Source organism: Neoarius graeffei, chromosome 8, assembly GCF_027579695.1.
Source record: "Neoarius graeffei isolate fNeoGra1 chromosome 8, fNeoGra1.pri, whole genome shotgun sequence".
NCBI classification, from domain to species: Eukaryota; Metazoa; Chordata; class Actinopteri; order Siluriformes; family Ariidae; genus Neoarius; species Neoarius graeffei.
Window position 1 is genome coordinate 25,556,632 of NC_083576.1, and position 72,089 is coordinate 25,628,720.

A 72,089-nucleotide genomic window follows, 5' to 3' on the forward strand; every position below is an offset into this window, starting at 1 on the left:
GGACTCCCAAATTCAGGTGGCAATACTTGTATCCTCACTGTTGTCAACTGTTTTTCTAAAGCTGTTCATTTTATCCATCTGTCCAAGCTTCCCACTGCCAAGGAGAATGCCGAATTGCTGATACTCCATGTTTTCCGTCTACAAAGACTCCTCTCAGACATCGTATCAGACTGTGGTCCCCAATTCTGGAAGGCTTTCTGTAAACTCATTGGTGCTTCTCGCAGTCTATCTTCAGGTTTTCACCCTCAGACCAATGGACAGATGGAACAGGCCAACCAGGAGCTGGAAGTGGCTCTCAGGTGCATGGTGTCCAAGGATGCTGCCTCCTGGAGCAAGACCCTTCCTTGGATAGAGTATGCTTACAACTCCTTACCCACCTCTGCTACAGGTCTTTCCCCCTTCCAGTGCTCTCTGGGTTACTAGCCACCACTCTTCCCCATCCAGGAAGAAGAAGTCACCATGCCCTCTGCCCAGATGTTTGTGCACCGCTGCAGGAGAACATGGGCATTGACCAGGAAAATGTTCCTACATTCTGTCAAGATGTTTAAAGAGCAAGCTGACAAACACTGCTCAGCAGCTCCCATCTATCAGGTGGGGCAGTGGGTAATGCTCTCCACTCGCCACTTGCCCCTCAAGATGGATTCCTGCAAATTGGCTCCCAGGTTCATAGGACCTTTCCCCATCTCCACGGTAATTAATCCCTGCTCTGTGAGACTGTCTCTGCCTGTAACCATGCGCCGTATTCACCCAACTTTCCATGTCTCCCAAGTCAAACCCCTTGTCTCCAGTTCCCAGGTTCATAGTTGGTGGTGAGGTCTTCACTGTCAGAAGGTTGCTGAAGGTACGACGCCGAGGCAGAGGACTCCAGTACCTGGTTGATTGGGAGGGGTATGGTACTGAGGAGAGGAGCTGGGTTCCTGCCAGGTTCATAATGGATCCCACTCTCATCATAGACTTCCAACAACAACACCCTGAGGCACTTTCTAAGGCACCTGGAGGCACCCACTGGGGGGGGGGGTACTGTCACAGTCCGGTCCAGTCCATCCATACCTTAGATTGTGGGGCTTCCAGGCCAGATCCAGGACAGGAATTCAGTCCTGCCTTGCTGAAGGCCATTTCCTGAAGTGGCACTCCCACACCTGCTACCACTTCTCTCCCATCAGCCAGGGCTTTTTAAGAACTGTTTGGAGCTACTCCATTTGCTAGACTGTCTCTTGTAGACTTTCCTTGCCTTGCTACATCTCATTGGTATTGTCTTCTTGATTCCTCCTGCCTGAATTTCTCCTTATTTTTTGTCAAGCTTTTCTGTCCATTTTTTGGTCCCTGTTTTTTGCCTGCCTGTTCTTTTGAATTGTGTCTTTTGCTACCTCTGCCTGGATTTCCCTTGTCCCCGTGTTCATCAGTTTTTGTGAATTTTTCTGTGCTTTTTTTGTCCCAGATCATGTCTACCTGCTCCTCTGTGTTTTTGATCTCCTGGCCTGTTTTTTGACTACCGAATTTTGCCTGAGATCAACTGTACCTTTTGCCTTTCTGCCATCTACTTCATTAAAAAAGTTGTCTCTTTACACTGCCTGTTTTCTGAGTCTGTTCTTGGGTCCTCACTTCACCTCAGCTCGCCACTCCTGACAACTTTAGCTGATCTGAGTTGTTCAAGGGCCAGGGGAACTAAAGGCAGGTTATTTTACTGTGATTTGGTTGAGTCCTCTATAGTCAGTGCAAAGCCTAAGGCCCCCTCCTTTCTTCTCTATGAAAAAGAAACCAGCAGAAACATGCAATGTGGATGGACAGATGTACCCCTGTTGTAGGGCCTCCTGCACATAATCTTCCATAGCCTTCTGCTCAGAGATAGAAAGTGAATAGATGCAACAGCAAGTAGGTAGGGCGCCAGGAAGGAGCTCAATGGCACAGTCTTAGGGTCAATGCAGGGGGAGCTCACTGGTTTTACCCTTACTGAATACTTCTATGAGTTCCTGGTAACACTCTGGGATGTTGGTTGTCATGGTGACTTCAGGGTTTTCCACTGAGGTAGAAGCAACTGTGAGTTTGAGAAGACAGAGACAGCTGTTGATGAAAAATGTGGACCACTGTAGTATTTCTCTGTCCTGTCATGAAATCTGTGGGTCATGCTGCTGCAGCCAGGGGAACCCCAAAATGATGGGTTGTCCTTGGTTACTGTGACAAGGAATGAGATGGTTTCATAATGCAAGGCACTGATTTGGAGCAAGAGAGGCTTAGTGTGTGATGTGATAATGCCACTCCCAACAGGCCTACCATCGCTGATTGTTAGGGGCTGTTGGAGTGGTTGTGTGGGTATTTGGAGACAGTGACTTTGCATGGTGTCACTGTTGAAGTTTCCAGCTGCTCTGAAATCTATCAGGGCTGAAAGAGTATAAACAGACTATTTGAACATTATCTGCACATCTAGCTTGAAAGATCAGTAAGAGAAAAACTTAAGCTGACTCACTGGGAGAGGGCATGGTGTGGTTGGGGCTCTGTCAATCACTGTAGATGCTTTGGAGACCCCCTGACAAGATGGGCAACTTGACTTATGATGTATGGAGTCCCCACAATAGAAACAAAGTTTTGCTCTGCATTTTCACTCATGTTCAGAAAGGTAAAGCTTAGTGCAAGAGATCTCCATGGGCTCTGGTTCTCTGTGACATGTGGGTGGTGCATGGGGGTTTGCAGTGATAGCCAATTCCAGAGTAGACTGTCAAGCTGGATGAACACATTGATAAGAGGGTTAAGAGTGGCTTGTTCATTCCAACAGGCTAGTTCAATGAGAAATTCAGGACTGAGACCTTGGCAAAATGCAGCCTTGAGGACAAACTCATTCCAGCTGCTTCCCACTGTGAATGTGCAAAATTGGAGCACATGCTCAGCAACTCATCACTTCCCTTGTTTACCAGTGAGTATGGTAGTTGTTCACTGACCTCCACCCCTTTAAGACTGTGAGCAAAAACTCAGTGAAACACCTCAATTAACTGCTTGTAGGAAGACGTGGGTTCTCCTCCCTTCTACTATGCAGCAGTCGCCTAATGAGTGCTTTACCAATGAGAAGTTTGATGAACTGGGATATTTTCTGTTAATCTGTGGTCCAGCATTGTAGCTGAAATCCCTTGCACTCAGATACTTCTCTTGAGAACTTGTCAGGATGGGGGATAAGCATGTTGCAGTTCATAACCATTACAGGGTGGGCTAGGAGTGCCTGTGACACAGTGTTGATGAGTTGGGTAGGGTGGGCATCAAATTCATCCAGTCGTTGCGATGTTCTCTGAGGAGACAGCCTGCTTGCTCTCTTCTGCAAGGCAAGGCAGCCTGTTTGCACTTTTCTGCTACATCCATGATGATAGCAAATTATTCTCTCAGGAATGCAGGTGACAGATGGATGTAAAAGCTGAAAGAGCATTTATTCAGGCAAACTGGCAGACAAATCATGAGGCAGAACACAAAATTTAAAAAAAAATAGTGGCTATGTGACTGTGAAGTGAATGAGATCAGGTGTGTTTGTGATTGGACCTCCAGAGACTGTGAGCAGTAAGGTGCAGGATGGTTGTTGTAGTCCATGGTGATCATATTTGAAGGCCACTGTGAATTCTGGGAAGTGGAGTTTTGAGTGCAAGCAGGTACAGACATGACAATGAGTGATTGTTGTCACATACAGAGTGTAATCAGTACATGTCAGATGTTCTTGATGTCCTTTAATGTTGACATAGGTTTCTTGCTCACCTCCCTGGTAAGTTTTTTTTCTTGTACTTTTTTAAATTTTGGAGGGATATCCTGTTCTTGGTGATGTCACTGTGGTGCTCGACTTTCTCCATTTGTTGATGATGGCCTTTACAGTGTTTCATGGCACATCCAGTGTTTTGGAAATTCTGTTATACCCCTCTCCTGATTGTTACTTTTCAAAAATGAGATACTGTATGTTCTTTGTAAGATCTTTAAGGACCATGGTTTCAGGAGTTGGTTGAAACCAAGAAGATGTAAAGAAAATACAACAGAAACAACTAATCTTTATTTGGGGTTAATCAGAATAATTTCATTGATGACAGCTGTATGATGATTACTTCTGAATATGATTCCTTCATTCTGAACAAACATGCACCCAGGGCTGCCAACTTTTCGAAATTCCTTGGAGTGAGATTTTTTTTTTTGGGGGGGGGTCGATGGCAAAATTTTTCCGCACACCATGCAGTAAGTGGGAATTTTGTATTCAGTTTGATATTCACTTGTCCCCCTGCATTCTGGTGTTTTGTTTGTGGGTCATCCAGCTGGAGATGGGGGGGGGGGGGGGGGGGGTTGAGATTTTGGATTTAGTAGATGTTCCTGCATTCTGGTGGATTTTTGGAGTGGCCTGCTGTGCCATACCTACATTCTTACACACCCTGACTTGCCAGGCCTTCAGCTTGTGGCCAACAAAAGCACCAAGTTTTGGCTTAAAAGCCCCCACACTAGAAAACTACAGATGACTGCCAATGTTCCTGTAGCCCTATAGACCTGTGTTTCAGATTTAAAGGCAAGTTCATGTTTGAAAATATTTCATCAGCTAAGCCTAAACACCTTCTGAATTGAAACTAAATGTTAAGTTTTTAATAACTGTTGCAAAAAATAAGATTGTCCCTCACTGACTATTCATTATGGATTTAAGGGCTTTCCCCATCACTGGGTTCAGCAGAAGATTGGCATGGGGAAAAATATCAACAGCAAAAGAACAAATAAAATGCTTAAACAGTAAGCAAAATGTGCGTGTGCTACAAGAAACATTAAAATTATTAAGTTTGAACAGTATTGAAACACAAAAAGCTGAACCTTGGCCATAGGTGGGAATGTGCACACAAAGTTGGGCTTAAAAATTTTGGTCATACTTAAATAAGCTATATTAATATATTTCTTATTAATTTATTTCTTATCTATGTTTCTTATTAGTAATAGAGCATTCGTCAGGGCCTGTTATTTGACAAATATTCTCTACCTGTCTTGCCCTCTTTGAAACCCTGTCTCCTCAGTATATTGTTCTCTGTCTTTTTTTTTAATTATTCACAAGTTCAAGTTCTTTGATATTACAGGTGACCATGCTTTATTTACTTTAACTGAGCAATTACATACATCATAAATAATTAAAAATAAATACCCTGTAAATAAACAATAGGTATGGTGGCTAATGACTCTTCTTGCATTTGTAATATTATCTCTTACTTGCTTTATTTTACAACATTTCCAGTATGGCTTCAAATAAAGTCATAAAGTACGATAACATACAGTAAACAAACTAAAAATGTGCCTTAATAAATGTGTGCTAAGGAGGTGCTCTCCCGTGCTGCTTGTTGTGGAAGATAGAGGCTGTGGCATGGCAGTAGGCCTATAATGATTTAGCATGCCTAGTACACAGCTCTCGATATGGCATTAAATATTCTCACAACACTTATAGGCTAAAACGATTAAGAAACTTTATATAAGTTCATAATTACGCCAGTAACATTGGCGTGCATATGTACAAACCTGTCTGAGACACCTGTCTTCAACTCGGATACCTTCTTCTCTCTCCTCTTCCTCTAAATTGACGGTAGGCAATTATCCAACTTCTGGCGAGTTAAGCATCATTAGATGCGCCACCTACCATAGGGGAGTGTATACAGAAGGGAACACCTCTCTGTCTGTTTAGCCATGCATAAGGCGTAATTGATCAATCGCAAGTGGTTGGCGCGACGCAATGGGTAGCCTAGATCAGATAGATAAACTAGATTTTTTTCTAGCATGAGAAATTGGAGGTATGGCGTGTGAGCATGTGAAGACAATCAAATGCGTGTGTCTCACGCTCATTGCGTGAGAGTTGGCAGCCCAGCGTGCACCCCCAATTATAAAAGCATGTGCACACTTACGTATGTAACCAGGTTCTTGATCCCCCCCCCCATTTTTCCATAAAATGTTTCTAATTGTTTTTTGTTTCATTTTGTATACTTTTTAGTTTCGCCCTGAGGGTGGAAAAAGTTCTGACGTGACTTATTTTTGTTTTCTTTTTTTTATCACAAAAAAACCTGCCATTTTAGCAGGGGTCTGAAGACTTTTTATATCTAATATAAATATAATTTTTTATCACCTTCACCACTTATATTTACTTACAGCATGTCTACTAATGTCAAAACTTTTTTCCCTGGTGTGTATATTGTAAATAATGTTATAGGCGAGCTCAAGCTAATTGCCTTGTTTATCCCTGTAGGTGATTGATGGCAAGGACCTGTGTGTATGGATGGGCCTGAGCTTTCCCTAAATCCTCCTGTGGCTTATTAGTCACGGCAGGTTGAAATGCTCCAGCCATTAATGGCTGATGGCATAACGGAGAGCAGTGCAGCGGAACTGAGAGAGTCAGAGTCTTGCCTCATCTCCGGCTCATGTGCGTCTTCTTCAATTAATATGGAAATCAGCTGATCCTTTGACATCCAGCATTAGAATATCCCTTTAAGGCCATCCCTTTTTCCCCTCTTCCAAATCACTCAGCTTAATTTGAAAATTATTCTTTTCCTTCTATTCCTAAAAGGCAAATGCTGAGTTAATTTGGTTAATTCTTTGAAGATGAGTGTCTTCTACAGACAGAACCTATAGGAGAAATAATGTACTAAAACACTGTGCATTTAGGAATATGTGTAGTAATATATATATAAAATGGCCAAGTCTCCTGACCTTAACCCAATCAAAATGTTGTGGAAAGACCTGAAGCGAGCAGTTCATGTGAGGAAACCCACCAACATCCCAGAGTTGAAGCTGTTCTGTACGGAGGAATTGGCTAAAATTCCTCCAAGCCAGTGTGCAGGACTGATCAACAGTTACCGGAAATGTTTAGTTGCAGTTATTGCTGCACAAGGGGGTCACACCAGACACTGAAAGCACAGGTTCACATACTTTTGCCACTGACAGATATGTAATATTGATCATTTACCTCAATAAATAAATGACCAAGTATAATATTTTTGCCTCATTTGTTGAACTGGGTTCTCTTTATCTACTTTTAGGACTTGTGTGAAACTCTGATGTTTTAGGTCATATTTATGCAGAAATACAGAAAATTCTAAAGGGTTCACAAACTTTCAAGCACCACTGTACATATTTCATTATGTATGAAAGACAGTAAGTCACTTCACATATACGGTATGGCAATTCTCCTGATAGAGTGTGTGTGTGTGTGTGTGTGTGCGCGCGTGTGTGCAGTTGTGACTGCAAGTAAGAGATGTAAGAGATCTTACAGAAAATATCTACTTCATGTTTTAAAAACACTGGTCATTTTCGACAGACTAATGTGTATTATCGTTCTAGTAAAGTCAAACAATATGAAATATCATACTAACATAATGGTAATGTTGCTCTCTCAACCAAAAAGTAATGGGAGGACTCAATGCTAATGTTTCACCAGGTAATAGACTGCACATAATCTGGAATGTGTGATTCAGTTACAAAAATCAACTATTTGTAATAAGAGTACATTCTTAGACAAAGAAGGACAAATCTGCAACCATAAATGATGATTCTCTATACAAACATAGAACAGACTGATTCACAAACAGAGAGGGTTCCAAATTAGGATCCTAGGAAGATGCTAAGAACTCTTAATTTATTATTTTTTTAAAAGGAAGAAGAACCCATTTATTAAGAACGTATGAAACAATTCAAAGTAGGAATAATCAAATTGTTGTTAATTTTTCATGGCTTACCTGATTACATGTTCATTCACATTTCATCTACATGAATTCAATTCATTTGTATTTTAGTAAACAGTAAACAGCTGAAGAATTGATGAATCCTGTTAATTAATTGCTCAAAAAAAGTAAATGTAGTCAAGTTTTTGGTTTAAAAATAGTCTTTGACTGTCACACATGCTTCTGTTTTTGCAGGTCATATATGACAGCTAGTGTTTTTTGTTTTGTTTTTCTTCCTTCCTTCCTTCCTCTGATGGCCTAATGGTTAGAGAAGCAGCTTTGGGACTAAAAAGTCACTGGTTTAATTCCCTGGAACAGCAGGAATGGCTGTTAAACCCCAACTGCTCCCAGGCTGCTCTGGGTATGTTGTACATTGCTCTGGATAAGAGTGTCTGCTAAATCCCTGTAATGTGATGAAAACTGTCCCATTATGTAGTATGTTACTTTCTTTACTGGCATACAAACATTTTTCTGTAACATTTATTTTTTGTTGGAAAAAGTAATGCTTGGAAAGCTAAAATCTTGGTTTACTGACTCAGTAATGCAAAGGTCAAAATAAACATCTCAAATGACAATTATGTATAAAAAGTGTATAGTGCCTAAGAACTGCTCTATTTGAACTCATTTTTTTTTTTTGAGCTACAATTTTTCCTTTTTCTCTGATTCCTTTCAAAAGTCACATTCATCAGACAAAACAGATTCTGAAATAGACATTTACTTTTATGTTGACATATCCACGTGAAATCAATGTGGGGTTTTTTTTGGTTTGTTTTTTTACTTTTTGTTTTAATGCAGTGATTATTATTTACTTTATAATGGCAGCCACTAAATTAAGGCAGAACTTGATAAATGAGCCATTGCAGAAAGTCATGATAAGGGAGTCATTTGATAGATTTTTATAAAAAGATATGCATAGTCTCTCTGTTGCCAAGTTTTCAATTACCCCTGTGGTCTCTAAAAACTCTGATGACTTTTAGATAAGGAGAACATTGATTTTGGTTAAGAGCAAAGGGTCCTCTTGATTGTCCATTCCCTGCCTTTTCCTTGAAAGTTTAAATATAGCAGTTATGATCATACAGCAGTTTTTTCCCTACATGTTATTGAGCTTTTAGACAGAAGACAAATGATGTTACAGTTATATCACTTATTAAAGAACATAAAGTGTTGAATCTTGTTCAAAATAAGGCAACTTGCAGTTCTTTATGTAAGAAAACTGTTAGTGGTTATGATAAATACACACTGCCACATACAGGTAAAACAAAAGATATTCAACACACAAATGGAAATCTATTATTAGTATATTATTTTTTTATTGGTATCCTATAATGCTTTTCTGTTGAGACATGAGGCCTGTATTAGCCTAATCTACCGGTATCTGAAGTGACACTGAAGTGCTCTATCTGAAGCAATACTGTGACCTTGGTGCATATTGTACTATCAGCACATCAGCTTACATTGACAATGTGACTATTAGTACAAAATACTAAGTTATGGTAATTGCTTTTAAAAAAAAGGAGAAAGACTTACTTTTAAAAAGCTCAGTCATGGACAACAGGGTTGAATTTCTGCACATGTTGTTGTGTTAAAACCTGGAACTGAAATTAACCTACTTGCAATTATACAGCATGTCATGAATCGATACAAAATAGCCCTGTAGTAAGTCCCTGATGTGGGTGGAATACTGAAACGTGGCAGGCGGGAGATGATGTTAAAATACAACTTTATTTTTACTTTCTTTGTAGCTTTTCAGCTCTACTTTGCTCATTTACACACACACACACACACACACACACACACAGGCATGTGCTCTGGTCAGGAGAGATCCTCTCTCATCACTCTCTCCCTCCTTTTCAACCTTCCATACTCACTGCAAAACAAACAAAGATACAACATTATTTGACAACAGGTGTACTGACATTGCTACTCACCTTCCCTGGCCCCACCCTCCATTCACAAACCGACACTTGGACACATCCCCACTGCCAGTGGCGGAACTAGACTTTTTTCCTTGGGGGGGGCAAGGGGGTGGCCAGGACTATTTCAGGGGGGTCAATGGTTCCTACTACTACACACACAAATATGCACGAGCACTCACAATTAATGTTAGCGATTGTGTGCTGTATATCTGTTTATCTTATGTGTTTAAATTATGCATTATTATTATTATTATTATTATTATTATTATTTATTCTTACATGGTGTTGCACCTGTTCTTGTCTTGTGTTCTTGGCCATGTCATGACTTCTAATTATTTTTGTCTTTTTGTTATATATACATACACACCTTTCTTTCAACATTAAAATTCCAGGGACTACAGATGAAAGAAAACTAGTCAGTGATTATTTCTAGTGCATTTATGTTAATTAATACACATTGATCCTTCTTAAATAAATAAACTTATAAATAATACTTTCAATTTACAGTCATGTTTAAGTAGCTACGTATTAAGCACACAGAAGATGTCATTTTGAGTGTAATTTGTAGTTTATTAATGTACAAAATGAATACAGTGCATTTACCAACACCCTGACACCACTGACTGGAACTAAAATGCACATAGTAACTCAAGTCACACAGTTACTCAGTTACTGACACACTGAGTCAGTTACACAGTCACACAGTTAGTCACACACACAGGTACATATAGTCAGTTGTTCACACAGCCAGTAGTCCATCAAACCATCAACTTTCCACAAAAATAAATAAATAAATAAATAAATTACCAATTAAGAACGTGCAGAAGGCATTTAGCTTCATCTAACTTATTTTGGGATAAACTGCGGTCATGTACTCACCGATATAGGTCAGTCTTAAAATCCATCTGGCTGGGGGCATCATGGCTCAGGTGGATAAGGTGCCATACCATGAATCCGGGGACCCGGGTTTGATTCCGACCCGAGGTCATTTCCCGATCCCTCCCTGTCTCTCTCTCCCACTCATTTCCTGTCTCTACACTGTCCTATCCAATAAAGGTGAAAAAAGCCCAAAAAATATCTTTTAAAAAAAAATCCATCTGGCTGAGGAGCAGCTGCCTTTTCTGTTCAGTGGTTCCTTCTTCTTCTTTTTCTTCTTTCCCATGTCTTCTATTGTAAATTGGATTGCAACGCCTTGTGGTAGCTTGCATTGTGCCATCTACTGTACAGGAGGAACCTAGCAGTCACAGATTTCAATGCAACTGGCTTTTCTCGTGCGGTGCTGTAATATGTCAATCATCTGGGGGGGGCACCTGGGGTAGCCAATCAGATTCCAGGGGAGGCTAGTGCCCCCCCAGCCACCCCTGTAGCTCCGCCAATGCCCACTGCCACATACCCCCACTGCCCAACTCAGGCCAGTGAGCCACTGGACTCAGGCCGGTAAGCCGTCCATCCTGCAGCAGACTCCCCCCCCCCCCCCCCCCCAATGGGACAGGAAGTCCTCCAACCACTATCAACAACATTGATTTCACTGGCCTGTGGACCACCTTGAATTTCAATGGCTGGAGTTAGAGATACCAATGAGTGATCAGAGCATTGGCATCCTTCATGCAGTGGAGCCAATGGAGGGGCACATGGTCCAAACAGAGGGTGAAAGGGCACCCCAGCAGGTAGTATCGGAGGGTGAGGACAGCTCAATTGATGGCCAGGCACTCCTTTTCGATGGTGCTGTATTTACTTTCACGCATTGAGAGCTTGCGACTGATATACATCACTGAACATTCCTTGCCCTCCACCTTCTGGGACAGCACGGCCCCCAACCCTCTGTCTGATGCATCTGTCTGCAAAATAAAAAGGGAGAGAGAAGTCAGGGGAGTGTAGAAGTGGCCGCCCCCACACAGTGCAGCTTTTACCTTGGTGAAGGCCTCTTGACATTGCTCCATCCAGTGGACCAGATATGGTGATCCTTTTTTAGTGAGATCAGTCAGCTGGCTGGTGACATCCGAATAATTAGGCATGAACCTGCGATAGTAGCCATCTTATTTATTTGGGGATGCACCTGCTTATGACCCAAGAGGAAACCCAGATACCATACTTCCACCCACCCAATCGCACAGTTTTTTGGGTTAGCTGTGAGACCCACATGCCTCAGCGACTCTAGGATGGCCCTAAGGTGTTCTAAGTGCCACAGCCAAGGTGCTGGGAAGGGGAAAGAACATGTCAGAAAATTCCTTTTGCAACCTGACAACCTCTGTGAGTTGGGCTAGTGAGAGGTGGTCTCCACAGGGGACTGGAGCAGTTTGAGTAGTTACTTTTGTTTTCACCTCTGGCTCCAGCTCCGCCTTCTTTGGAACTACCGATGCCAATACCACAGGGACCCCCTCTTTCCAATGTTTTAGCAGGTTGAGGTGATATATTTGTAGTGCCCTGCCCCATCCATTTGCCTCACCTCAAAGTCAATGCCCCTGATTTGCCGTGTGACCTTGAAGGGTCCTTGCCACTTTGCGACCAATTTGGTGCTCAAAGTGGACAATAATATGAGTACTTTATCTCCTGGGGTGAACTCACTAAGGTGTGTGCCCCTGTTGTACAGCCAGGCTTGATGTTCTTGTGCCTGCCGTAAATTCTCCTGGGTTAAGTGCATGAGGGTGTGGAGCTTTGCGTGCAGGTCGAAAACATACTGAATTTCATTTTTACTAGTTGAAGGTCCCTCCTCCCAATTTTCCCACAGCACATCCAAAATGCCATGCAGCTTACACCCATAACAATTTGAATGATGAAACTCCCATGGAGACTTACAGGACCTCTCTTACTGCAAATAACAGGGGCACACACTCAGGCAAAATCGTTCCACTAAGCCATCTGTTTGTGAAGTGTTCATGACATAAACGTAGTGCCTTGGTGAGTCAGGATTTCTTTGGGAATCCCGACTCGGGAGATGACACAGAAGAGTGCCTCTGCAATACTGCATGCTGAAATATTGCAGAGAGGCACCGCTTCCAGATATCATTTTGCATAGTCCACCAGGACTAAAATAAAGCAATATCCCCATGCTGACTGATCTAATGGCCCAATGAGATCCATGCTAATTCTCTTGAAGGGAGTCTTGATTAGGGGGAGAGGGCACAAAGGTACTTTTGGGGTGGCTGCTGGATTTACTAGTTGGCATTCGTGGCATGCCGTACACCACTGATGGACATCCCCGCGAATTCCTAGCCAGTAGAACCGGGCCATTATTCAGGCAAGTGTTTTATCCTGACCTAAATGTCTGGCCATTGGATTAAAGTGAGCTGCGTGGAATATGAGTTCCCTATGGCTCTTTGGGATTAGCAACTGGGTTATCTGTTTGACGGTTTGAGTGTCCTGCGTCATCCAGTACAGCCTATTTTTAATAATTGCGAAGTACGGGAAGGAGGGTGTCACATTTGGCTGGAGGGGTTAACCATCGATTACTTTCACTTGATCGAATGCGTGACGCAGAGTCTCGTCTCACGTCTGCTCTAATGGGAAACCCTCAAGGGAATCCCTGAGAGAGGGAGGGGGTGGACTGCTCCCCAACCCTCCTATTGCCCTGACACAGTGCTAATGTAGATGGCTCTGTGACAGCTTCCCCAGTCAATGCCACACCAGGATCCCCCCATGATGTGTTGCTGCAGGACCCACCCACTACTACATGCTCCATTAAACTTCTAAACCCTGGCCAATCAATTCCCAGAATCAGCCGGTGGATGAGACGCGGTTAACTGCCGCCTTTACACTATGCTTTCCCCCCGAAATAGAATGTGGACGGACACTAGTGGATATTTGTGAACATCCCCATGCACACACAAAACCTTCACCACTTGTGCCTTCCCCAGTGCCTCACCTTAGACCAGGCTTTGGTGGATTGAGGAGGAGGAGGAAGTTCAATTTATATAGCGCCTTTCACAAAACCCAAGGTCGCTTTACAGTTATAAATAAATAAAGTACGTCAGTCCACCAAATAGAGGTCAGGATGTCATTCCAGTGGTGTAGCAGCCACAGTCCCACCAAAAGGCGCATGAAAACAAGTCCCACACCGCCAGCACAGCCGCCAGCAACATCACTTGGAACACCATGCCATGGATCCACAAAGTGAGCACAGAAGCACCACCACACAGAGTGCTGGCATGTCCCAAACCGCTTGCACAGCCGCCGCGACGCCACCAAGCAACATCGCTCGGAACATCACGCCAAGCATTAAAGCACAGAGTGCTGGACAACCCCGATGTTAAAATGAGCAACAAGCTCACTGCAGTCCATAGCTAAGACAGGGATGTGATTTGGGGCTGGTGAAATTATCTGAAAATTTTAGCCGGGGGTCTGGGGGCCGCAGGCCCCCAGCTGGTCCAGGGCAGTGCCCTGGTGGGGGGACAAGGGAGGGAGAAGCCCCCCGAAGCTCCTGGGTTCTGGGGTTTTCTGACTTAAAAATTGTAGTAAAATGGCAAGCAAACACACAAGAAAAAACTTGTCATGATTAACAAATTCAAGCCAATTTCATGGTCAACACGCAACTCTGAGCCCCTATAGTAAATTCAATGATTCTTAACTGACAAAAAGCCAAAACATGAAACCTAAAAATGTCATTCTAAATTAAATCATCTGCATTAGAATAAAAAGAAAATTGTATAAGGAAAAACAAAATTTATACTTTCAATTACTGTAGAAGTTGAACATACCTAAATGTGCCTTTTCAAACAAACATGATGCAACATAAGAATTCATCCACCATTATTTATTAAACTCTATTGCTCCTGGTAGTCTCCCGGTTTGCTTCTTATGTATGGCAACTTCTAATATTTGATTAAGTTACTGCACACCCCGCTTAGACAGGGTAACAGGATTGACACAAAAAAATTACTCATGCATAGACTACTTACCAAAACTGAAATTTTTAAGTAAATATTCTCAGATTCAGTTCATTCTGCCATCCATATAAAAGGTGAGAATATGTAGATCCTTGGCAACAAATAATTTCAATAATAGCTTTTGGGAGCATTTATTTTTGTTATGTGATTAATCACGGTAACAGAACTGACAAACCTCTGGGACAGGTACAAAAATTAACAAAAAATCGAAAAATATCTTTTCTTAATGGCATTTTCAATTTGTGACATCATATGTCCATTGTGGTTTCCACAGTCTTGTCGTTGAACATGAAAAAAAGTTTCAATTCCACCTTTGTCTAACATTAAGAATCATGTCTGAAAAAAAAGTCTCTTTTAAGTGGGACAGCCATTTTTGCTCATTTTTGACCCTAAAATTTGCTATAAAATGCACATTTATGAACCAAAGTAATCAAATTTTGAAATGCAAGGTAGAACTGATAATGTTTTATCATATGAGACCATAAAAAATTTTTAGAAATCTCAAAATGTAAACAAAACACGTCCGGACAAAAAAAAATACGTTTTCTGTGAAATTGACTCATATACAGAACTGTACAGTGTTCACTCACTTGAGGATTTTCATATGCAAGAATAAAAATCACTTTTTCACTAAACAACATTCACAAAAAAATGTGTTTGCAATTAATTGGGATCCACTGTTTTTATCATTTCAACCGCGCATCAGACCCTCGGCCAATTGAAAATGTCTTTCATGCACTTTTCTCCCTCATGAGAATTTTGAAAAGTTGGCAAGTATGTATTATTTGCACTAACATTTTAATATTGAATAAACAAATCAAAATTGTGTATAATTACCTTACATCCACGCTGTGGGAAAAGTTTTGAGCGAAAATTAAAACTAACTTCGAATGAAAAAGGTGAAATAATCTGTGATGAAGTTGGCAGAGACTCTGAGGTAAAGTGAGAGGAGGGGGGAGGGGTCAAGCATCACTGCCGCCTCACAGACTCACTTTCCCGGGTTAAACTCCCACCACTCCCCCTCTCTCTAGCTTTTGTTTTGTTTTCACTGAGTAACCATTTTGATTTGTAAACTAGAGCCGTGATTTAAACTGCTGTTTCTTCGGACGTAACTAAAACAAACTGAAATAAAAACCGCCCCTTCTTTTCTCCTCAGAAGGTTTAGCCTCCGATGCTAACCTTTTCGCCACAGCTTTCATAGCGTGCGCATGCTCATCCAGGAAGCAACAGATGGCGCGAGGCCCCGTTGCCAACGCAACCTTCGTCACTCCGTCGCATGTGCAGTGACACCATCACCACTCACAGGCTTATTATGGGGAAATAAATGAGCTGGGTTGTTTTTTCTTCTTCCCCATGTTTATTTACTTTAAAAACACACACCAAACTGATGATCAGGTGCAGCTTTATGCTCGATCACGGAGGCTGCCATCTTTCAACTCTTTGTTTGAAACGAGCTTACGTACAGCTATCTAACAAGCACGTTCATTGGTTGTTACAGAGCGATGGGCCAATCACGTACCTCGTTTCATCTCAATGACGGAATTACTGAAAGTCGGAACGAATAGGATATGAATGCGGATTTTTGAGCGAAAAATCAGAAAAAATTTTTGTTTTAATTTTGAGGTGAAAAAAGCGGAATTCCGCGAATTCGCAGAAAAATCACATCCCTGCTAAGAGCACAGGCATCACCCACGGTGAACCAAGGCCTGGAGGGAACTGACACCCAAAACTGGGTCCGGAGCTACCCCACAACTGGTGGACAAAAACACTCAAACAAAAACATCAAACTTCACAAACACACACAAAATAAAATAAAAAGAGAGAGAAAATAAAAAAGCTCCAATTGAGGTCTGATTACAGCCGGAATCCACTAACGTGTGATATGTATCTCCTTGAACACTCACCGGTTTACAATATGCTCCAGCCCAATCCAGGGCAGTCTCTGGTGCATTGGGGATCCAGACCACAGCTCCCACCTCCACCACAGAGCACTGGCCCTGGAGATGCCTGGGCTCCCCACAGCACCAGCATACTGACCCAGGCTTCACCTCTGCACTGGCGATATGGGAGTCACTCACCAGGGGAAGAGAAGACACTGAAGGGGAAGATGGGAGGGAGACACTACAGGTGTGGCAGGCCAGCTGGGGGGGGGGGGGAACTGGTCCTCGCCTCTGCGGTGGGGGAATAGGGTGGAGACAAGAAGAGGAGAGAGAAAAAGAGAAGAGGCGCAATGTCCACCTGCCGCCGGGACTGCCACCAAATGGTCCTCTGCCAACTCGATGGCTTGATCCAGTGATGCTGAGCAGTGGCACTGGACCTACTCCGCTGTTCCTTCTGGAAGTTGCACAATGACCTGCTCCAGTGTCATCAGGTGGATGACCCCCTTGGCATCGTGGTCGTCTACCTTCAGCCACTGCAGGCAGGAGGCCTGGAGCTGTTGGCTGAATGCAAATGGCCAGCTGACTGCCTCCAATGTCAATATCCAGAAGCATTGGTGGTGATGTTCTGGGGAGCAGCCAACACGATGCACAATCGCTCACCTCAGGTCAGCACAGACAAGCCGACTGTGGGCAGGGAGCTGTTGCATGGCGAGCTACACCTCTCCAGAGAGTAGCGGTAATAGGTACGCCGCGCATTGCTCGACCGGCTACCCTCACTCTTTGGCCACTTGCTCAAAGAGTGCTAGAAGGTCTGCGGATCATCATTGCCACCCCATCTTGGTGAGGGTGTTGTAGGGAGGGGTCCACTACAGTGGCGATTGAGGACCCTGCTGATGCAAGCAGGTGCCGGAATGCTGGCGAACTTCCTGCTGGGCCAGCAGCAAGGCTTCAGAGCATTGTACCTGTTCCTTTTGGAGGGTGATCAGCACTTGGTGCTGGCTCTATTGTGTGGCAGCAAGGGCATGGATAAGGTCCTTAAGTGGGGAGGACTCCATGTTTGGTTCCCTTCAATATCCCAGCTTTCAGCACCATTGTAGTAAGTCCCTGATGTGGGTTGAATACTGAAGCGTGGCAGGCAGGAGATGATGTTAACACACAACTTTATTTTTACTTTGTTTATAGCTTTTCAGCTCTACTTTGCTCATTTACACACACACACACACACACACACACACACACACACACACACACACACACACACAGAGACGTCCTCTGGTTGGGAGAGATCCTCTCTTGTCACTCTCTCCCTCCTTTTCTACCTTCCATCCTCACTGCAAAATGCACACAGACACAACATTAATCGACAACAGGTGTACTGACTTTGCCACTCTGCCCTCCATTCGCAAACCGATGCTTGGCCATGCCCCCGCTGCCACAGGCCCATAATACTGACATGAACTAATCACATAAATAGTTTAATGGAGTCAGCTTCTGGAATTCAAGTGTCATATGATCTCGATATACAGTGGTGCTTGAGAGCCATTCCACCGAATCGGTGCCATTTCCGTCCCTAGAAAATTATATGTATAAATGCACATAAAAATGTACTTTAAAATACATTTCCTTATTACGCAGAATGTCCTGCACATTGATCTGATTTCAAATTTAAGATATATAATTGTAAGGATTAATAAAAACTACCTAAAACACTGAAAAATAGCTTGTGTTACCTGTCCCCGCACTCCAACTTTATACTTAACTATGAAATATTATGATTAAAATCCTTCAGAAACAGTATTTCTTTTGCACTGTTGTGTGACTCCATATCCTATCCATGGTTTAAATATATTTTTTCATAAGAAATCCACAATATCTTAGTTAAAATACACATTTTAATCATGTCCCTGGGTTTTCACTCAGTCCTGTTACCCAAACATATTACCCCATCTGAGAAATTTGGAACATTCCATAAATCACATGCTAAACAGGACGTTACATCAGTTGTGTCTTCTGAAGGCCATGGGAAGACCAAAAGTTAGTTCTCGCATTTACTTTTCTATATATTTGATGATTTTTTAACTTTGACTGATAAGGTCAATGTCAACATACTGTCCTGTTACTTAAATTATTTCTTAGATGATATTTGTTTATTTTAAAAATACAGATTTTTTGGTAAATCACTAGAATGTGCTAAGTGTGGTCATGCTATTAGCGATGATGCCATGTGGCTTAATTCCATGTATTAGCTAATCCTAGGCGAAAAACTCAGTCCTGTTACTTTCAGAGTTTTGGTACCAGGACTGAAAAAAATGCAGCCATCTTTGACTTCCAAACCTTGTAACATAGCCTGAGGTTGACCAATACACATTTTGAATAATTAAATATGTGTGTTATTATAATCAGTGTTGAAAAGATATAACAAATTAAGTTTACTGATGAAATTTACTGCCGCCTCTTGCGTTACGCACTTCCTGTTTCCTGAGTTGTTCGCGCCGAGTCCTTTTTCCCGCGAGTGCCGGCGTTAATTACTAATCCTTTTTTAACTTTTTTTTTTCTATAAATAAATTTCCAGTATCGTCTTCATTTTTATTATACTGTCGCTTTCATTTTTGTACAATTCACTTTCGCTTTCCTTTTTCCGTTTTTTTTTCCGGTTTTTTCTCTTTCTTTTTTCGGAAGAACGCCGAGACCGGAAGCTTTCTTTTTTCTCCTCCTGTGTAAAGTCCACAAGCGGAGGCCATCTGATCTGCTTTAATATCAACAGATCTTCATTTAAGGTACGTGAATCTTTTCATCATGGCACACCTTCAGCCTGTTCAGTGTGCTTAGTGCAGGATGTTTAGTCATTCTTCCTCTGTCACTAGCGATAGCTCTATTAGCTTTACTTGTGATAAGTGCAGATTAGTTAGCTCTCTGACGGAGAAGATTTCAGTGCTAGAAGCGCGTGTCCGGGCTTTAGAGCAGGTTAGTGAGCGTCAGAACAGTGTAGTTTCTGTTAGGGAAAGTCTGGACGCCCTAGGTGGAGTTAGCAATCCCCCAACTCCAGCATTAGAGCCCTTACAGCGGGGCGAATGGGTGACGGCTCGGCGGCATAAGCGTAGAGCCAAAGCTACCGCTGAGGCTCGCCCATGGGAGCACCACTCCTCTCCGCGTCACGTGTCGAACAGGTTTGCTCTCCTTAGTGATGCACCCACTGAGAAACCTGAAAGAGCTCTGGTTATAGGGGACTCTATCATACGGCACGTGAAATTAGCTCAGCCTTTAGGGGCACCAGCAGCTTTAGTCAGGTGTATACCGGGAGCCAGGGCGCCGGACATAGCAGGTAATCTTAGGGTCCTAGGCAAGCACAGGTTCTCAAAGATAGTTATCCATGCAGGAGCTAATGATATATGCCTTCGTCAGTCTGAGGTTACTAAGAGTAACTTTGTAGAGGTGTTTAAATTAGCGAAGGCGATGTCCGATGCTGTAGTATGCTCTGGCCCCATCCCAATGCGGCGTGGTGATGTAGCTTACAGAAGGTTATGGTCGCTGAACTGCTGGCTGTCCAGGTGGTGCTCTGAAAACAGTGTGGGCTTTATAGATAATTGGGCTAATTTTGAGGGCACTGCTGGCCTGTTAGGGCGGGACGGTATCCATCCCACTCGGGAAGGTGCTGCTCTCATTTCCTGCAGCATAGGTCATAGTCTCAGAACAGGCCTAGTTAATTTCTGACAATCCAGAGCCAAGGCCAGGGAGCAGACGAACAGGCTAAACCGACTGTCTGCTAGCTGCACAGAGTCGTCACTCAGGGCCCACTACATCGAGACTGTGTCTGTTCCCCGAGCTCAACAAAAAGGTAGAAATTTTCAGAGAGTTTGTTCCAGTAACCTAATCAATATAAAATTAGATCAGACTGACTGTACAGCTGCTGCCAGCACCTTTGATCTAAAGGTGGGGCTATTAAATATTAGATCTCTTACATCTAAAGCGCTAATGGTTAATGAACTCATTACTGATCAGGAGTTTAATGTACTGTGTTTAACAGAAACATGGATTAAGCCAAATGAATATATAGCATTAAATGAAGCGAGTCCTCCTGGATACAGTTATATACACCAGCCTCGTCTAACTGGCAGAGGAGGAGGCGTCGCAGTTATTTATAACGATTATCTAGGTGTAACACACAAACCTGGTTATAAATTTAATACATTTGAAGTTCTTCATACTCATATAATGTATGTAGCCTCGAAAAATAAGTCTACCCAGTTAATTCCATTGCTTATTATTTACAGGTCCCCGGGGCCATATTCTGAGTTTCTTTCTGAATTTGCAGATTTTATCTCAGATTTGGTTATTTCCTTAGACAAAGCTTTAGTTGTCGGAGATTTTAATATTCACTTCGATAACCCAGAAGACCCTTTAAAAACAGTGTTTGTGTCCATCTTAGATTCAGTCGGGATTAAGCAGAATGTCATAGGACCGACCCATAATGGTGGTCACACCCTTGATCTAATACTAACATTCAGATTAAACATAGACAATATAGTCATACTTCCACAGTCTGAAGTTATCTCAGATCATTGTCTCATCTCATTCAAAATATGTCTGAGTAATAATATATGCACCTCACCACGCTACTGTATTAAACGTACTTTCACGTCAACTACTGCACAGAGCTTTATAAATGATCTCCCAGAGCTGTCAACTTTGATTGGGTCACTGTCAGCCCCTGCAGAACTCGATCAGGCAACTGAATGCTTAGAGTCAACATTCCGCCATACTTTAGATAATGTAGCTCCTCTAAAAAGGAAAATGGTCAGAGACAAAAAATTAGCACCCTGGTATAATGATGACACTCGCACATTAAAACAGACCACTCAAAAATTGGAACGTAAATGGCGTCAAACAAAATTGGTAGTGTTCAAATTGGCGTGGAAGGAGAGCTTCCTGAAGTATAAAAAAGCTCTTAGTGCTGCGAGATCAACATATCTCTCCTCCCTAATAGAAGATAACAAAAATAATCCTAGATTCCTATTTAATACTGTAGCAAAATTAACCAGGAATAAGTCCACTATCAACACATGCACACCTGCAGTATGTAGTAGCAACGACTTCATGAATTTTTTTAATGACAAAATTGAGAATATCCGACAAAAAATTCAAACTACTAATTTAAGGTTAGACAATGAAAGTGACCTTGTAGTTAACAATATAACTGTATCAGATCATCAGTTAGAATGTTTTACTCCCCTAAAAGAAACTGAATTACTCTCATTAATCTCTACATCAAAAGCCTCAACTTGCGTACTAGATCCCTTACCGACACATCTATTCAAACAGATAATGCCTGGAGTAATTGAACCGCTTCTAAAAATAATAAATTATTCTCTTATGATTGGCTATGTACCCAAATCCTTTAAACTAGCAGTTATCAAACCCCTGATTAAAAAACCTGACCTTGATCCCTGTCAGCTGTCCAATTATCGGCCAATATCAAACCTCCCCTTTATCTCCAAGATCCTTGAAAAAGCTGTGGCACAGCAGTTATGCTCATATTTACATAGGAATAACATCCATGAAATGTATCAGTCAGGATTTAGACCTCATCATAGCACAGAGACAGCACTGGTTAAAGTAGTAAACGACCTACTGTTGGCGTCTGATCAGGGCTTTGTCTCGCTACTTGTGTTGCTTGACCTTAGTGCAGCATTTGATACCATTGATCATTCCATTCTTCTGGATAGACTAGAAAATGTTGTGGGAGTTAAGGGAATGGCCCTCTCCTGGCTCAGGTCTTATCTAACTGATCGTTATCAGTATGTCGATATAAATGGTGATATTTCTAGACGTACCGAGGTAAAGTTTGGTGTTCCACAAGGTTCTGTCTTGGGTCCACTGCTTTTTTCTCTATATATGTTACCTCTGGGCGATATTATTCGTAAACATTGTATTAGTTTCCACTGTTATGCTGATGACACACAGTTGTATGTCTCTGCAAAACCTGATGAGAGACACCAGCTTAATAAAATTGAGGAATGTGTTAAGGACATTAGACACTGGATGCTTATAAATTTCCTTCTGCTTAACTCTGACAAGACTGAAGTACTTGTGCTAGGACCACATACAGCTAGAAGTAAGTTTTCTGATTACACAGTAACTCTGGATGGCCTTTCTGTTTCTTCACGTGCAGCAGTAAAAGACCTCGGAGTGATTATTGACCCCAGTCTTTCATTCGAAACTCACATTGATAACATCACCCGGATAGCTTTCTTTCATCTCAGAAATATTGCAAAGATAAGAAATTTAATGTCATTGCATGATGCAGAAAAACTAGTCCATGCTTTCGTTACCTCCAGGTTGGATTATTGTAATGCCTTATTGTCTGGATGTTCCAATAAGTGCATAAACAAGCTCCAGTTAGTTCAAAATGCTGCAGCAAGAGTTCTTACTAGAACTAGAAAATATGACCACATCACGCCTGTCTTATCCACACTGCATTGGCTCCCAATCAAATTTCGTATTGATTATAAAATACTACTATTGACCTTTAAAGCACTAAATGGTCTCGCACCACAGTACCTGAGTGAACTTCTACTCCTCTATGACCCGCCACGCCTACTTAGATCAAAAGGTGCAGGCTATCTGCTGGTACCTCGTATAGTGAAGGCTACATCAGGGGGCAGAGCCTTTTCTTACAAAGCCCCACTGTTATGGAACAGCCTTCCAAGTAATGTTCAGGAATTAGACACAGTCTCAGCATTTAAGTCTAGGCTGAAAACATATCTGTTTAGTCAAGCCTTTTGTTAATGGTGTTTATGAGGTAAAGGAGTAGATCTGGAGGGTCCTCAGACATAGAGTGTTTTGGTAAACTGGGATGTATGGATGCTGTCAGTCCCCACTCGCTTGCTCACTCGAGTTTGTTGACGGTGCAGTGGCTGGCTGCTTTATGTCCCGGGGCTCCCTCATGCCTGTGTTACCTTCTGGCTCTCTCCTTTTAGTTATGCTGTCATAGTTAGTTGCCGGAGTCCCTGCTTGTACTCGGTGCAATATGTATACTGTTCCTACTTATTCAGGTGACATTGGGCATACCTAACCACCTGTGTTTTCTTTCTCTCCCCCCCCCACCCCAAATCTGTCCCTCTGAGTTACATGGAGTCAACAGGAAATCTTTTGGTGGAGACGGTGGGGACCTCGACTGGCTATCGTAGCCTGCAGGGAATCGGCCGTCAGACATTCTGTCACATGTCCCAGACCCGGTGAAATGTAACTGAATTGTCTTGGCCAGGCCTAAGGGTCCCATCTGCATCTCATCATTGCTGAGGAGTGTGCTCCCATCACCCAATCAAGCATCCAGCCAGAGCAGGTCATGATATATTTTTTACCATATTAACATGCCATTGTGCGTCATGCCTGATGTAAAGACTCTCGTCTCTGCGAGCCTACCACACAGATTTAATACTTGTCATTTTTAGGGCATACCTAACAACATGTTTTCTTTCTCTCTCTCTCTCTCTCCCCCCCCCCCCCCATCTGTCCCTCTGAGTTACATGTTGATCCTGGGATTGGGATGCTGGCCTCTTCTGCCCCTCGGACCTGCTTGGTCCATCCTGGTGCCCTGTGTCTGGTCGGAGTTTTATCGCCCCACTCCTGTGAAGGACGGCCCCATGAGGACAGTTGAGGGTTATACCTGTTAAAACTGTTAATATTATAGTCAGGCTGTCTGTTGTTGCCCAAATGAGGATGGGTTCCCTTTTGAGTCTGGTTCCTCTCGAGGTTTCTTCCTCATGTCGTCTGAGGGAGTTTTTCCTTGCCACCGTCGCCACAGGCTTGCTCATTGGGGATAGATTAGGGATAAAATTAGCTCATGTTTTAAGTCGCTCAAATTCTGTAAAGCTGCTTTGCGACAATGTTTATTGTTAAAAGCGCTGTACAAATAAACTTGATTTGATTTGATTTGATTTGAGTTTAATTTGGGAGTGGTACAACAAGCAAATGGCACCCATTCGGTGGAATGTCCCTTGAAAGATTGTGAATCCTTTAGAATTTTCTTTATTTCTTCATAAATATGACCTATCACATCATCAGATTTTCATACAAGTCCTAAAAGTACAGTAGATAAAGAGAACCCAGTTAAACAAACGAGACAAAAATATTATACTTGGTCATTTATTTATTGAGGAAAATGATCCAATATTACATATCTGTGAGTGGCAAAGTATGTGAACCTTTGTTTTCAGTATCTGGTGTGACCCTCTTGTGCAGCAATAACTGCAACTAAATGTTTCCGGTAACTGTTGATCAGTCCTGCACACCAGCTTGGAGGAATTTTAGCCCATTCCTCCATACAGAACAACTTCAACTCTGGGATGTTGGTGGGTTTCCTCACATGAACTGCTTGCTTCAGGTCCTTCCACAACTTTTCGATTGGATTAAGGTCAGAACTTTGACTTGGTCATTCCAAAACATTAACTTTATTCTTCTTTAACCATTCTTTGGTAGAATGACTTGTGTGCTTAGGGTCATTGTCTTGCTGCATGACCCACCTTCCCTTGAGATTCAGTTCATGGACAGATGTCCTGACATTTTCCTTGAGAATTTGCTGGTATAATTCAGAATTCATTGTTCCATCAATGATGGCAAGCCATCCTGGCCCAGATGCAGCAAAACAGGCCCAAACCATGATACTACCACCACCATGTTTCACAGATGGGATAAGGTTCTTATGCTGGAATGTAGTGTTTTCCTTTCTCCAAACATAATGCTTCTCATTTAAACTAAAAAGTTCTATTTTGGTCTCATCCGTCCACAAAACATTTTTCCAATAGCCTTCTGGCTTGTCCACGTGACCTTTAGCAAACTGCAGATGAGCAACAATGTTCTTTTTGGAGAGCATTGGCTTTCTCCTTGCAACCCTCCCATGCACACCATTGTTGTTCCATGTTCTCCTGATGGTGGACTCATGAACATCAACATTAGCCAATGTGAGAGAGGCCTTCAGTTGCTTAGAAGTTACCCTGGGGTCCTTTGTGACCTTGCCGACTATTACACGCCTTGCTCTTGGAGTGATCTTTGTTGGTCGACCGCTCCTGGGGAGGGTAATAATGGTCTTGAATTTCCTCCATTTGTACACAATCTGTCTGACTGTGGATTGGTGGAGTCCAAACTCAGAAATCTCCTTTGTTCATGCTATGATACACTTCCACAAACGTGTTATGAAGATCAGACTTTGATAGATCCATGTTCTTTAAATAAAACAGGGTGCTCACTCACACCTGATTGTCATCCCATTGATTGAAAATACCTGACTCTAATTTCACCTTCAAATTAATTGCTAATCCTAGAGGTTCACACACTTTTGCCACTCACAGATATGTAATATTGGATCATTTTCCTCAATAAATAAATGACCAAGTATAATATTTTTGTCTCATTTGTTTAACTGGGTTCTCTTTATGTACTTTTAGGACTTGTGTGAAAATCTGATTATGTTTTAGGTCATATTTATGCAGAAATATAGAAAATTCCAAGGGGTTCACAAACTTTCAAGCACCACTGTAAATACACCTGCTCGTGGAAGACCCCAGAGTTTTTCAGAGAACATACATAAATAGCACCATAAAGACCAAGGATCATTATTTCATTATTATTTAATCCAAAATGAAAAGACACAACCATGTAGTCTGGTTAACACCAGACCATATTACAAGTGAAATATGGTCTGGAATCCGCCTATTGAATTTCTCGTAGGGGAGGTGTGGTTTACGATTGTCAACGGCCGTTTATTGGACGTTGCGAATGTCTATCATTTGGCATATACATAGCCTATGGCCAATCATGGCAGTTGTACCCGGTGATGTAGTTAGAGCGATGAAGAAGACGAAGAGGCGAAGAAAGACTGTAATGCCAAACACTGTTCTTTTTTTAAAACAAACTTTCGCTCTAAACTATTCAGAACAGTGTCTAAAGCTTGATCGAAAGTTTGGTTCGTATCGCTCGCCGCCATGTTAAATGTGATCCGTAAACAGTCCCAAATAAACTACAAGTTTCCGTTTGTCGAGTAGTACGCGTCACCGTCTTTCCACCCCCCCCCCCCCACTCTCTGATTGGCTCCCTAACTCAGGCGAGCCTTTGGACCATAGTTTCCATGCTGTCTTTTCAGATCGGAAGGATTGTGCAAAGCAGCATGGGATTTCCCAGGCTAACAACAATGACTCTATCCACCAAAATGCACTGGCCATGTAAGGAGATCATTCGTCAGATAAGCAACCAAGTCCCTTACTTTTTTTTTTTTTAGATTCATTACAGACATTTAGCAGATGCTCTTATGCAGAGCAATGTACAACTTACCCAGAGCAGCCCAGGGAGCAGCTGGGGGTTTGGTGTCTTTCTCCAGGGCACTTTAGCCATTCCTGCTGATCCAGGGAATCAAACCAGCCACCTTTTTGGGCCCAAAGCTACTTCTCTAACCTTTGGCCATGGCTTCCCATTCAAAACTTATAATCCCAACCAGTGGAATGTGGAAAATATTAAAAAGTTCAACATGGGGTGAATACTTATGCAAGGCACTGTACTGTAATTACTGCAACACAGTTAAAGAGTGGCGATGCCTACTTCAATAGAATGCATATTTAATTTTACTGTCTTCTGCAAGTGATCCTATTCTATATGACTTGCAATTATGTATAGAACAGCCTCATATAATTGGTCTTTCTAATAAGGTGATGCTCAATGTTGTGAGACTGATAGATTTTAGTGTTAGGGTTCTGTTTAGCCCTAGTCCGAGCACATCATCAGCACAAAATGCATTTTTGTGTAAAACATGTTGCTATATGACTAATATAATCATTTTGAAAAACTGTCTGTGGGCCTCCCACCTGGTGAAACAGCAAACCATTTGTCCTATTGCCATGAATCCTGCATCAGGAATACTGATCATGGCACAACCAACAATGCCAAAATTGGCTGTGTTCACTGAGTAGGAGGAATGGCATACTCTCTCTCCCTTGTCAGTTACAAGAGGTGTGTGTGTGTCTGTGAGCTTGTGTATGCAGAAGAGGGTAGAGGGAAGAGGGTGTATTAGAGCTACCCTGTGATGCAGTATGAGCAGCAGTTCAAAAAGATGCTTGGCTGGCTTCATGTGTCTTTGAGGAACCATGTGTTGGCCTTCATCCTTCCTGGTTAGTAGCTGTTATATAAAGTGGAGACCTGGCTGGTTGGTAGGAACTGGCAGGTAAAATTGGGGAGAAAACTGGGGAAAATGAAAATAGTTTCTGGCAAGTGATTTTTTTTCCCTTCTTGATCTTGTGATTCTCTCCTAAGATACCTTCTTCTTCTTCTTTTGGGTGCTCCAGATTAGGGGTAACCACAGCAGATCTTTCATCTCCATTGCTCCCTGTCTTCCGCATCCTTCTCTACCACACCTGTCACATTCATGTCCTCTCTCACCACATCCATGTATCTCCTCTTTGGCCTTCCTCATTTTCGTGTGCCCGGCAGCTCCATCTTCAACATTCTCCTTCCAACATGCTCTGCATCTCTTCTCAGGATGTGCCCATACCATCTCAGTCTCATCTCTCTTAGCTTAATTCCCAGGCTCTTCACATGTGCTGTCCCTCTGATGTGTTCGTTCCTTATCCTGTCCAACCTTGTCACTCCCATTGCAAACCTTAACATCCTCAACTTCGCCACCTCCAACTTTGCCTCCTGTCTCTTCGTTAAGGGTACTGTCTCCAATCCATACACCACAGCTGGTCTCACTACTGTCTTATACATCTTACCTTTCACTTTTACTGGGACTTTCCTATCACAAATGACTCCCGAAATCCGTCTCCAACTGCTCCACCCTGCCTGCACTCTCTTTCTCACCTGACTATCGTAGCCCCTATTTTCCTGCACAGTTGACCCCAGGTGGGCACCACGGTGGTGTACTGGTTAGCGCTGTTGTCTCACAGCAAGAAGGTCTGGGTTTGAGCCCCATGGCCGATGAGGGCCTTTCTGTGCAGAGTTTGCATGTTCTCCCCATGTCCGCGTGGGTTTCCTCCAGGTGCTCCGGTTTCCCCCACAGTCCAAAGACATGCAGGTTAGGTTAACTGGTGACTCTAAGTTGACCGTGGTGTGAGTGTGAATGGTTGTCTGTGTCTATGTGTCAGCCCTGTGATGACCTGGTGACTTGCCCAGGGTGTACCCCGCCTTTCACCCGTAGTCAGCTGGGATAGGCTCCAGCTTGCCTGCAACCCTGTAGAACAGGATAAAGTGGCTAGAGATGATGAGATGAGTTAACCCCAGGTACTTGAATTCACCAACTTTCTTTACGTTTACTCTTGCATCTTCACTAAACTCTCATCCCTATTCTCATTGATGCACATGTATTCTGTTTTTCTACTGCTCACCTTCATTCCTCTTTGTTCCAATGCATACCTCCATCTCTCCAAACCCAACTCAACCTCCTTTCTACTTTCACCACATATCACAATATCATCTGAAAACATCATGTTCCATGGTGACTCTTGCCTCACTTCGTCTGTCAAGCTATCCATCACTATGGCAAACAAGAAAAGACTCAAAGCAGATCCTTGATGAAGTCCCACCTTCACCTTGAACCATTCAGTCGTTCCAACTGAACACCTCACTGCTGTTTCACTGTTCTCAAACATATCTTGCACCATTCTAATATACTTCTCATTCACTCCACAATTTCTCATACAATACCATAACTCATCTCTCGGCACTCTATCGTATGCCTTCTCCAGGTCTAAAAACACACAATGTAGCTATCTCTGGTCTTCCCTGTACTTCTCCATTCACATTCTTAAAGAAAAAATTGCACCCGATGTGCTCTTCCTTGGCAAAAACCCATACTGCTGTTCACAGATTGCTACCTCTCTTCTCAATCTCGCCTCCAATACCCTTTCCCATAACTTCATGGTGTGGCTCATCAATTTTATCCCTCTGTAATTACTGCAGATATGTACATCTGCCTTATTTTTGTATATTGGGACTAGCACACATTTTCCCCATTCATTTCTCATTCTCTAGGATCTTATTAAACAATCTCGTTAGGAACTCCACAGCCGTCTCACCCAAACATCTCCAAGCCTCAATCAGGATACCATCTGGTCCAACTGCTTTCCCAGTCTTCATTCTTTTCATGGCTGCCCTTACCTCATCCTTATTAACCAACTCTGCTTCCTGATTTGCTGTCTCCAATGAATCTGACCTTTTCTCTCTTGGATTCTCCTCATTTAATAAATCCTTAAAGTACTCTTTCCACCTTCTTAATACACTCTGTTTGTCAGCACATTTCCATTTACATCTTTCATCACTCTTACCTGCTGTATATCCCTCACTTCCCTGTTTCTCTGCCTAGCTAGTCTGTCCAGGTCTTTCTCTCCTTCTTTGGTCTCCAGTCTTTTGTACAACTCCTGGTATGCATCTGCTTTCACCTTCACTACCGCTCTTTTTGCCTTCTGTCTCATCTCTCTGTATAACCGCCTGCTTTCCTCATCTCTCTGATCATCCCAATTCTTCTTTGCTAGCCTCTTCTCTTTTATAAATTCCTGCACTTCTTTGTTCCACCACCATGTCTCCTTGTCTTCCTTCCTCCTTCCCGATGACCACCCTAGCACCTTCCTTGTTGCCTCTCTTACTAGTATAGCAGTAGTATCCCAATCTTCTGGCAGACTTCCATTACCACTCAATGCTCATCTCATTTCTTCCCTAAACTCCTTCTGATGTTCAACCTCATTTAGTTTCCACCACTTAATCTGTGGTCCCACTATTTCACGCTTCCTCTTTTTCACTTTCAAGTTCATCCTGCACACGACTGTTCGATGTTGTCTAGCTACACTCTCCCCTGCCATCACTTTACAGTCTCCAATCTCCTTCAGGTTACCCATTCTGCAGAGTATGTAGTCCACCTGTGTAGATCTTCCTTCACTCTTAAATGTCACCCTGTGCTGCTCTTTCTTCTTGAAGTATGTATTGACTATTGCCAAATTCTTCCTCTTTAAAAAATCAACCACCATTTGCCCTTCCACATTTCTCTCTCTTACACCATATCTGCCCATCACATCCTCATCTCCTCTGTTTCCCTCGCCGACATGTCCATTGAAATCTGCTCCTATCAGCACGCGTTCCTCCCTTAGTATACTTTCTACCACTTCATCTATCTTTTCCCAGAAAGACTCTTTCTCTTAATTCTCACATCCAACCTGTACGGCATACTGTAGCCCAGGCTTCATAAGCTGTTAAGGAAAGGAAGATAAATAAATGAATGAGATAGAGACAAAGCCTGTTATTTAGGTTTATTTGTGTATGAATGTGATAGCCGGCATTTGTAGGGTTAATTATGCTCCCAAGAGCAGGTAGCGTCTTGCGTCATGATGTCACAGCCAACCGCGTTGCAGTATGTGCACAGCATTCTGGGGAGGAGACACAGACGGAGGAGAAAACGCGCTGTCCGGCTGGGTTTGAGCACCGCTCTAGCTGAAAGTTGCCCATAAGTTGTTAAAAACCCGAGCGAAATCGTCGGAATTCATACCGGCTGAGTCCACAGAGTTTACGATCCATGTTTCCTGCTCGGCGGTGAGTTTATTTTCTATTTTGAAGGAATGGGCGTCGAGTAAAAGTGGGTTAGCCGCGGAGCTAATTTAGCAGCTAACTGCTAATGTACTGCCTCGTGTGTGTTAGCTGTTAGGGTAAGTGCCAAGGTGAAGGTCAAATGTGATTTTAGCTAACAGTGGGCTACTAATTCAGTTAGCGGGTAATATTGTGAGTTAGCCCAGACAAAATGCCAGGCTAGTGGGTGTGTGTGCCATGTGTGTATGTCAAGTACTGTGTATGTATCATGGGCGTGAATGTGTGTGTGGGTGTACATGTGCCAGGTGTTGTGTGAACATGGTGTGTGGAAAAAAAGGAGAAACTTACATTATTTGATCATTTATTCAAATGATTGATGAAAAAAAAAGATAGATTTGAGTTGTTTTTGATAATTTTCTGTTTTATACTGATAAAATAGACCTGAACAGAAAAGAAGAAATATATTTTATTTCTTTTTGATAAATTATTTGAACTTATATAGGTCATATTTATGTTTTATTTATTTTTTTCACTGAGGATTCATGACCTGTAGAGTTTATTTCACTGAACAAATTGAATATGACCTGTCTCACAGGTCAGGTTTTTTTGGGATTTGATTCGGTGACGACAGATGTGGGAGAACATCGTCTATGCCAGTAGAGAGAAGAGACTAGCAGTAGTGAACCACGAGGTTTCCTGGACACCTGCTAGAGAGATGGATCCATGGAATTGGATGTCAAGCCAGAGCTGAGGACAACGGAATGCACCTTCGGTGACGGCGGTGTGGTAGGACAGTGAAAGAACATTCGAACTAAAGGGCCCCAACGAAATATTGACTGAGCTCAAAGAAACAAAAAGGGGGGCGTGAAAGACAAATAACAAAATAACAGAAAGACATAATAGACTGATTAGACATAAGACACTTTATTATTTTTTTATTTTATTATTTTCATGCGCACTTTATTATTTTTCATATATATATATATAAAAAGGGGTGTTATTTCATTCTCATGTTGTTCTTCATTGAGAATACATTTTCCCTGAGAACTATATTTTGTGTGAGTGTGGTTAATGTTGATGTACCATCCTGGGCTCCACGAGCGATTCTCTGATCTTCTGTAATTGGTCCTATTGTAGAACTGAGACTGAACTTGAAACCTATAACCACGTATCCTCATCAGACAGGGGTTACAATACGCACACACAACACTGATTACCACTCCTTGAATCTCCAACTTCATGCCTATCACTCTATCTGACACCTTCTTCACATCAATCACACTGTTGACCAACTCTTCCCTCAAAACAATACCAACACCATTTCTCTTTCCATTGACTCCATAATAAAGCAACTTGCATCCACCTCCAATGTTCTTGGTCTTCCTTCCTTTCCACCTTGTCTCCTGCACACACAAAATGTCCAACTTCCTTCTTTTCATCATACCAGCTAACTCTCTCACTCTGTCAGTCAATGTTCCCACATTCAGTGTTCCTACCCTCAATTCTAAGCTCCTTCCCTTCCATCTTTCATGCTTTCTCCTAACACACCTCCCCCCTCTCTTTTTCCTTCTCCATTTTGGTGCAGCAGTAGCATACTTTCCACCGGCACCCTGTTGGCCAACAGTACCGGAGGCGGCCGTTGTTAACCCGGGCCCCGACCGATCTGGTATGGTATTTCTCTTTTCAATCTGCATGTTAGAGTTGGCACAGTTTTACGCCGGATGCCCTTCCTTATGCAACCCTCTCCAATTTATCCGGGCTTGGGACCGGCACCAAGAGTACGCACCCCCAGTGGCAGGATTATCTCTCCTAAGATATCTAATGATAAAAAAAGCAATTATAAATTTTCTTTCAAAAAAGCGCCTATAAATGGAGATCGCTTGATTCACATGGTGTAGCATCATCAGACACCCCTGTGATTACAGCCTTTGATTCACTGAATAGTCTTTTTCTACAGGTATGAGATTCACTCACAATGGCTGCTAATTACAGAGGAAAATGCCCTATGCATTTGTGTAAACACTATCTATAATGGGGAAATGTGTCCTCATGAGCAGTTGTTTACCAAAGATTTTATTTTCAGTGCTGTGAAGTGCTCTGTGAAAATGCTCTCTGAAAGTACTTTGCTTTATATTTCTGACTTTAGATCACCCATTATACTCAAGGATGGCTGAAAGTAGCAGATGACCATAAAAAAAACTGTGATGACTTCTTCCCAGCCCTGTGATGACCTGGCGACTTGTCCAGGGTGTACCCCGCCTTTCGCCCGTAGTCAGCTGGGATAGGCTCCAGCTTGCCTGCGACCCTGTAGAAGGATAAAGCGGCTAGAGATAATGAGATGAGATGAGACTTCTTCCCAATTAGCAAACAAGGTCATTGCCCTATTCTTGCGATGTATCATGCTGATGTACCATATGTGTGCTATCTGGGAGAACTGTGAACAAACAAGATGGAGTATAGATTGATTGACCTCAGTGTGACTGTAATATGGTCTAAAAAGAATTAAGTGATGTAATTGAATAAATGACAGTATATAATTGGTTGTGATTCCATGTGGAGTATAATACAAGTAGTGCTTTTGAGACATCAGGAAATGTCTGTGTGGCAGTGGGGGCGTGGCCAAGCATCACTTTGTGAATGGAGGGCGGGGCTGGGGAAGATGAGTGGCAAAGTCAGTACACCTGTTGTCAATTAACGTTTTGTCTCTGTGTTTTGTAGTGATGACAGAGAGTAGAAAAGAAGGGAGAGAGAGCAAAGGAAGGGGATCTCTCCCAACCAGAACATGTGTGTGTGAGAGAGAGAGAGAGCAAGCAAGCAGCAGCAAACGAATGAGTGAAGCTGAAAAGCAACAGAAGTCTAAGAAATAAAGTTGTGTCTGAACATCATCTCCCACCTGCCATACTTCAGTACTCCACCCAACTCAGGGGCTTTCTACAGTCATCTAAAACCAGATTTAGACTGTCTGATTACAGCAATTTTTAAGATTATTATTTCTCACACTGATCAAGATGATCCCAAGAAAATCTTGACCAAGTTCTACAATAGACTTATGATAATCCCCATGTCAGTTTATATGAATAAGAACCTCAAATGATATTACATTATAATATTCTACATTACATTACATTATTGGCATTTAGCAGATGCTCTTATCCAGAGTGACGAACATCCAGAGCAGCCTGGGGAGCAGTTAGGAGTTAGGTACCCCTAACACTGCTCAAGGGCACTTCAGCCATGCCTGCTGGTCCAGAGAATTCTACTTATGTCAACAATCAGTGTGATTGAGGCTTGTGCAGAAATAATTCTATGCCATCATCCTATTGGGGGCTTTTCAGATGAATGTTATAGCAGCGATCAGATTCTCAGATTTTAATAAAACATTTCTGGTCAGAAATTTGTCATCGACTGCTTTTAGTCATAATGGCACTAAATCATAGGCTGGGTAGCACATCACATTATGCTTTCTAGGATCTCTGATCTCTTGACTATAGAATGTTTTTATGATGTGTAATTTTTGTCTGCAGCAGCAAAATTGGACTGAACATCATAAAGAGTAAAGCCAGTTTAGATCCAAACATTAATTTCCAAGTTAAATTTCAAAGTTAACCAAAGTAGGTCAATCAGCATTTTGCATTCACAAAATGTTGCTGATAGCAAGTTTTGAAAGCAAAAAACTTGAAACTTAAGTATAACAGTGACTGAAGGCAATGAAATACATTAAACAACAACAAAACCTTTTCAAAATACAATATGAATAACCGAATAAAAGAATGTCAACACAAGTAGGCTTTGCATTATGGGAATAAGGTGAATGTGAATCAGACCCTTTTCAAAGGCTCTGAGTAAATGCTTTTGGCAACAGATGAGTGAATGTGAGGTGAATAGCCAATATGAAAGTTTACCATGACAGCCTGTCCAAATTAGAACCACACCAAATTAAGCCTCACACACAAAACAGACACAACATACTATTTTGAGCATTGTAAAAGATGTAGTCATCCCTAGATCTTATTTGTAAGCCAGTTTATGCATTTTACTGGGTCTTATCAAGGTTGCAGGTGTTTTTACACATGCAAGGCTTTAGTAAATCTAAGTGGGATACTCTAATGGTTGGGATTAGTTCATCAGATTTGGAAACCACACCAGGGGTAACAGTACATAATGGACAGCAGTCTGATATTAATGATACTGTAAATGCATTTAGTAAACCATCTGTGTAGGGGTCACATATAAAACATTAATTGATCCCAATGACCATGTACATACAGTATACAGTATATAAGTCATGAATATAGCAGGTATTTGACAACATTAGGAGCTTGTAAGTGGCTTATTTAGCATTCTCATATTACCTTATATTGTAGGTTTGGCAAATGTATGTGACCATTAACATAAAATGATTATTTGTAGTTGTTTGCTAAATTTTCTGAGCTCTGCAATGCGGTAGATGAAGCAAGAAGCCTTTATTTATCACATTTAAGCACAGTGAAATTCCTCCTCTGCATTCAACCTGAATCAGGTTGGATTCAATCTGAAGCAGTGAACACACACACATGCACACACAAGTGAGCAATGATCACACACACATACCCAGAGCAGTGGGCAGCTATGATACAGCACCCAGTGAGCAGTTGCGGGTTAGGTGGACTTCAGCTCAACTTTCAGGCCATAGCTGTCCCGTGTTAACCTCACTGCATGTCTTTGGACTGTGGGGGGAACTGGAGCACCTAGAGACACAAGGAGAACATGCAAACTCTACATAGAAAAGCCCCTGTCAGTCACTGGGCTTGAACCCAGAACCTTTTTGCTGTGAGGCAACAATGCTAACCACTGCACCACTGTGCTGCCCTCAAACAGTTGAGCAAGGACAACTGTTTGGGGATCATCCATGAGTTCAACAATAAACAGGATACTTAATTAAATCTTCGACAACTCATTTCACCTCCATTCAACTCAAATCAACCCTCCAAACCCCATTATTAATCAAACCTCTTGCTCAGACCAGTGGTACCCAGTCCCTTGGCTAAGGTAGTGCTCTTGTTGCTTGTCCTCAGTCTTGACAGGATGCTTGTCTACACCATTCACATCCTGCTCTCAATAATGAGGTCACATTTATTACCTAACAGACAGACCTTCATCTCTGAAGAAAGGAACCAGGTACCATCTGCAGACATCTTGGACTCTTGCCTTGTTGAAGAATTTCATTACCTTATCTGTTCTTGTCCCAGGGGTTATCCACCTATGAGGGCATGTGGGCTCCCAAGAAGATGTGTGTCAATGGGCTTTTGACCTTGCAGTCATTTTGCCTTAATTGTATCCAAATGCTTCTGCCTCTTTCGGTCATCTCTGTATGTCACATATATTTTCCAGTAACAATGGTGAGTAGCTAAACTAAAATTATATATACAGATGCCTGTATACAGTGGGGCAAAAAAGTATTTAGTCAGCCACCAATTGTGCAAGTTCTCCCACTTAAAAAGATGAGAGAGGCCTGTAATTTTCGTCATAGGTACACTTCAACTATGAGAGACAGAATGGGGGGAAAGGATCCAGGAAATCACATTGTAGGATTTTTAATGAATTAATTGGTAAATTCCTCGGTAAAATAAGTACCATATTTGGTCACCTACAAACAAGCAAGATTTCTGGCTCTCACAGACCTGTAACTTCTTTAAGAGGCTCCTCTGTCCTCCACTCGTTACCTGTATTAATGGCACCTGTTTGAACTCGTTATCAGTATAAAAGAAACCTGTCCACAACCTCAAACAGTCACACTCCAAACTCCACTATGGCCAAGACCAAAGAGCTGTCAAAGGACACCAGAAACAAAATTGTAGACCTGCACCAGGCTGGGAAGACTGAATCTGCAATAGGTAAGCAGCTTGGTGTGAAGAAATCAACTGTGGGAGCAATTATTAGAAAATGGAAGACATGCAAGACCACTGATAATCTCCCTCGATCTGGGGCTCCACGCAAGATCTCACCCCGTGGGGTCAAAATGATCACAAGAATGGTGAGCAAAAATCCCAGAACCACACAGGGGGACCTAGTGAATGACCTGCAGAGAGCTGGGACCAAAGTAACAAAGGCTACCATCAGTAACACACTACACCGCCAGGGACTCAAATCCTGCAGTGCCAGACGTGTCCCCTGCTTAAGCCAGTACATGTCCAGGCCTGTCTGAAGTTTGCGAGAGAGCATTTGGATGATCCAGAAGAGGATTGGGAGAATGTCATATGGTCAGATGAAACCAAAATAGAACTTTTTGGTCAAAACTCAACTTGTCATGTTTGGAGGAGCAAGAATGCTGAGTTGCATCCAAAGAACACCATACCTACTGTGAAGCATGGGGGTGGAAACATCATGCTTTGGGGCTGTTTTTCTGCAAAGGGACCAGGACGACTGATCTGTGTAAAGGAAAGAATGAATGGGGCCATGTATCGTGAGATTTTGAGTGAAAACCTCCTTCCATCAGCAAGGGCATTGAAGATGAAACGTGGCTGGGTCTTTCAGCATGACAGTGATCCCAAACACACCACCTGGGCAATGAAGGAGTGGCTTCATAAGAAGCATTTCAAGGTCCTGGAGTGGCCTAGCCAGTCTCCAGATCTCAACCCCATAGAAAATGCTTGGAGGGAACTGAAAGTCCGTGTTGCCCAGCGACAGCCCCAAAACATCACTGCTCTAGAGGAGATCTGCATGGAGGAATGGGCCAAAATACCAGCAACAGTGTGTGAAAACCTTGTGAAGACTTACAGAAAACGTTTGAGTTCTGTCATTGCCAACAAAGGGTATATAACAAAGTATTGAGATGAACTTTTGTTATTGACCAAATACTTATTTTCCACCATAATTTGCAAATAAATTCTTTAAAAATCAGACAATGTGATTTTTCTGGATTTTTTTTTTCTCATTTTGTCTCTCATAGTTGAGGTACAGTGGTGCTTGAAAGTTTGTGAACCCTTTAGAATTTTCTATATGTCTGCATAAATATGACCTAAAACAACATCAGATTTTCACACAAGTCCTAAAAGTAGATAAAGAGAACCCAGTTAAACAAACGAGACAAAAATATTATACTTGGTCATTTATTTATTGAACTTATTTGAATTGAATTAATTGAATTTATTTATTGAAAATGATCCAATATTACATATCTGTGAGTGGCAAAAGTATGTGAACCTTTGCTTTCAGTATCTGGTGTGACCCCCTTGTGCAGCAATAACTGCAAATAAACATTTCCGGTAACTGTTGATCAGTCCTGCACACCAGCTTGGAGGAATTTTAGCCCATTCCTCCATACAGAACAGCTTCAACTCTGGGATGTTGGTGGGTTTCCTCACATGAACTGCTCGCTTCAGGTCCTTCCACAACATTTCGACTGGATTAAGGTCAGGACTTTGACTTGGCCATTCCAAAACATTAACTTTATTCTTCTTTAACCATTCTTTGGTAGAACGACTTGTGTGCTTAGGGTCGTTGTCTTGCTGCATGACCCACCTTCTCTTGAGATTCAGTTCATGGACAGATGTCCTGACATTTTCCTTTAGAATTCGCTGGCGGTATTCAGAATTCATTGTTCCATCAATGATGGCAAGCCGTCCTGGCCCAGATGCAGCAAAACAGGCCCAAACCATGATACTACCACCACCATGTTTCACAGATGGGATAAGGTTCTTATGCTGGAATGCAGTGTTTTCCTTTCTCCAAACAAAACGCTTCTCAATTAAACCAAAAAGTTCTATTTTGGTCTCATCCGTCCACAAAACATTTTTCCAATAGCCTTCTGGCTTGTCCACGTGATCTTTAGCAAACTGCAGACGAGCAGCAATGTTCTTTTTGGAGAGCAGTGGCTTTCTCCTTGCAACCTTGCCATGCACACCATTGTTGTTCAGTGTTCTCCTGATGGTGGACTCATGAACATTAACATTAGCCAATGTGAGAGAGGCCTTCAGTTGCTTAGAAGTTACCCTGGGGTCCTTTGTGACCTCACCGACTATTACACGCCTTGCTCTTGGAGTGATCTTTGTTGGTCGACCGCTTCTGGGGAGGGTAACAATGGTGTTGAATTTCCTCCATTTGTACACAATCTGTCTGACTGTGGATTGGTGGAGTCCAAACTCTTTAGAGATGGTTTTGTAACCTTTTCCAGCCTGATGAGCATCAACAGCGCTTTTTCTGAGGTCCTCAGAAATCTCCTTTGTTCGTGCCATGATACACTTCCACAAACATGTGTTGTGAAGATCAGACTTTGATAGATCCCTGTTCTTTAAATAAAACAGGGTGCCCACTCACACCTGATTGTCATCCCATTGATTGAAAATACCTGACTCTAATTTCACCTTCAAATTAACTGCTAACCCTAGAGGTTCACATACTTTTGCCACTCACAGATATGGAATATTGGATCATTTTCCTCAATAAATAAATGACCAAGTATAATATTTTTGTCTCATTTGTTTAACTGGGTTCTCTTTATCTACTTTTAAGACTTGTGTGAAAATCTGATGATGTTTTAAGTCATATTTATGCAGAAATATAGAAAATTCTAAAGGGTTCACAAACTTTCAAGCACCACTGTATACCTATGATGAAAATTACAGGCCTCTCTCATCTTTTTAAGTGGGAGAACTTGCACAATTGGTGACTCACTAAATACTTTTTTGCCCCACTATATGTTCAGGTTTTGTATTTGTCCAGTTTGTTGAAAGCACAAATGATTAAAGTCTCCTGGCTGTCACTGAGTTTCCTCTCTCTGACACTGACCTGAGATAAAAGAAAATGTGAACTGACTTATGCTAATCTTGGTCAATCAGGTCAGGTGGATTCCAGCTCACCTATAAGCTACTCATGTCACAGCATATCCATTTTGTCCATTTTTTGCGTTTAAACATCCCTTCATTGATAAGTTAATTGGCTTTTTCATTAGACAAATATTATTGTATTCTGACAACCTTTGGCTTGATCATATACTACCTGGCCAAAAAATAAATAAATAAAATAAAAAGTCATCATTTGGATTTAAATAAGCAAATACTTAATTGCATTTGATTGGATAATTATGGAAGTGATTAATATGTTTCAGCTGGCAACAATTCTTTTAACGCTAACTGATGCAGTGAGTAGGTTCTCATTTTTTAAACAACCATGTTGAAGACATATCCTGTGGTTGTGGAAAAGATGCTACTGTGTTTCAGAAGGGTCAAATTATTGGCCTGCATCAAGCAAAGAAAACAACAAGGAGATTGCTGAAATTACTGGAATTGGGTTAGGAACTGCCCAATGTATTCTTAAAATCTGTAAGGATAGTAGTGAACCTTCAACTTCACAGAATAAATGTGATCAGAAAAAAAGCTTGACTAACTGTGATTGGAGTTCACTTAAACACGAAGTCGAATCATAAAAAATTGACAGTAGAACTCATGGCTATGTATAATAGCAAAAGTAAGAGCATTTCCACACTCACAATGTGACGAGAATTCACAGGATTGGGACTAAACAGCTCTGTGGCCATAGGAAAACCACTTGCTCATGATGCTAAGCAGAATAAAAGGCTTCCATTTGTTAGGGAGCATAAAGGTTGGACTCTGAAGCAATGGAAAAAGGTCATGTGATTTGATGAGTCCAGATTTACTCTATTCTAGAGAGATGGGTGCATCAGGGTAGGAAGAGAAACACATGAAGTGATGCACCCATCAGCCATAGTGGCCCATGTACAAGCATCTGGAGGCAGTGTTATTATCTGGGGATGCTTCAATTGGTCTAGGCTCAGCAACATTATGTGGCAATAAAATTAAGTCAGCTGACCTGAATATACTGAATGACCAGGTGATCCCATCAGTGGATTTTTTCTTTCCTGTTGGTGCAGGCATAAAATTAGGGCTCAAATTGTGAAAGAGTTGTTCAGGGAGAATGAGGGATCATTTTTACACATGAATTGACCAACACATACTCCTTAATCACATTGAAAGTTTTTGGGTTGTGCTGGAGAAGACTTTACAGAGTGGTTCAACTCTCCTGATGTCAATACAAGATCTCAAAAATTAATGCAACTCTGGATGGAAATAAATATTGTGATGTTGCATCAGATTGTTCTAAAAATGCCACAGTGAATGCATGCCATAATGAAAGGTAAAGGTGGTCCAACAAAATATTAGGGCGCATGACCATTTTTTTTCCCTTCTTCTTCTTCTGGGCAGTGTATTTGCCATTAAACTGCTATTAACCTCACCCTCACCTAGGCTATCCCATGGGACACCCTACATCTTCGGCACAGTTAATCCAGACTGAATGGTCCATCATGATGGTTTTTAAATCCTGCACACTTTCACATCCTATGTCATCCACCAGGTTGTCAATGTATGTTATACATCTTCTGCCACACCAGGTTGGTTCTGCCAACCATCAGTGGGTTGCTATAGTACAAGCTTGTTTGCAACTTCATCACTGTGATCTACAAGGTGTCCTGCCAAGTGTATTCTTCATTGTTGCACTTTTGTGGATGCAGTTGGGAGATCTCGATATAGCTCTGCATTTGTTGTGTGGCTTTTCCAAGGCACATTCAGAGCCATCCTGAGCATTCATGTGCAGCAGCCATCCAATTGCTTTTTCAATGATTTTGACATTATCCAGGTTTCGGCACCGTTAACTTCTCTGATGGTTGTTTCATCTTTAGCTTTTATAATAACTTCTTCAGTTTGGTTGAAAGATTGAAGCTCTGTTTTCTTAGCATTACAATGCAGCTCCATTTTGTCTGCCTCATTGCTATTAAATGTGTTGAAAAGACTATTTTTCCTAAGAACATTTCGAAGAACATAATATATGAAGTTTTACAGTATATTGTAGAATTAAAAGTAGCAGTGAGAGGGAATGGTCAGAGTTTCTGAATAAGCAGGAGTGGCAGTTTAAAGAGAACCCCATACACACATTAGCTAGTTATGTACCTTCTTAACAGAGCTTACCCAACACTATCATGGACACAATCAATAACACATACTGTAGGTCTGGAAATGTTTCTTTACAACAGCAATAATTTTGCCACTTGAAACATTACAGTATAAAGTACAGCTAATAGATGTCTCATTTGGATCAGTGCTGTAACTGTAAAGTCATGCAGGGTCTTGATGACTCATAGGGCTTCCTAAGGTAATGTGTGGAACCGTGGAGCAGTGTGGCTGTGCCACTGCAGTCTTGTGGGATATTTGCTCTCAGATCAGGCTTGTGTGGCCAGACTGTTTATAAATTACAAATTGAGCTTTGTCTGACTCAGTATGCTTCTCCGACTGTACCTGTCAAATCATGTTCAACCTTTTCTTACCCCCCCATTCTTGTCTTCTGTCTTTCTATGTACTTCTTTATGTGTTCCAACCTCTTTTTTAATCTCTCTATCTGTTTTTCTAGCTTGCCCTGTCTCTCTTTTTACCTCTTTCTGCCTCGTTTTTCCTTTCTGACCACTTTCCTTGACCTCATTTAAGAGAGATATCTGCAGGACTGCTTTGTTAAGCCCATTTACAAGGTTCTTATTTGTCTTAGTACCTGGCCATAATATTTTCTATCCAAATATTTTATGTCCAAGCAAATTTAGTTGACCTCATTTAAGAGATGTATCTGCAGGACTGCTTTGTTAAGCCCATTTACAAGGTTCTTCTTTTTCTTAGTACCTGGCCACAATATTTTCTATCCAAATATTTTACGTCCAAACAAATTTAGTTGATATATTTCCCAAAGTATAAACAAACAAGTAGCCTAATTTCTAAACCACCAACCAAGACCAGGCAAAAAATGTGTTTCTGAATGTGATTGCGTTATATGGCTTATACCCTGTTCACACTAGGGATTTTGTACCGATACGAAACTACTTTCGTACCGCAACACCTGTCCACACTAGCAACTATACCGGTACTGTAGCGGTATAACTGTATCGGTACGAAACCCACAAATGTATGGGTTTCGTACCGGTACAGTATCGGTACTGTAGCGCTTCGCGTAGTGTGGACAGATGAAGCGGTTCTGTATCAATACAAATATAATGCGCATGCGCAAAGTCACACACCTCAATCGATGTCTTCGCTGAATAAAATAGTGAAGAATGGAGATTCGTTTGTTTCTTTCTCAACTGCCTCGTGCGTTTTATACAATTCGACTGAATAAATGACCACCAGAAATACAGTCTGTACATTGACAACAAAAAGCACACACACGTTGTTTCATCCGACATATATTCTCGGAAGGAAGTTACTCGGTAACCACGGAAACATTTCGCGCATGCGCATTTCAACTACCGTGAAAGAAAACCGTAAACATTTCTCGCTAGTGTGAACAGATGCACTAAACTGTACCGGTATACTTTGTATCGATACAGTTATACCACTTTCGTACCGGTATAAATGTGAACACAGCATTAGTAAAATAAATGTTAGCCCCATTGCAAGCCTGTTTGGTACCTGTATTAAGTTTCCTCATGTAAGTACACCTGGACTTAAGTGTTGAAGAGAAACATTTTAAATTATATTGCACTTTAATATGAGAACAGAACAATGAGACAGAACTGAACAGAAATGGGCAAGGTCAACAGAAATGGGTAAGGCATATAAAGAGAATTTTCCACAGTCTTTTTGGGAAAGGTAATCAAAGACAAAATGTCTTCAAAGGTTAGTCACATTCAATATGTATGACCATGGGGATTGTGCATTTAAAATGGCACATTACTTCTGGCTTTGATTAATAGCTCATGATTCGGGAGCCTTTCTTTCTTTTTTTTTTTTAAATAATGAAATGTCAGTGCATTATGACCAATTCCTCCCCCTAGCCAAAACACAATGAAGATGAATTAAAGGGACCATAATAAACAGGCTCCAGCTGTTTGCCACTGTGAGTGATATGTCTGGACTGAGCCCATGGAGGATTCAGAAGAACTTTCACAACTCATTCAAAATTACTGAAGACAGAATATCAACATATGGCATTAATATAAACAAACAAAAAAATCAACTTGATAGGTTGAATTGAAAAGTTGCATTTCTGTATTTTGAACACACACTCATTGATTTTCCCTCTAATATTTTCCCATGGGGGAATCACTGGCATCATCTTACAAATTGTTTTATTGTTGACATGAAGTTTGTTACATCATCCACTGGAGGTGTAACAGATCAAGTCAACATTACATTAGCCTTCTGATGCAGAATTTGCTCAAAAGATCATGCAATTTTGTTTAAAAGCGCAAAAAGGATGAAGCTGTTTACAAATGAAAACATGATCAACAACATAATCTTTGAAAAATATAACATGCCCTATCTATGCAGTGGCCCAACAATTTATTATTGCTTTTCCTTATTATTATTGCTTATTGCTCTTTTGTATGTCTTTAAAATCATTTCCAGTTACCATTAGCTACCACTAAAAAGGTAAAGTCTGTGAGGCAATTTAAGGCATCCATTACAGTGGGTTTGGAAAGTATTCAAATCTATTGTTTTTGCACACTATATTGGCACACTTTTTTGTGACAGAAATTTCATTTAAAATTGGACTACATTTATCATAATCTCTATGAACTACCATCTTGAGGTTTCTCCACAGATGTTCTATGGGGTTCAAGTTTGGGTTTTGGCTGAGGCACTCAAGGACAGTCAAAGACTTGTTCTAAAGCCACTGCTGGCATGGGTTTCCTCTGGGTGCTCTGGTTTCCTCCCAAAGACACAAAAATTAGTGTGAATGACTTCTCAGTGCTAACTCTATGATAGACTGATGACCTGCCCAAGATGTACCCCACCTCTTGCCTGAAGTCAGCTGGAATTGGCCCCAGTTTCTTTCTGTGACCCTGACAGATAAGCGGTATAGATGATGGATGGATGTTTTCACCTTTTCAATAATGGATTATGTGTAGATTAATTTCCAGAAAAGTACATTTAATCCATTTTTAAATTTAATCTATAATACAATAAATTGTGCAAAAGGTGAAGGCGTCTGAATAATTTCCAAACCCACTTGGTTTTAATTTCAGTCATCATCAGCAAATACAGGCAAAAACATTGCTTCAGTCATTTAGCTAAACTAAGCAGCAGCTAGTTAGTAGTGTCTTCCCATATGAACTAGGTTGGCTAACTATCATTTTAATGACCTGCTTGTGCTGTCTGAAAGGTATGTGTGGCAGCAGGGGTGTGATTGAGCTCTGGTTTGTGAATGGAGAGTGAAGCTGGGTGGCAAAAAGAAAGCACCTGTTGTTAATTTGTGTGCTGTGTTTGTGTGCAGTGATGGGGAGTGGATAAAAGGGGGAGAGGAGCAGAGAGAGGTGCTTCTGGCTGGAGTCAAGACTGATCGTTGCATGCTGTCTGTGTGTGTGTGTGTGTGTGTGTGTGTGTGTGTGTGTGTGTGTTCCTTTATAGTCTGCTGGAGAGTAAGTTTTTGGTTGGTTTGAAAAATAAACAGAAGGGAGAATCTGAACCATATCCACCTGCCTGTCTGTTCAGCGTCCACCCCAGTCAGGGAACCTTTACAGGATCAGTACAAATTTCAAAACTTTATAGTTATAATTTTGTCAGGACTTCAGTTGTAATAGGTCTATGAATAAAAAGTTGTCATGTCTGCAACTGCTCATACTCAAGCCTCCACTTCCCAGCATTTGGAGTAGCCTTCAAACATATTCGCTGCAGACTACAACAACCACCCTGCACCACACCACTCTCAGGAGTATTAATCATCTCGCACACCTGTTCCAAATTACAGCCTCACCACCACAGTGTATTTAAGGACTCTCTGTTCACTACAACATTATGAAGTAAATGCTCAGCGTTCCTGTGGCTGACTTTACCAAGCCTTATCTATCTGTGCTGATTATTTGGTTATCAATCCAGTTTGCACTTTGTTTATTCTGTCTGTGCCTTACCTGACCATTGCCTACTTTTTGACTCTGCCTTTGATCATCAATTTGGATTTGTCTGCCAGCTTTGCCGTAATAAACTCTCTATTGTGTTTACATCCATCTGTCACCTGCATTCCTTACATATTACTTCACCAACATCATGAATGCAGTGGAAGAGAGTAAGCAGCCAGCTTTGTCTACAGAAGGGTGTCTTCTAGGAAAACAGCAACATCTGTGTGAAATGGATGCCTGCATTTCCCAACTCACTGCCACTGTTTTGCAGGTGGTCCTAATGCACCCTGTGCTGGTTATGAACTCCAGCACACTCATACACCATCGTGAAAATTTCTCTGAAGAAGTGTCTGAGTGCAAGGGATTCCTGCTACAATGTTCTCTATTCTTAAATGCCCACACTGGGACCACCAATCAGCAGAGAATTGCCCAGTTCCTCAGTTTGTAGGAGAAATGCCCAAGTAGGCAACCTCTGTGTGGGAGAAAAGTGGCGAGCCAACAACCTCTTAAGAGTGCTTCATTGAAATGTTTTGCTGAGTCTTCAGTCAGCGTCCTGAAGGAGTGGGGTTCAGTGAACAGTTGCTTGTTATCAAGCAGGGGAGAAGACAAGTTGCAGCATATGCACTAGAGTTTTGCACACTTGCAGCTGGAAGTGGATGGAATGAACTGGCTCTTAAAGGAACATTTTGTCAAGGGCTTGATCCTCAAGTTCTCACTGAACTAGCATGTTGGAATGACCAAGCCTTCTTGGATTCACTCATCATGTCCATCCAACTTGACAATCTCCTCAGAAATTAATCATCACTGCAAAGCCCCACATCTCAAACACCTTTCACAGACATCTCAGAATCCATGGAGGTGTCCCGTACCAGAGTGGCTTGCTCAGAAGGCGAACAAAGGTGCAAGGAGGGTCTCTATTTTTACTGTGGGGATGCCATAGACCATGTGTCACACTGCCTTTCTTGTCCTGGATGCTCAAGGATCCACGCTGTGGCTGAGAGAGCTTCAAACAGCACTAGTCCTCTCCCAGTGACTACATTGAAAAATATCTCAAGTCATTTAAACTGGATACACAGATAAGGCTCTCAGAATCAGTTCATGTTCTCTCCACCCTGATAGATTCTGGAGTCACAGGCAACTCCGTGGACAGTGAGATCATGCAGAGACTCCAAGTGCCCATGCAAGAATTTCAACAGACCTTGAGTAGGGCCATCAATGGTGGACCCATTGGAGAAGGGTTTGTCATGACACTCACCAAAACCCTTGGTCTCCAAGTCAGTGCACTGCACTACAAAACCATCTAATTTCTCATCACAAAATCCCAGAACCAGGCCATCATCATGGGATTTCCATGGTAGTACCATCATGATCCATAGATCTTCTGGCAAGACAGAGATTCTGCAGTGGCCCTCGTCTTGCATACAACATTGGCTCCATCTCCCTAAGCTCATAGTTGCTTCCACCACTGTGTAAAGCCCTGAAGTCTCTACCATGGCCTACATTCCTGAATAACCTTGGTTATACATGGAGGTCTTCAAGGGTAAAGCCAGCAGACTCCCTCTTCATCATCCTTATGACTGTGCCATAGAGCTCCTTCCTGACACCATGCCTCCTCAGTGTTGAATCTACCCTCTCGCCATGTCTGAGCAAAAGGCTATGCAGGATTATGCACAAAAGACTCTGCAACAGGGTACATCTGTCCCTTCATGCTGCCTGCATCTGCTGGGTTCTTCTTCATGGAGAAAAAGGGAGGGGACCTCAGGCCAAGTACTGACTACTGTGGACTGAATCAGATCATGCTGAAATATCCATACCCCTTGCCCTTAGTTCCATCAGCCTTGGAATAACTCCATTCTGCCAAGATGGTCACAAAACTGGACCATCGGAGCACCTACAACTTGGTGCGCATCCGAGATGGTGACGAGTGGAAGATGACATTTAGCACATCCTCTGGCCACTATGAGTACTGCATTATGCCATATGGGCTATCTTGCCCACCAAGCATATTCCAGTGCCTGGTAAATGATGTACTGAGGGAAATGCTTGGTAACTTTATTGCATACAGTGATGAAATTCTCATTTACTCTCCAGACCAAGAAAGCCATGAGGCCAACATTAAGGAGGTCCTAGCCAAACTATTTGTGAAAGCAGAGAAGTGAGAGTTTCATGTCACTCAAATCACTTTTCTGGGCTATATAATCAATCAATGTGGATGGAGTAGTTATCTACCTAGACAAAGTTACTGAAGCTACTACATGGCCTACTCCCACCACTGTCAAAGAGCTCCAACATTTCCTGGGATTCGCCAGCATCTACCGACGATTCATCAGAGGTTTCTGCTCCATTGCCAACACCATTTACAGGACACTGTTTCTTTTTATGGCCACAGATTAAAATAAAATAAAAAGTCAGTGGTAAAAATCTGCTGTTTCTCCAGATACTTTTTGGTCCTCCTGATGTACTTTGGTATATTCCAAAAGATCTAACCTTTTCCCAACAGTCCTTGATGACTAATGAAGTAGGTATGAAAATCTTTGCATGACATATGATTGTAGGTACAGTCCCTTTTAAACTACATTTCCCATCAGCCAACTTCCGCGTTGACCTGCGTCACGCGGGGGCGGGATCACCAACGTCACATCCTCCATGAAAGCATAAGAAACCCGGGAACTCCTAGCTCCTCCTCTTTCGGCGCCGTGATTCAACACGGACACAAGGAGGAATTGCTTGCTCCACCCGAGCAAACCCAAGAACAGAGTCTTTTCTTTTCTTTTCCTCAAGAATCAGAGTTTCGCGCTTTTCTTTGTTTACCTTTGGCCATGGTAGACTCTAAAATCGCGCGATTTCAAACTCAGCTTGAGTTACAACCGGTTTATTCATTATATTATATCATATATTTGCCCCTCCTAGAACTGCCACCTTATTGTGGTGGAGGGGTTTGTGTGCTTGAATGATCCTAGGAGCTATGTTGTCGGGGGCATTATGCCCCTGTCAGGGTTTCCCAAGGCAGACAGGTCCTAGGTGACAGGCCAGACCAAGAGCAGTTCACTAAAAACCCCAATGGAGAAAAAAGCAAGGACCGTGACGTCGCCCGGTATGACGCAGCCAGGGCCCCAACCTGGAGCCAGGCCCAGGGTTGGGGCTCATATGCGAGTGCTTGGTGGCCGGGCCTTTGCCCATGGGGCCCGGCCGGGCTCAGCCCGAAGAGGTGACGTGGGCCCGACCTCCTGTGGGTTCACCACCCACAGAGGTAGCAGTAGGGGTTTGGTGCAGTGTGGATTGGGTGGCAGTCGAAGGCAGGGGCCTCGACGACCTGATCCCCGGACACAGCGGCTGGCTGTTGGGACATGGAATGTCACTTCACTGGGGGGGGAAAGAGCCTGAGCTTGTGCGGGAGGTTGAGAGGTACTGGCTAGAGATAGTCGGGCTCACCTCCATGCACAGCTTGGGCTCTGGAACCCAGCTCCTCGAGAGGGGCTGGACTTTCCACTTCTCTGGAGTCGCCCGTGGTGAGCGGCAGCGGGCTGGTGTGGGCTTGCTTATAGCTCCCCAGCTCAGCTGCCATGTGTTGGAGTTTACCCCAGTGAACAAGAGGGTCGCCTCTCTGCGCCTTCAGATTGGGGAGAGGGCTCTTGCTGTTGTTTGTGCCTACGGGCCAAATAGCAGTATAGAGTATCCGGCCTTCTTGGAGTCCCTGGGAGAGGTACTGAGGGGTGCTCAGACTGGGGACTCCATTGTGCTACTGGGGGACTTCAATGCTCACGTGGGTGACGACAGTGACACCTGGAGGGGCGTGGTTGGGAGGAACGGCCTCCCCGATCTGAACCCGAGTGGTGTTTTGTTATTGGACTTCTGTGCTAGGCACAGTTTGTCCATAACGAACACCATGTTCGAGCATAGGGGTGTCCATAAGTGCACGTGGCACCAGGACACCTTAGGTCGGAGGTCGATGATCGACTTTGTAGTCGTTTCATCTGATCTCCGGCCCTATGTCTTGGACACTCGGGTGAAGAGAGGGGCTGAGCTGTCAACTGATCACCACCTGGTGGTGAGTTGGATATGCTGGCGGAGGAGGAAGCTGGACAGACCTGGCAGGCCCAAACGTATGGTGAGGGTCTGCTGGGAACGTCTGGCCAAGCACTCTGTTGGGGAGGTCTTTAAATCCCACCTCCGGGAGAGCTTTTCCCAGCTTCCGAGGGAGGCGGGGGACATTGAGTCTGAGTGGACCATGTTCTCTACCTCCATTGTGGACGCAGCTGTTCGGAGCTGTGGCCGCAAGGTCTCCGGTGCCTGTCGTGGCGGCAATCCCTGAACCCGGTGGTGGACACCGGAAGTAAGGGATGCCGTCAAGCTGAAGAAGGAGTCCTATCGGGCCATGTTGACCTCCAGGACTCCTGAGGCAGCTGACGGGTATCGGCAGGCCAGGCATGCTGCAGCTCGGGCAGTTGCGGAGGCAAAAACTCAGAACTGGGAGGAGTTCAGGGAGGCCATGGAGAAGGGCTATCGGTCGGCCTCGAAGAAATTCTGGCTAACCGTCCGGTGCCTCAGGAGGGGGAAGCAGTACTCTGCCAACACTGTTTACAGTGCGGGTGGGGAGCTGTTGACCTCGACTGGGGACATGTCAGGCGGTGGAAGGAATACTTTGAGGATCTCCTCAATCCCACCATCATGTCTTCCACTGAGGAGACTGAGGCCGATGACTCGGAGGTGGACTCGTCCATTACCCAAGCCGAAGTCACTGAGGTGGTTTTGCAAGCTCCTTGGTGGCAAGGCACCGGGGGTGGATGAGATCCGCCCTGAGTATCTCAAGTCTCTGGATATTGTGGGGCTGTCTTGGTTGACACGCCTCTGCAACATCGCGTGGCGGTCAGGGACAGTGCCTCTGGAGTGGCAGACTGGGGTGGTGGTCCCTCTTTTTAAGAAAGGGGACCGGAGAGTGTGCTCCAATTATAGGGGAATCACACTTCTCAGCCTCCCAGGGAAGGTTTACTCCAGGGTACTGGAGAGGAGAATTCGACCAATAGTCGAACCTCGGATCCAGGAGGAACAATGCGGTTTTCGTCCTGGTCGCGGAACACTGGACCAGCTCTATACCCTTCATAGGGTGCTCGAGGGTTCATGGGAGTTTGCCCAACCAGTCCACATGTGCTTTGTGGATCTGGAGAAGGCATTCGACCGTGTCCCCCGTGGTATTCTGTGGGGGGTGCTTTGGGAGTATGGGGTTCGGGGCTCTTTGCTAAGGGCTGCCCGGTCCCTGTACGAACGGAGCAGGAGTCTGGTTCGCATTGCCGGCAGTAAGTCAGACCTGTTCCCAGTGCATGTTGGACTCCGGCAGGGCTGTCCTTTGTCACTGGTTCTGTTCATAATTTTTATGGACAGAATTTCTAGGCGCAGCCAGGGGCCGGAAGGAATCCTGTTTGGGAACCACAGGATTTCATCTCTGCTTTTTGCGGATGATGTTGTCCTGTTGGCTTCTTCAAACCAGGACCTTCAGCAAGCACTGGGGTGGTTTGCAGTCGAGTGTGAAGCGGCTGGGATGAGAATCAGCACCTCCAAGTCCGAGGCCATGGTTCTCGACCGGAAAAGGGTGGCTTGCCCTCTCCAGGTTGGTGGAGAAGTCCTGCCTCAAGTGGAGGAGTTTAAGTATCTCGGGATCTTGTTCACGAGTGAGGGAAGGATGGAGCGTGAGATTGACAGGAGGATCGGTGCAGCCTCCGCAGTGATGCGGTCGCTTTACCGGTCCGTCGTGGTGAAGAAGGAGCTGAGGCAAAAGGCGAAGCTCTCAATTTACCGGTCGATCTACGTTCCTACTCTCACCTATGGTCATGAGCTTTGGGTAATGACCGAAAGAACAAGATCGCGGATACAAGCAGCCGAAATTAGTTTCCTTCGCAGGGTGGCTGGGCGCTCCCTTAGAGATAGGGTGAGAAGCACAGTCACTCGGGAGGAGCTCGGAGTAGAGCCGCTGCTCCTCCACATCGAGAGGAATCAGCTGAGGTGGCTCGGGCATCTTTTTCGGATGCCTCCTGGACGCCTCCCTGGGGAGGTGTTCCAGGCATGTCCCCCCGGGAAGAGGCCCCGGGGAAGACCCAGGACACGCTGGAGGGACTATGTCTCTCGGCTGGCCTGGGAACGCCTCGGTGTTCTTCCCGAGGAGCTGGCCGAGGTGTCTGGGGAAAGGGAAGTTTGGGCTTCCATGCTTAGACTGCTGCCTCCACGACCCAGTCCCGGATAAGCGGAAGAAGACGAGATGAGACGAGATACCATAATTTGGCTGTTTGGTAATTTATTATTAAGCACCAAAATTAATGGTATTAATTAATGAGACTGATTCCATGAATGATTTAATGATATGAGACTGATTCAATGAAAATGATTCAATGGTATGATTCAAATGAGACTGATTCAATTTTAATCATTAACCTTCAGATTTAATGAGATTGATCACTTAAAACCAAATGCACCTACATGTTTAAAGTTGTACTGTGTACACAGAAGCCCCTTCAGTGATTCAACAGACAAGTGATTCCTTTCCTTTGTCCACTGGCTTTGTATCAGTGAAAGAACTCATTTCACATTTGCAATGTGAGAATGAATAGCAAAGAAAAAACTGTGCAATCTTCAGTAGCTCTGAAGTAAGCTTGATGTTTTTGGACCTTTCAAAATATTTGTTCCACTTCTTGTGTGCTTGTGTGCTTTCTCATGTGCACTGAACTCTCTATCACTGTTATTACTTTTCTATGAATTTCTTCAGATTGGTGGCTTGATCAAAGCACTTTGCATCATCAATTGTCACTCTTTTTCTCCCAGGTGCTTGATACAGCCTTCTATATCATTCCAGTCAGGTGTCTCCCTCAGATCCACATAAAAGAAGAGAACTCCTCCATGGGTGCCACACATTTCTCCAGATAATCTAGGCATGACCCTGTACTTAAGCATTGAAATGCAGGGGCTTCAAAGTTTGGGAGAATAGCAGGGTACAAATAATTTACAGCAGGGTGCAAAATGGTAAAATGTCTGCCAGCGGCAGACATAATGCATGCAAAGCATGCAGAGATAGATAGATAGATAGATAGATAGATAGATAGATAGATAGATAGATAGATAGATAGATATGCAAGTACGAATTTTTCATGGGGCGGGATGGTTTGGAACAGGCCATCTAAAATTGGGATAACATTTACCCGGGACAGGCATTTGAGGCAGGTCGTCTAGCTTAAGCTTGATTAGCGTTGTTACGCACGCCAGTGTTTCTCACAGAAATTTTGGAGACTATGGGGGCAAGCCATGGGGGAGGCGCAGGGGTTGTTTAAAATTGAGTGATATGTTAAATATTAAGTTATTACTGAAAAACTATTGATTAAAAAACAGACACTGAGAAATGGTCCTATAAACAACTTTACCAATATAAAAGATTACCAGGACTACAAAAATGCAGAAAAATAGGCTTTACTTATCCAAATGCTCCTGTTGGTTCAAAAGTTAAAGTGCAGAGAACCTCACAGCACAACATGAAGTTACCTTAAAATATAATATAAATGCCTCAGCTTTCATGTAAGAAAAAAAAAACTATTAATACTAGTACTGTGTGCAGTCAGTCTCTCCTGAAGACTAAATTAAACAATAATTATAAACTAATAAAATGAATGGCTCAGGCTTCATAGAAGAAAAAAAAACAATTTGAACAGAATCTCACAGTATGATGCTGAAGCTGCCTAAACAATGGAAAATAAAATACCATTTTGGCAAAAATGTTGGCATCCATTAATTTCTTGTATTAAGTAAAAAAATATGTTGCCAGATACTGCTGACGTTTTACAGCCCAAAATATGTTCAAAACCCGCCAAAATGCACTTAAAACCACCCAATCTGGCAACACAGGTGGCAGTAATGGCTGCACTCATGTCGAGGATGTAAACACAATCTGGCAACACAGGCGGCAGTAATGGCTGCACTCGTGTCGAGGATGTAAACACAATCTGGCAACACAGGCGGTAGTAATGGCTGCACTCGTGTCGAGGATGTAAACACAGTGGACGCGGCAACAGACATACATGACATAGTGGATGTAATTTACGTTCACAACTTTTTTTGCTGTCAGAAATATTTAATATTAAATTTTGTGACTCGACTGACAATAGCCGGCGGCATAACAAGCCATAGCCGGCGATTTGCCGCCGGTGACCGGCTACTTTTGAGACCGCTGGAAATGGTTACACCTTTCGGTCAAGATGGCGGCGCGCATGGTTGCAGCAGCTTACAGCTCTCCTTTTCAGTGCTCTTTTTTTTGTTTGTTTTTGTATTTCTTTCTTGCTTGTTTGTGCACCATCGGTTTTGCGAACATCCAGTACACCCGCCAGACACTTTTAGCCATCGGTGACCACCATCAGATTCCTGAAGTTGGCAGCCTAGTGTTCAGAAAATAACCTCACTCTGAACACCAAGAAAACCAAAGAGCTCATTGTTGACTTCAGGAAGCACAGCACCGACCTAGCCCCCTTCTACATCAACAACGTGTATGTGGAGAGGGTCCACACTTTCCGGTTTCTCAGCATCCTCATCTCCGCCGACATTTCCTGGTCAGTAAACATCACAGCAGTTATTAAGAAGGCTCAGCAGTGGCTACACTTCCTGAGAGTCCTCAGGAAGTACAACCTAAACACCAACCTGTTGCTGACCTTCTACCGCTCATCCATCGAGAGCCTGCTGACATACTGTATTACAGTATGGTACAGCAGCTGCACTGCTGTAGACAGGGAGAGGCTCCAGAGGGTAGTTAAGGCAGCACAGAAGATCATTGGCTGCCCTCTCCCCTCCCTGATGGACAGTTACACCTCCCACTGCCTTAGCAGAGCTAAAAACATTATCAAGGACAGCTCCCACCCTGGCTTTGATCTGTTCGACCTGTTGCCCTCAGGGAGGCGCTACAGGTGCATCAGGACAAAGACAAACCGATTCAAAAACAGCTTCTTTCCAAAAGCCATAACCGCCCTGAACTTGGATATGCTCTGACTTTATAGTCTATTTATTTTACTATGTGACTCTCCTCGTGCAATAATTTATAATGTGCAGTACTTTATAAGGGACTCTCTATGTGCAATACTTTTTATAATGTGCAGTACCTCACTCCATAATGTGAAACACAACACATTCACCTCACCTCAGGACTGTGCACCTTACATACAGCACATGCACCTCAGGACTGTGCACCTTACACACACCTCAAGTCTGTGCACCTACCTTACCTTGCAATACTTCATAAATGTGTAATATTTTATTTTATAATGTGAATCTCTCATGCAATAATTTATAATGTGACTCTCTCTGTGCAATAATTTATATGTGCAATGAGCAATACCTCACTCCATAATGTGTAACACAACACATACACCTCAGGACTATGCACTTTACCCCCCTGACACACTTCACCCCCCTCCTTTTTTTTCTCCCCCCCTTCCTCTCTCTCTCTCTATCTCACTCTACACGCTGTTTTGCACTGTTATTGGAGATACTTTAATCTCATTGTACATGTGTATAGTGACAATAAAGGCATTCTATTCTATTCCATTCTATTCTATTCCTCTTACCAAGTCCATCCTTATGCATTTGTGCCAATAGTCCCTTGACTTTAAGAGACATGAAATTGTTGGACTTACATTCAAGAAGCATGGTGTGGACTTTGTTCAAAATGTTCTTCACGTCCATAATCAAATTGTTCTCCCTTTCTATCTCCTGAATGCGTGATTGAAACATGCACATGAGTGAGTGCATCTGTCAGAGGTAATCTTCATGAACTCATCTTCAAAAAAATTCTTGATCAGAGAGGTTTTTTTCCCTGTGACAAAAAGAACACTTTCAAGGCTGGAGACATCTGTAGCGATCTCTCAATATCTGGTAAAAATGACAACCATTGCATCTTGCTGTGAGAAAGGAGACTTCTGTATTCAACATCAATGAATTCACAGTATTCCTTCAGATTCTCTGTGTGCAGTGTAGATGTAAAAATACTGATACATTTTGAAGACAATGTTCTCAACATTGGCATGTAGTGTGTCCGCCCCATGATGAACACAATTGTTCAAGACGTGTGCTGGGCAGCCTACACCAATTAAGACTTGTTCTGCAAGGACTTCAATTTTGCAAAAACATTCTCTCCTTCTTCATCACGCCAAATTCCCCTGAATATTGTATTGCATTTGCCACCTGAAAACACAATATATTTTGAAAATATCCCATTCTTTTCCAGCGTTTCTTTGATGTATTGTGCAATTGTATCAGCTGACTCAGTTGGAGTGTTTTTAACTTTGAATAACTTATTTTGCATAGCACCATTCTTCCAATCAAAATACTGAATAAGCAGAGGGAATATTTTCCCAGCAGCATGATTGCTGTCATCAAGTAGAAACACCACAGTAAGGTATGTCTTCAAGTGCTTCCAGAGCTATGTCAACCAAATGTGGCACTATCACAGCATTAACAGTTGCTTCAGTTTTCGTACAAGCGCTTAAAAATGTTCACACTGTATAAGAATCAGGGAAAGCCTTTGTTAACAAGATTGACTTGCACTCCACTGATCTGTAGCTATTGTGATGTTTTGTGATGTGGAATGCAAAGACTTCCTCTTTCGCAGTAACAGCATCTTCTGTTTTACCTGGTCTCACAAAATAGTCAGTTAATTTATCTGATCAACCCTCTCCTTTAGCTGCAATTTTATGTTTTGCAGAACTTGTGGGCTTCTAGATCAGTGGCACCCTTATTTGACACTGACACATATGTGCCAGCTTTGCAGGTCATGCATTCTGCTTCCCACAGATCCTGACCAAGACAAAAACACGGAAATTTTCTCTGTAGTTTCATCCATGAATTCATGTTTGCATTTGGGCATTTTTTTTTTTTAAGTCCAGGTGTCATGTGCTGGTGTCAACATGCAAGCTAGTCCTGAGGGTAATCATTGCTGCTGACTGTAATTATTGAGATATAGTCCGACCAACATTTGCATGAAGGGCATGTAGTCCTACATGACTGTCTAATGTTGGTGTGAAAGAAGGCAGGACCAAAAGAGAAATATCAGTGCAATGTAAAAACGCATAGAACAAATGCTCTCTGTGGAAAGCAAAAACTAAATCCTGGATATTTTTGGAGATTTAGAAATCCTGGCTGACCCCTTTTTTTAGGTCCCAAAAAGAGGACATGTCTGGGGAAAAGAGGATGTATGGTCACCCTGTTTAAACATGCTGCTATGCTAACCCACTAAAATACATCAATTAGTATTAACCACCAAGTTTGTATTAGTTTAACAACAATCAAGTGATCATTAATTGGCATTCACAAATGAAATACGATATTATTTGTCACAGAGGCAAAATATGTCAGACCTTAAATAGCAGACCTCTGAATGTCATGTCCTGTGAATGTCCAAAGTGCCCAAAATATCCAACTGAACAACCAGAAAGAACAAGAAAGAACCAGTTTCCTGCAGGCTTCCTTCAGCATGGGTTCTGACTAATGCACATGTCTATGTGATTGTAATTTAATAGGGTATATTTTATGAGGCTTTTGCATGTGGTAGACTTGACCTGAAAATTTGTATTTCATAATGTGCACAATGTTAAGTGTCAATTAATTGCTTTCCTGAAGGTTTTTTTTTATTTTATTTTATTTTTCCTGAATATAATTAGGTAACTGGTGTAGATTTTACTCTAAATCACATACTGGAGTTGATCATTATTTTAGGTAAATGTTTTGCAGTTTGTGTGTATTATGTTTATCAACCCCAAAAATATTTTTTAGAGTACAGTTAACAATTATTTGCTGAAGGCAAAGTGAATACTGGTGAATAATAACCAAGACAAAGTTAAGGTTATTATTCACTGATATTCACTGAGCCTGAGGTGGATAATTGTTTTAGTATAAATACACAGGTGATTTATTTAAAAAAAAAGAAAGAAAGAAAATCATATTTAGAAGATTATTTCAAACTTCAGAAGTGGCGTGCAAATGTTATAATGTGGCGAAGCAGGGTTGTGTCACTTATCCATGCCAAGTCACATAAAATACTTTGTTTTGAAATTGATAAAATAAATCAATTCCACCTTACCTTTGAATAGTTTTAGACCAAACCTCGTAGCATCTTTACTGCTTTTAGGAACAGCATTTTATTTTATAATTTGTAGTTCTTCCTCACTGACGGTGACAAAGCTGCCATTTTGCCGAGCCGCTCGAGGTGATTTTTGAGAAATAGTCTGAATTTCTTGACCAATCAGCATCTGTGATTTCCTATAATCACCTTTGTATTTATACTAATTATTATTGTTGTTGTATATTGTTTTTATCTCAGCAAGGCAAGACACATTCAACACCTTGCATGGACTCCAAGGCACTGTCCCTTTAAAACAAGATCTTCATCACCAAAGAGAAGGCAGTCCTCCTGTACAGATCTGCGACATGGAGAATGACCAACACTATCATCACAAAGCTCCAGATTTTTGTCAACATATGCCTGTGACACATCTTAAATATCAGGTGGCCTGAGATCTCCAAAGCCAATCTGTGGGAAAGAACCACATCAGCAAAGATGTGAAGTGGAAGTGGGGGTAGATTGGACATACCCTACATAAACCACTTAACAATGTCACAAGGCATGTACTGGACTGGAATCCAAGAGAAGAAGAGTTGGGTGGCTAAAGTAAACCTGGAGAAGATAAGTTGAGAGCTAGGCAAAGGTGGCTGGACAGACGTTGGCCCAGCTATAAAAATGTATGCACAGTGCTCATGGCACAGGCAAAGTATGCTTCTTGTCCTCATACATATGCGAGGGAGGACTGTGCAAGAAAATGTGAAATCAGAGCAGAAAGGAAAAAAGAGAGGGCTGATTACATATTCCATTCAATGTTCTCCACTTTTCACAATTAGTACCATGCATGTTGCTCATGCCAACCCTTGCTAGTGCATATTAAGATTACAAGATATGGCAAAATATTATAGAAAATTAACATTAAGCATATTTCTAGCTATTTTTACTACTTTCAAGCTTCAAATAGTCTTGTTCTATTGGCAGGATCAGTAGAATCAAAATCATGCTGTGATCAAACACAAAAGTAGTAGTAGTTTTTCTATATAAGATTGGTTTTAAAAGTATGTCTTTCCACCCTTATAATTAATGTTGTTTGTGATATCTAGCCTGGAAAAATTAATCAACACTGATCCTTTTCCTGCAATGTAACAAGTTTGGGGGCACTTGTAAGGGTATCTATGTTCAAATCTGAACTTCCTGGATGAGATGAACAGGTTTTGGGCTGAAATGATTTGGTATGTTTGATGCCACAAATCTTCACAAAAGTCCATGAAACACCTGCCATAAAATAGACCCAAAGCAGCAATACTATCATATAAACAATATCATTGCTTTATAGGAATTGGTTTACAGGCCAACAGTAAATCTAACATGCTTAAAGTGTGCAAGACCAAAAATGTTTTTGATCTCATTTAATGCAAACTGTAGTTATGGTGTTTGCTGCATTTTGTGAGATGCTCTCAAGAATAGCTCCCCCCCCCCCCAACATTTCCAAGATTGTTGTTTTGAAAGTGGTGTTTAACAGTTAATTTTGAAACTAGACAACCACAAAAATTAACTACTGTCCAATTCTTTAAAAAAAGGAGCAGTGTGATATATATGGAATAATAATTGGTGTACTGTACATATGGATTAAAAGTTTGTGTCTCTGAGCACTGATGCTATACACTGTACTTAGTGAATGTAGTGATATGCACATGCTGATTGCGCTCAAATTAACATCAGGTGTTTCCCATAATGACTGGGTCCCAAGTGCACACAACACAGTCCAAAGGATCCCCAAATGTACAGTGGTGCTTGAAAGTTTGTGAACCCTTTAGAATTTTCTATATTTCTGCATAAATATGACCGAAAACATCATCAGATTTTCACACAAGTTCTAAAAGTAGATAAAGAGAACCCAGTTAAGCAAATGAGACAAAAAATATTATACTTGGTCATTTATTTATTTATTGAGGAAAATGATCCAATATTACATATCTGTGAGTGGCAAAAGTATGTGAAACTCTAGGATTAGCAGTTAATTTGAAGGTGAAATTAGAGTCAGGTGTTTTCAATCAGTGGGATGACAATCAGGTGTGAGTGGGCACCCTGTTTTATTTAAAGAACAGGGATCTATCAAAGTCTGATCTTCACAACACATGTTTGTGGAAGTGTATCATGGCACGTACAAAGGAGATTTCTGAGGACCTCAGAAAAAGCGTTGTTGATGCTGATCAGGCTGGAAAAGGTTACAAAACCATCTCTAAAGAGTTTGGACTCCACCAATCCACAGTCAGACAGATTGTGTACAAATGGAGGAAATTCAAGACTGTTGTTACCCTCCCCAGGAGTGGTTGACCAACAAAGATCACTCTAAGAGCAAGGCATGTAATAGTCGGCGAGGTCACAAAGGACCCCAGGGCAACTTCTAAGCAACTGAAGGCCTCTCTCACATTGGCTAATGTTAATGTTCATGAGTCCACCATCAGGAAAACACTGAACAACAATGGTGTGCTTGGCAGGGTTGCAAGGAGAAAGCCACCGCTCTCCAAAAAGAACACTGATGCTCGTCTGCAGTTTGCTAAAGATCATGTGGACAAGCCAGAAGGCTATTGGAAAAATGCTTTGTGGACAGATGAGACCAAAATAGAACTTTTTGGTTTAAATGAGAAGCATTATGTTTGGAGAAAGGAAAACACTGCATTCCAGCATAAGAACCTTATCCCATCTGTGAAACATGGTGGTGGTAGTATCATGGTTTGGGCCTGTTTTGCTGAATCTGGGCCAGGACGGCTTGCCATCATTAATGGAACAATGAATTCTGAATTATACCAGCGAATTCTAAAGGAAAATGTCAGGACATCTGTCCATGAACTGAATCTCAAGAGAAGGTGGGTCATGCAGCAAGACACCGACCCTAAGCACACAAGTCGTTCTACCAAAGAATGGTTAAAGAAGAATAAAGTTAATGTTTTTGAATGACCAAGTCAAAGTCCTGACCTTAATCCAATCAAAATGTTGTGGAAGGACCCAAAGCGAGCAGTTCATGTGAGGAAACCCACCAACATCCCAGAGTTGAAGCTGTTCTATACGGAGGAATGGGCTAAAATTCCTCCAAGCTGGTGTGCAGGACTGATCAACAGTTACCGGAAATGTGTAGTTGCAGTTATTGCTGCACAAGGGGGTCACACCAGATACTGAAAGCAAAGGTTCACATACTTTTGCCACTCACAGATATGTAATATTGGATCATTTTCCTCAATAAATAAATGACCAAGTATAATATTTTTGTCTAATTTGTTTAACTGGGTTCTCTTTATCTACTTTTAGGACTTGTGTGAAAATCTGATGATGTTTTCAGTCATATTTATGCAGAAATATAGAAAATTCTAAAGGTTTCACAAACTTTCAAGCACCACTGTAAATGCACTTTTTAAGGCTCAGTGAAATTTAGGCTGTGCCAAGCCACAGTGTTGCTCATGTTCACTTCACTGGGTAATAAGGAGTACCTTGGTGCAGTTCTGAAATTATTATTATTATTATTATTATTATTATTATGGGGCGGCACGGTGGTGTAGTGGTTAGCGCTGTCGCCTCACAGCAAGAAGGTCCGGGTTCGAGCCCCGTAGCCAGCGAGGGCCTTTCTGTGCGGAGTTTGCATGTTCTCCCCGTGTCCACGTGGGTGTGCTCCGGTTTCACCCACAGTCCAAAGACATGCAGGTTAGGTTAACTGGTGACTCTAAATTGACCGTAGGTGTGAGTGTGAATGGTTGTCTGTGTCTATGTGTCAGCCCTGTGATGACCTGGCGACTTGTCCAGGGTGTACCCCGCCTTTCGCCCGTAGTCAGCTGGGATAGGCTCCAGCTTGCCTGCGACCCTGTAGAACAGGATAAAGCAGCTACAGATAATGAGATGAGATGAGATTATTATTATTACTACTACCTTTGTGGAAATTAAGTGAGCATACCATAGGATTTCTGACCTCTCCATTCGACACCAAGTCCCACCAAATGTTTGTGAGCTACAGGCTTTTGCAAAAGTATTCATCCCCCTTTGTGTTTGTCCTGTTTTTGTTGCATTACAAGCTGGAATTAAAATGGATTTTTGGGGGGATAGCACCATTTGATTTACACAACATGTCTACCACTTTAAAGGTGAATATTGTTGTTTTATTGTGACGCAAACAATAATTAAGATTTAAAAAACCAGAAATCTGGAGTGTGCATAGGTATTCACCCCCCTCCCAAAGTCAATATTTTGTAGAGCCATCATTTAGCCAGCACATTTAGCCACTGGGATTTTTGCCCATTCCTCAAGGCAAAACTGCTCCAACTCCTTCAAGTTAGATGGGTTATGTTGGTGTACAGTAATTTTCAAGTTATGCCACAGATTCTCAATTGGATTGAGGTCTGGGCTTTGATTAGGCCATCCCAAGACATTTAAATGTTTCCCTTTAAATCACCCTAATCTAGATTTAGCAGTATGTTTAGGGTCATTGTCTTGCTGGAACGTTAACCTTTGTCCCAGTCTCAAACCTCTGGCTAACTCAAACAGGTTTTCCTCCAGAATTGCCCTGGATTGAGTGCCATCCATCTTTCCTTCAGTCCTGACCAGCTTTCCTGTCCCTGCAGATGAAAAATATCCCCACAGCATGATGCTGCCACCACCATGCTTCACTGTAGGAATGGTACTCTCAGGGTGTTGGGTTTGCGCCACACATGACATTTCCCATGATGGGCAAAAAGATAGCTTTTAGTCTCATTTGACCAGAGAATCTTCTTCCATGTGTTTGGGGAGTCTGCCACATGCTGTTGAACAAACTCCAAATGTGTTTTCTTAAGCAATGACTTTTTCTGGCCACTTTTCCATAAAGCCCCACTCTGTGGAGTGTACAGCTTAAAGTTGTCTGATGGACAGATACTCCCATCTCCGCTGTGGATCTTTGCAGCTCCTTCAGTGTTACCAGTATCTTTGAAATCTTTGTTGCATCTCTAATTAATGTCCTCCTTGCCTCGTCTATGAGTTTTAGTGGGTGGCTTTCTCTTTCCAGGTTTGTGTTGGTGACATTCTTTTCATTTTGCTATAATGGATTTAATGGTGCTCCCTGGGATATTCAAAGTTTGGGATATTTTTTATAACCCAACCCTAATCCATACTTCTTCACAACTTTGTCTCTGACCTGTTTGGAATGCTCCTTGGTTTTCAAGCTGCTTGCTTAGTAGTGCTGCAGAGTCATGATCCTTCCAGAACAGGTTGATTTATACAGACATCATGTGACGGATCATATGACACTTTGAATGCATACAGGTGGAGTTTAATCAACTAATTATGTGACTTATGAAGTGAATTGGTTGGACTAGCTCTTATTTAGGGGTTTCATACCTATGCACACTCCAGATTTCTGTTTTGTCATCTTAACTATTGTCTGTGTCACAATAAAACAATTTTCACCTTTAAAGTTGTTGGCATGTTGTGTAAATCAAATGGTGCTAACCCCCCAAAAAATCCATTTTCATTCCATCTTGTAATGCAACAAAACAGGACAATCACCAAGGGAGATGAATACTTTTTCAAGACACTATATTTTTCCCTTCTACATTTTACAAATTTCTTGAGTTTTTTTTTCCCCGATGAATTACTTTTGGTAAATTAAAAAAAAAGTTGATGTCTTTGTTTTGTTCAAAACAATTTGCACATCCAAAAATGCAGCAAAACCTTCCCATACTGATCAATTACAACTATCCATCCATCCATCCATCCATTATCTGTAGCCACTTATCCTGTTCTACAGGGTCGCAGGCAAGCTGGAGCCCATCCCAGCTGACTATGGGCAAGAGGCAGGGTACACCCTGGACAAGTAGCCAGGTTATCGCTAGGCTGACACATAAACACAGACAACCATTCACACTCATGATCAATTTGGAGCCACCAATTAGCCTAACCTGCATGCCTTTGGACTGTGGGGGAAACCAGAGCACCCGGAGGAAACCCACATGGACATGCAAAATCCACACGGAAAGGTCCTCGTCGGTCACTGGGCTCGAACCCAGAACCTTTTTGCTGTGAGGTGACAGTGCTAACCACTACACCACCATGCCACCCCCAATTACAACTAACTTGTCTGAATGAAGTACTACAAGCATGCATCCTGTCATGGCAATGTAGTTACCATTGCTATGGGGGTCACATGACTGTGCAAAGCAGGTTTAAATCTGAGTGTGAATGGCTGTCTGTGTGTCAATCCTGCAATGGATTGGCAGCCCATCCAGGGTGTACCCCACCTCTTGTCCAATGTCATCTGGGGTTGGCTCCAGCTGCTACACGGCCAGCAATGAATAAGCAGAATAGAAAAATTATTATTATTATTATTATTATTATTAATTTAATAATCTCATCTCATTATCTCTAGCCGCTTAATCCTGTTCTACAGGGTCGCAGGCAAGCTGGAGCCCATCCCAGCTGACTACAGGTGAAAGGCGGGGTACACCCTGGACAAGTCACCAGGTCATCACAGGGCTGACATATAGACACAGACAACCATTCACACTCACATTCACACCTACGGTCAATTTAGAGTCACCAGTTAACCTAACCTGCATGTCTTTGTACCCTGGGGGAAACCGGACCACCTGGAGGAAACCCACATGGACACGGGGAGAACATGCAAACTCTGCACAGAAAGGCCCTCGCCGGCCATGGGGCTCGGACCCGGACCTTCTTGCTGTGAGGCGACAGCGCTAACCACTACACCACCGTGCCGCCCTAATTTAATAATAAATTAATTAATAAATAAATAATAATATTGCTAGATTTTCATTTCCTTAAAACATATACGCAGAGCCATGGCCTCACTTTCATTTATAAATGCCTTGAGACCTCAAGAATGGCACAGGAACAGTTTAAAGCATGAACAAGAAATCTAATATTGTAATTTTTATGATTAAAGTGATTTATCTACTGTAGGTAGTGGTCTGAGTGAATGACCTTGACATCCGTAACGTCACAGCAGGAAGTACATCAGTCTCATCACCATTTCCACTATACTAAAACACAAAGCCAAGTGCAACTCTGATCCTCCATTTTGAGCTAATTTATCGCCATGCCATATGGTACGGTAACCTCCTCCTCTTGGCTGGGGAACAGTGGTGGTTGGTAACCTAGTGAGCACTGGAATGGAGAGAGACCTGTGGCAGAGAAAGGGAGAGTGTTATGGGCATATTCGATCCAGGGTAGGTACTTGTTCCAAGAACTGGCATCCCTGGATGCCATGCACCTGAGTGCAACCTCCAAAGCCTGGTTTGCCCGTTCTGCCTGGCTATTGGTCTGTGGGTGGAAGCCTGAGGAGAGACTACAGGTGGCCCCAATGAGTTTGCAGAAGGCTCTCCAGAACTGTGCAGTGAACTGAGGACCCCGGTAAGAAACAATGTCGTAGGCAGACCATGTGGTGCACAAGTAGTTCTGTGGTCTCTTTGGCTGAGGGAAGCTTGGGCAGAGGAATGAAATGGACAGTCTTTGAAAAATGGTCAATAACAGTGAGGATGCATGTGTTGCCACCTGAGTTGGGGAGTCCTGTGATGAAGTCCAGGGCAATGTGAGACCAAGGTCGATGTGGAGTCAGGAGGGGTCTTAGCAAGCCGGCAGGGGGTCGATTGGCTGTCTTGTTCTGGGAGCATGTGTCACAGGCTGCCACGAACTCCTGGACATCCTCCTTGATGGATGGCCACCAAAAGCACTGCTGGATGAGTACCAGGGTTTGAGCGGCTCCTAGATGACAGGCCAGCTTGGAGCCATGACCCCACTGCAGCACCTGGGTTCACACAGGACAGGGAACAAAGATGGTTAGGAAGAGTGTTGTTGGGGTTACCTTCACTGGAGTCCTGCTCCAGGGCCTTCTGCATGAGCATCTCAACTTCTAGAATGGCAGCTCCCACCAGGCAGCATGGAGGAAGGATGGTCTTGGGTGGCTTGGACTCCTCTTGATGGGAAGAGAACATCCTGGACAGGGCATCAGGTTTGCCGTTCTTGGAGCCTGGGCGGTAGGAGAGCGTGAAGTTGAACCAGGAAAAGAAGAGAGACCAACAGGCTTGACGGGAATTAAGGCATTTGGTGGACTTGAGGTACTCCAGATTCTTATGGTCGGTCCAGACTAGGAAGGGGAGCTCTGACTCCTCAAGCCAGTGCCTCGACTCCTCCAAGGCTAGTTTAACATCCAGTAGTTCTCGGTCACCGATGTCGTAATTCCATTTGGCTGGGGATAGCTGGCAGGAGAAGAAGGAGCATGGATGGACCTTGTTGTCACTGGCCCTCTGGGAAGGTATAGCTCTGACCCCTGACTCAGAAGCATCAACCTCGACAATAAACTGCTTGGTTGGATTGGGTATGGTGAGAATGGGTGCTGTGGTAAACCTGTGCTTGAGCCTGGAAAAGGCTTTATCTGATTCCTCCCCCCACTTGAACTTGGTCTTGGTCGAGGTCAGGGCTGAGAGAGGTCCGGCCACTGTGTTGAAGTCGCGAATGAAGCGGAAGAAGTTGGCGAACCCCAGGAAGTGCTGGAGCTCTCATCTCGAAGATGGGGTGGGCCAGTCGGTGACTGCCTTCAGCTTGAGGGGGTCCATCTGAATCTTTGCTGGAGAGATGATGAACCCCAGGAACGAGACAGAGCCTTGGTGGAACTAGCTCTTCTCTGCCTTAACAAGCAGCTTGTTCTCTAGCAGGTGTTGAAGAACCTGCCGGACGTGACTCCGATGTTCCTCCAGGGAGCGAGAGAAAATCAAGATGTCATCCAGCATCGACCTCGACAATAAACTGCTTGGTTAGATAAAGGTGTTAAAGTCTTTCAAGACATCGTTAACTAACACCTGGAATACCGCATGCGCGTTAGTCAGGCCGAAAGGGACTACGAGGTACTCATAGTGGCCTTGGGTGGTGTTGAAGGCCGGCTTCCACTCGTCCCCTTCCCTGATCCTAAATAGGTGACAGACATTGCATAAGTCCAGTTTAGTAAACACCTTAGCTCCCTGGAGTAGTTCAAAGGCTGTGGTCATGAGCGGTAGTGGGTAGCGGTTCTTGACCATGACGGCATTGAGACCTCAATGGTCAATTCAGGGACAGAGTGACTTGTCCTTCTTTTTGACAAAGAAGAACCTGGCCCCTGCTGGAGAGGAGGAAGGGCGGATGATCCCAGCTGCCAGTGAGTCCGTGATGTACTTCTCCATGGCCTGTCGTTCGGTGGGTGAGAGAGAGTAGAGACGTCCCTTGGGTGGTGCTGTCCTGGACAGGAGGTCAATCCCGCAATTATAAGGCCTGTGAGGAGGGAGGGACACTGCTTGGGTATTACTAAAAACTGGCTTGAGGTCCAGATATTCTGGAGGCATGTGAGAGAGGTCGGGAAACTCACTGGCTGAGGGCTGTGGTGGTTTGGCGGGAGGCAGAGCAGAGTTCAGGCAGGAGGCCAGGCAGGAAGGACTCCAGCCTAAGATGGTGGGATCAGTCCAGTTTAAGTGGGGGTTGTGCTGCATCATCCAGGGTAGTCCAAGAATAACAGGAACGTGAGGGTTGTTCATGACGTGAAATTGTGTCATTTCAGAGTGATTACCTGAAATCCTTAGGGTGAGCGGGGTGGTGAGGTGAGTGATGGTGGTCAAGCCAGTGCCATTGAGTGTCAGGACAGTGAGATGGACCTTGAGGGCGAGTAACAGGATTCCGAGATCCTTGGCAGTGGTGGAGCAGATCAGGTTCCTGTCTGCCCCTGAGTCAGCAAGTGCCTGAAGATGGTGATGCTGGTTGTTGTGCATGATGATAACAGGGCACAACGATCAGTCAGCAGGAGACTGATTCTGAGCATTGCCCACCAGGGCCCCTTGATTAACTGGTGGGCTCGTCTGTTTTAGCAGGCAGGCTCGGCAGATGTGTCCTTGCTGACCGCAGTAGCAGCAGGCCCCCATGTTCCTCCAGCGCAGTTGTTCCTCAGCTGACACCCATAACCCATCTACCTGCATGGGTTCGACGGACGAGGCGGGAGGTGGAGAGAAGTTGAAGCTGAGGCGACTCTTCTCTCTCCTCCATTGTAGGACCAGAGTGTCAATACGATTGGCAAGGTCCATGAGAGTGGCGAGGTCCAACGGCAGTTCCCGAGATACCATTTCGTCCTTGATGACGTCTAACAAGCCATGTAGGAACGCATCGACCTGGGCACTCTTGTTCCAGTCGCATGATGCCGCCAACATCCGGAACTCGATGGCATAGTCCGAGGTAGATCGGGGCCCCTGCCGCAGCTCCATGAGCTCCCTAGCCACTTCCCAAACAGACAGAGAGCGGTCGAATGTTCACCTCATTTCCTCAGAGAACTCCTTGAAGCTGGAACAAAAGGACGCGTCGGCATGCCAGACCGCTGTTCCCCATTCCCAGGCCTTGCCAGTGAGGAGCGTGATGACACAAGCTACCCGGGAGTGTTCTGTGGGGAAAGCCATAGGTTGTAGCTCCAAGATCAGTGAACACTGAGACAAAAAAGATCTACAGGTACCTGGTTCCCTGCTGTAGGGCTGAGGCAAAGGAAGTCTCAGTTCATGGTGACTGGCAGTGGCGGGAGGTGAAGGAGGTGGCTGGGCAGGGGTAGGCATGGCTTGGGAGCGCTGGAGTTTTGTGGCTAGAAGGTTGAGTGAGTTGGACAGGGTGGCCAGGTTCTGGGTGATCTGCTTGAGTTCCTGTTGGTGGGTCCCGAGGAGGGCTCCTTGCTGCTGCATAGCTGTTCTCAGATGGGTCAGTTCCACTGGATCCATTTTGGCCAGAACGTACTGTTATGGGTGGTGAAATGTGGTGAGTAGGATCCAAGAGCAGAACACAGACTCATAAATCCAATAATAAAAGATTTAATAGGAGTAAAAATAAACTAAAAATAATCAAGAAAAAAATAGGGACAAGGACAAAAAATGCTAGCATAAAAAATAGTCCAGACAAAAAACTTGAGACAAAAACATAGCACAACAAACATGAAAAAAGACAAAAAAACAGTGCAAAAACTGTGACAAGGAACAGGCAAAACAGAAAGCAAAAATCCAAGAAGCAATAAGGGCACAGAGACAATGTGAAGAAACCAACAAGATGTTCTAGCAAAGTCCCCTTCTGAGAACAGCTTTTTTATACACAGCAGAGCAAGCCAGGAAGTGATTGCCGGCAAGATTAAAGTCCCGTCCCGGATCCAGATTAGCGCTGAACTGGGAGATAATAAATCTCTGGAGTGGAAGTCCGGGGTAGAGCATGACAATGCATGCATGTACATGTATGTTGCATAAGTTATAACACCTATCCTGTTTTAATGAGAGTCAACCCACAATCAATGAAGTCAAATCAGTCTTAGTTGAGCAAGTTGGTAACAGTATTTCTTACTTTCACCATAATTTTTTATTTATATGACTTTGGTCTATAGTTGTAAAAGGCCTCGACCTTAAAACCAGTTCCTGCTGCGATGTCATGCACTCAGGCATGGCTAGCTCAGCGTGGCAGCTCGAATGCCAACTTTGCGGTTGATTTTAACTCTCAAAAAATATAGATCTTTTTATTTCCATTTATGCAGCATATTAGAGTCAAGGATGGAGATACTATCCACTCAGAAATTTATTTAAAAATAAAGGTTCTGCGTATCTCCTTGAAGGAAATACTAGTGCTTGCAAAGCAAAAAAATTCAAAATATATAGATAACTTTAGCCTTTAACATGTTAGCCATTAGTACATTAGCCAAAAGCACATTACTCATTAGCTGTTAGAAAGAGATGAAGAAATGAAATAGATGGGGAAGCCAGATGACCATAGAAAGAGACAGACAGACAGACAGACAGACAGACAGGTAAATGTGGATGGATGGATGGATGGCAGTTCTACCTTAAAAGTTGAAGGAGTAGTAAAATCAGTGGGTTACTGTGGAAGGATGAATGAAAAAAGGGTGAGATAGATGAGTGTCATTAGTATGAAAAGCACTTAAAGGATATACGCAGAACCATTATTTTTAAATAAATTTCTGATTGGATAGTATCTCTATCCTTGACTCATGTATGCTGCATAAATGGGAAATAAAAAATATATAGTTTTGAGAGTTAAAATCGACCGCAAAGTTGGCATTTGAGCTGCCCCACTGAGCCAGCCAGTCCTAAGTGCGTGACGTCACAGTGGTAACTGGTTTTAAGGCTGAGGTCTTTTACAGCTATAGTCATATAAATAAAAATTTATGGTGAAAGTAAGAAATACCATTACCGACTTGCTCAACTAAGACTGATTTGACTTCATTGATTTGTGGGTTGACTCTCATTAAAACAGGATACCGGTAGGTGTTATAACTTATGTAACACACATGTAGATGCATGCATTTTCACTGATAAAACATAAAAGGCTAATTAAATTATCAGATGAACTGAGACCATCACATTCTGAAGCAAATTAAATAATCTTATAATGGTAACTTAAATACACAATACAAGTTACATGTATTAATCTAAATGCAGGTAAACATGCTTTTGTTTTGTTTTTTATCCAAATGAGAGTCAGAGCTTACCCGTCTGTGTTCTTGCTTCTTGAAGGCCGATCTTGTGGCTGATTCTTTTGAAACAATCTGACTTTCAGTTGTTCGTTGAGTTCTCCGTTCATTCGCTTCTTCCATGTAAGGGCAAGATGGCAGCAATATCCAGTGGATAAAATCAGGCAGCTGGTCCACTCATTCTCCATATGGAGTACTCCACCATTACTGCTTGGCTCAGGCAATTACTAAAACCCGGGATGGAACAGGATGTCACTGGTTTTAGCAACAACCGTGGGGAGGTCACTGCCCGAGCGACATGTCCCATCTCATTCCTATGCCATTCTTGAGGTCTCAAGGTATTTATAAATGAAAGTGAGGCCATGGCTCTGCATATACTGTATTTTTGCAGTTGAAGCCACATACCAGGTTTCATGACTCTACTTTAAAATATGTAGGAGTAGTAAAATCAATGTTTTCTAATGGTAGGATGGAGAGATGGAAAGAAAGAAAGAAAGAAAGAAAGAAAGAAAGAAAGAAAGAACAGAGAAAAACTTATGCCATACTGACATATGGTAAAACAACTTAATGACCTCATGGGATGGAAAAAAACAAAGTAGGAGAGATAGAGGTATAAAAGAGGTGAAGTGCTTTGTACTAGTGCTCAGAACATGCTTAGTAAATTTGGAGGTATAAAAAAAGAGGGAATGTGGGCAGAATATCAAAAGGAATGTAACATAGTTCAAGTCTCATTTACAAGACCTACACAAAGTTTGAATGAAGTTCACTAATAATAATAATAATAATAATAATAATAATTTTACTTCATATAATGCATTTCTCAAACCCAAGGTTCCTTTAATTTTCAAAAAGAAGCACACAAACACAAAATAATGATAAACAAATAATTATAATCATAAAAAACAAACAGACTGGTTCACAGAATCCTTGAAAAGCTGATGTACTCTAATTTCAGTGCTGTAACTGCTTGCAGTTTCATTGAATGCCTACTCTGTTACAGCCCACACAGCCACAACACCACTGAGTACCACCTCACTGAACACTGCACCATGGATCCACAAACCCAGTCAGCTATACAAGCGCCCCACAAAATGAACACAGATATATTGCTGAACAGATGGCTGAGCAGCCCTGAGACTACTCAAAATGATGACACAAAACCCCCTGCTATCAATGCAAGTAACAGGTGTGCCAAAATGATCAGATGCAGCACTCTATCCATATCGGTCAGGTGGGGTGGATATGCATCATGCATGGGAGATCAAGGCCAGGGGAAATCCGTCCCTCAAGCTTAGGTCTGGAGCTTTGCCACAACCAGTGGCCAACGATGAATTACCAAAACATTAAAACTTCTTCTTTTTTTGGCTGCTCCTGATTATGGGTCGCCACAGCACATCTTTTGTCTCTATTGCTCCCTGTCTTCCGCATCCTTCTCTACTACACCTGCCACTTTCATGTCCTCTCTCACCACATCCATGTATCTCCTCTTTGGCCTTCCTCATTTTTGTGTGCCTGGCAGCTCCATCCTCAACATTCTCCTTCCAACATGCTCTGCATCTCTTCTCAGGATGTGCCCATACCATCTCAGTCTCATCTCTCTTAGCTTAATTCTCAAGCTCTCCACATGTGCTGTCCCTCTGATGTGCTCGTTCCTTATTCTGTCCAACCTTGTCACTCCCATTGCAAACCTTAACATCCTCAACTCTGCCACCT